The 70,700-nt window shown below is 52.4% G+C and overlaps 1 protein-coding gene across 5 annotated transcripts; it reads right to left on the reverse strand.

Moving 5' to 3' along the window:
* Positions 1-8,881: 8,881 nt before the first annotated feature.
* Positions 8,882-51,112, reverse strand: TLE3 (TLE family member 3, transcriptional corepressor). 5 transcript variants are annotated; one of them, XM_036242356.1, is made up of 20 exons: positions 50,042-51,112; positions 49,394-49,494; positions 48,849-48,912; positions 47,843-47,887; positions 32,791-32,853; positions 31,310-31,384; positions 22,848-23,052; positions 21,332-21,348; positions 18,190-18,309; positions 17,338-17,388; positions 16,623-16,775; positions 16,055-16,187; positions 15,353-15,552; positions 14,572-14,648; positions 13,575-13,824; positions 13,002-13,249; positions 12,418-12,565; positions 11,396-11,546; positions 10,549-10,625; positions 8,882-9,665 (listed from the first exon to the last, which is right to left on the reverse strand). In XM_036242356.1, exons 1-20 carry the CDS (start codon positions 50,063-50,065, stop codon positions 9,558-9,560), a joined length of 2,310 nt encoding a protein of 769 aa, XP_036098249.1. In that variant the 5' UTR covers positions 50,066-51,112; the 3' UTR covers positions 8,882-9,557. The 5 variants fall into 5 exon arrangements, with proteins under 5 accessions (XP_036098249.1, XP_036098239.1, XP_036098229.1 ...); XM_036242346.1 differs by having other exon boundaries at positions 15,368-15,552; positions 31,280-31,384; positions 50,042-51,088; XM_036242336.1 differs by having other exon boundaries at positions 31,280-31,384; positions 50,042-51,088.
* Positions 51,113-70,700: the final 19,588 nt, after the last annotated feature.

The following is a 70,700-nucleotide window of genomic DNA, read 5'->3' on the forward strand; positions in this document are numbered from 1 at the left end:
AGCTCTAAGGACAAATAATTTTGTTTATTCAAGAAATACATGTGTGTATATATGAGAGAATGAGATGATGAAGGACCCTAAAAGACATATCAATTATAGTCACTCTGTGTGCACCTTATTTGGATCCTAATCTAAATAAACAAAATTTTTTAAATATTATGAAACAATTGAGGAAATTGAAATACAGATTGGGTTTTTGATGACATTGGAGATAACTGTTAATTTTTTAGGTGGGTTAGTAGTATTATGGTTATATATTTTACTTTTTTAAATTTAATTTTTAATTACAGTTGACATACAATATTATTTTAGGTTCAGGTCTACAACATAGTGGTTAGACATGTATATACCATACAAAGTGATCACCCCAGAAGTCTCATACCCATCTGACACTGTACATAGTTATTACAATATTATTGACTATATTGCCTTGGCTGTATATCTTTAAAATAGATCCTACCTTTTGGAGACATTGAAATGTTTACTAATTAAATGATGAGATGTCTGGGATTTGCTGCATAATACTCCAGCGATGGTGGCTGGGTGGAAACAGGCCAACTAAACCAAGATTAGCCGAGTTGCTAACTATTGAAGCTGGGTGATGGGCACATGAAGATTCATTATAATGTTCTCTCTGCTTGCTATCTGTCTAGTATGTTTTATAATAAAAAGCTAAGCAAATTTAATCCATGTTGTCTCTGATTGATAGCTGCCCCTGCACATCTACAAAATCATTAGAATCACAAAATATCTAGGCTGAAGAGGACACAAAAATTGCTCATCCAGCCTTCAGGCATCACCATAGATAAGAAGGTAGAGGACTGGAGAGGTCCAGAGATGTAGCTAAGATGACATAGTGAGCTTGGGGCTTTGCCCCTGTGCCAACAAACACGTGTACCCCGCCCAGCCCTGCCCCCACCCAGCCCCCAACTCTAGTCACCAGAAACTATGGTGGGGTGATTTCTTATCAAGTCTTGATTTTTGTGGCTTTCTTTCTCTATTTAGTCTTGAATTATGAAATATATCAAATATGTAGAAAAGAACAGAAAATAATATGAAACGACTAAAGCCACCACACAGGTTTTTTTAAATGTGAACATTTTAATATTTTCTTTAAATTCGTTTCAAGGTAATACAATGTGATAGGTACAGCTGAACTCCTACCTGAGCCTCATTTCCATTCCAAAAGATAACTGTTATCCTGATGGAGTGCTGTTCTTTCCATTCATGTTTATATCTATATCTGTATCTGTATCTATATCTATCTATATCTGTGCTCAAATGTAAAGCTGTTTAATGTGGATGTGGATTTCCATTTGACATAAATAGTATCACAGCATGTATTTCCTTTGGCAACTTGCTCTTTTCATATAACATTGTGTTTCTGAGATGTATTAAGTTGAGACATAAAGATCTAGCTCATGCATGTCAATGACTATACACAACTTCATTATACAAAAATGCATAGATTTTCCTTTACCCATTCCCACATAGTGGACAGGTTATTTCCTGTTATTTTTGCTACTTCAAACAATGGGGCAACGAAAATCTCCATGTATATCTCTGTGTACTTGTGTAGGACTTTCTCTAGGGTATGAACCTGGAAGTAGAATTGTCAGGTCATAGGGTGGTTTGCTTCCTTGACTATTGCCAAATGTTCCACAAGGTGAGTGACTCAGTGATGACCCCACAAGCAGTGTTTGACACACTAGTCATGCCCCACCCTCATGGAAGGTTCGGATTACTAACTCAGAAATGTGCCAATGCAATGGGACTGAGTTGCACTATCTTGCTTTGTTTTAATTTGCATTTCCCTGGTTACTAGCGAGGTGTGGCATTTTCACATGTTTACTGGCCATTCTTTCCTTGTGAATCGCCTGCTTCTGTCTTCTACCCATTTTTCCCGAGTTGTTTGCTTTCATATACTGATTTGGAAGAATTCATTACACATTCCAGGTATCTCTTTGTCAGTGGCAGGTCCTGCACTTACAGGTTCCATGTTGTGTAGCTTTATGGCATTTCTAGCCGTACAGGCGTTTCAAATTTTAATGTAGTCAAGTTGATCTTTAATTTTTTAATTATATAGCTTTTGTTTTCTGTGTTGTGGTCAATACTTGTTTCCCTCCTCCGACTACTAAGGTTGTTCTCTCCAATATTTTAAAGTTCAAAGACTTTAATTCTGCTAGAATTTATTTTTGTGTAATCTGTGAGGTAGAAATTCATTGCCCTCCCCGGATAAAGATGGCCTATTGTCCAGAATTATTTGCTGAATAATGCTTTTCTTCACTGACAAATAATGCCATTTAGGTCATAGTCAGATTCTCACCTATATGGAAGTCTACTTACGGATTCCATTCTGCCCCACTGGTTTTTTGGTCTATATATGCACCAAGAGCATACTTTCCTGGTGACTACAGCTTTTCACAAAGTCTTGATATCTGGAGGGCAAGACCTCCTTTCTTATTCTTCTTCAAATTTACATTTGCTATTCTTGGTCCTTTATTCTTCAGATAAATTAAGGTATTAGCCTTTCAAATTACATAGAAAACATCCTGTTTGGATTCTGCTTAACACTGTAATATAAACTGGTGGGAAAGACGGTTTTTAAAATGAAATTGAATTTTCTCATCAATGAGTATGGTATAGCTTATGATCTATATAGGTTTTCTAAAATTTATTTCCTTCAATAAAATTTTATCTTTTTCACCATAAAGTTCTTTTATAGGTTTACTTAGATTTATTTATAGTTTTTGTTGCTATTGCAAATGCATTTTATTTCTTTATATTACATTTTCTAATTGATTATTGCTTTGAATAATAGTGATTTTGATTAATAAGTATTGATCTTAAATCCAGCAACTAAACTTTTGTTTGTACATTTCCTATGTATACAGTTATATCATCTGCAAATAATTGCAACTCTCTTTCATTTTCATCATTGTACCTTGTTTATTCTTTACTTTGTTCTACTGCATTGGCTAGAGCCTCTAGCACTATGTTGAATAAAAGCAGTAATACATGTTCTTATTTTGTTGCTGACTTTAAAACAATGCTTCTAATGAACAATGGACATGGACAACAAAGGTGGGGACAGGGTGGGGAGCGAGGGGGAGGGGAAATCAGTGGGTGGAAAAGGGGAAACATCTGTAACAAAAATAAATTAAAAATAAATAAAAAAATAAAACAATGCTTCTAAATTTTAACCTTGATATATTACTAGGCCCATAGTATACTTTAGCTACACATTGTCAGACTGTTTTCTTTTATTCTTATTTTGGTACTTTAAGAAAAGTCAGCCCTGGCCGGTTTGGCTCAGCGGTTAGAGCATCCACCTGCGGTCCGGAGAGACCCGGGTTCGGTTCCCGCTAAGGGCATGTACCTCGGTTGCAGTTTGTCCCCGGCCCTGGTTGGTCGTGCGGGTGGCAGCCACTCGATGTGTCCCTTTCACATCGATGTTTCCCTCTCTCTCTCTTCCTCTCTCTCCCTCCCACTCTATCTGTACAAAAAATGGAAAAATGTCCTCGGGTGAGGATAAAAAAAAAAAAAAAAGTCATAAATGAGTGTTAAATTTTATAAAGTGCCTTATCTGCTTCAATTGGTAAAAACGAAATCTTATGGGTTTGCTAGAAAATAATTTGTGCTCTTTAATAGTTGGTTGTGTCAGGAACTTAGAGCCCTGGGGGTCATCACACCCATTCTCTTGGCCCCTGGATTGCAGCCTACCCCCCCCATCTCCCCCCACCCTCCCCACCCCATCCTCCTGCCTCTCCTGGCTCTGACTGGAGGCCTGGCTTCCGCCCAGGTTCCTCCTCCTGAGTTTCACTGTCGTGCTCATACAGGACAGCCTGGCTCTGCACTGGAGGAGTCTGGCCAGGCAGAGGCACCAGGAACTGGGACTTGAGCAAGCTGGGTTAGAGCTAGAGCAGGGACAGAGCGAGAACCACATGGGGTGGGGGTAGGAGAGGGGTACCGAGTACGGCAATTTCCTCTTACCCAGGCCTTCGCATACGCTGTTCCTTCTGCCTAGAACACTTTCCCCCACCTCCCTTTGGCTCGGCAGCTCTCCATCATTCAGGTCGCAGTTGAGCTCACACCTTCCAGGAACTCTTACTCCCTCTCCCCGCCCAGGCTGTCTCAACTATGTGCTGGGACATCTGGTCTGGGCCGTCACATGTTGCACGGAGTGGTGATTGCCCACGGATGTGATGGTTCCTCCCAGCTGGCGGAGAGCTCTGTGGAGGCAAGCAGTCTCACGGATCTTAGCATCCCAGCACCTAGCCCCATGCCTGGCACATGCTCGATTTGCACTTCATAAACGTTGGCTGAATGGATAGGTGGCGAGAGATGAGCAGGTGATGGATGGATAAACGGAAGCATGAGCAATATAGGCGGATGAGTTCTAGGTTAGTCTCAAGGAGGAGGCTGGTTTCCATGACTACTTTTGGTTGTCTCCCTTCTGTGAGGAACTTCACCAGTCCTGTTGGAGAGGGGTAGGACTCCTCCCCTGGATCCTAATCCTCCAAGCACCATGTAGTCCTGACCACTGGGCAACACCCTCCTCCCCCCTCAACTCCTGAGTATGACTTGCAATCTCAGCTCAGGCTATGTGACTCATGGTTAGTCACCTACCATTTCTGGACCTCAGTTGTCCCATTTATAAAATCAGGGGCCCAGTAGAGACATCTCTTCAAATCTAAAAGGCCCAATTGTGGTGTAATATTTAAAAATGCTTCACCCTGGCCAGTTTTCTCAGTGGTTAGAGCGTCGGCCTGCGGTCCAGAGAGACCCGGGTTCGGTTCCCGCTAAGGGCATGTACCTCGGCTGCAGTTTGTCCCCGGCCCTGGTTGGGTTGTGCAGGTGGCAGCCACTTGATGTGTCCCTTTCACATCGACGTTTCTCTCTCTCTCTCTTCCTCTCCCTCCCTCCCACTCTATCTGAACAAAAAATGGAAAAATGTCCTCAGATGAAGATTAAAAAATAAAATAAAATAAAAATGCTTCATAGGAACCAGAAGAGTACATTTTATATTTCACACACACAAAATCAAATGATGCCTAACCATGCAAATGAAAAAGGTTAATCACGTTTGCTGTGCTTTACTTTAAAAATAGTGCATATTTTCAAATGTGCCCTTGAAGAAAATTTACACTCCATCATCGTGGGATATTGGATGGCCAGCCCATAACACTTAGCATTCTCGCTAAAGACCCTTCTACTCCAGCACCCACAGCTCTGCATGTCCATCCCTTCCCATAGACCCTCCAAATGAGGACAGTCACTGCCTGTGCTGGAGATGGGGTAAGGGAGGGCAACTTGGATGAATGGGCAGTGACAGGCCAGCAGAGACGGCCTGGTCAGCTGTTGCTAGAATGACCTGGACACTTACATATAACCCAAAGTGAACTAAAACCATGGAAGCTGCCTTCTGACGTATGCCCTCTCCATTGCTCACTCAGATCCTGCTTGGAGCCAAGGCAGCACGGGAGCACGAACTTCTGCCATTTCCCTTCACGGGCTTCAGTTACGAGCATCTGGGTGCCCTGCTCAGTGGAGATCTAGAAAGATAACCTCAAGCGAATGGGAGCTCATTGTTCACTAGGACCACCCAGAGCCCGTGGAGTCCTGGGCGCTGCCCTCCGGAGAAACTAGTCTGGCTGGACAGACAGACAAGCAAGCAGATGTGGTGCAAATGCTGATTGTATGAGCTTGGGTTTTTGCATGAAAGAGGTTAGAGGGCTAGACAGCCCTGGCCTGTTTGGCTCAGCGGTTAGAGCATCGGCCTGAGGTCCAGAGACCAGGGTTCGGTTCCCGCTAAGGGCACGTACCTCGGTTGCAGTTTGTCTCTCGCCCTGGTTGGATTGTGCAGGAGGCAGCCATTTGATGTGTCATTTTCACACTGATGTCTCTCTCTCTCCCTCACTCTATCTGAACAAAAAATAGAAAAATGTCCTCAGGTGGGGATAAAAAAAAGACTAAACAAATGGTATCGGGCCTTCTGCAGTCTGGGATTGGGGAACCTGGGAGGATTAAGGTTTGCACTGGATTGCCTACCATGAGTGGGCCCCTCCCCAGATCCTTCAGGTGTGGAAGAATCACGGATCGTTAAAACGTAGATTTGCTTCTGCAGGCCTGAGCGCTTCTGGATCTCTAACAAGCTGAATGGGAAGCACCAGAGCGGGCGGTGGGTGGACCAGGCAGCCAGCAAGAATCAAGGTGGAGGCCCGGTGAGCTCCCACGCAATGGCGGCGAGAACAGGGGGCGTCCAGGCACTAGCATCTGAAGCTGAAGGACACCCCAACACCACATGCACAAGTCAAATAAATGGCTATATTGTCCCTCCCCACTGGACTGTGCGCTTCTCTGGTGAAGACTGAATCTTGCGGCCATCTCCCCATCCTGGCCCGTGCCCAGGAAATCTTGGTCGAAGGGCACGTCCGAGAACACGATCTCTTCTCCGTCGGGAATAGCCCGGCCTTCATCTCGGCAGGGCACGCACTCGCTGGTAGTGGTTTTCCTTCCCCGCACTGGGGCCGCCAACCTCCGACGCCAACCCTATCTTGGCACCAGTGGGCAACCGCCAGGCAAGTTCTGGGCACACAATCTTCTGGCGAGAGCCTGCCCTCTGGACCTCTGCTGCCGTGTGTGGACCTGGACAAGTAAGAAGTGCGGCCCAAAGAGGTGCCGTTTTCCCAAAATGTCAGCCGACAGGGCTGAATGCTGAATTGCAGCCCAGCTTCTCCAAAAGCCCGAGGGACACCCCTTCTCCAGCTGGACGGCTGTGTGCAGTCCATCTGTCCTTTCTAGGCTCGGAACTAAGATTTAGAATTGTCACCCCAGCTGGTCTGGCTCAACGGTTAGAGCGTCAGCCCTCAGGCTGAAGGGTCTCGGGTTTGATTCCAGTCATGGGCATGTATCTGGGTTGCAGGTTCGAACCCTGGCCCCGGTTGGGGTCATGTGGGAAGCAACCAATCAATGTGTCTCACATGGATGTTTCGCTCTTCCTCTCCCCCCCCCCTCCACTCTCAAAAAAAAAAAAAATAGAAAAATATACTTGGGTAAGGATTAACAAAATAATTGTCACTTTTTGTGAATAATTGACATTTTTCATTCTTGTATGAAATGACAGCAGGCAACTGTTTGTGCTGGTTCACGATGGACAGAGTAAGCAGTCGGACGCCTTCAGTGCAGTCCTGGGAGACTTCTCTGATGGGGGCAGGAGGCTGGGAATCACCCACCTTCCCTGCGCCTCCCCGGGACACTGACCTGCCCTGTGTCCTGCACCTTCTGCAAATCGCCAAGCATTCAAAACACATCTTGGTGACCCGGGGTTGAAGCCCCATCCCCCCACCCCCACAACATCCAAATGTGTTAAGCTTTAAAAATAACGATCCAGGTTTTCAGGGTCCAGATGCTCACGGGCACTTTGCGAGTTCACAGCAGTTCATTTTCCAGTGTTGGATTGACAGCTGGGTTGGACCTGGTGTGACCTCTGCAGCCTTGCCCTCAGGGGACTGTCCTCCCACCCCGACTCCCAGGCGGCTCGGGGGTGTGGTGAAAACACTCCCCTTCACCATCCTGCACAATCAGACTGGGTGGGGGCAGCGAGAGAGCTTTCAAATAAGGGCCCACGTGGACGACCACAAAGGCCACCACCCAGGATCCACAACTCGAGGGTGACCGAGGCCTAGGCTCTCTTCTGATGCACTTTGTGTGTGAGGAAGGTGTGTGGGGGGAGGGGGGGAGCAATTAAAACGCAACAATCAAGCCAACCTTTAAATAGTAACTTTTAAAAATATAAAAACAGCTCATTACAATGACTTTTCATTTTCTTTTTTCTTTAGGAATCAACTTCTTCCCTCACCCTCCCTCGGGGCTAGAGCCTTAACAACAGCGGCAGATGAACATCTGAGACAGACAGAGAGAGGGACAGACAGAGCCTGCCTCTGGCCAGCCTCCCGCCTCAGCAAGGGACAGGGCGCCGGCCAGCGCGCGGCCTCCCCGCGGTGGGGGCCGCTGGTCCAGGAGATCACAGGACACGGCGGTTCACGGGAGCACGCCTTCCTTCTCACCAGACAGAGTCACACGTTATAAAATAAGTCGTAAAAATGCAGTATAAAAATTATCTTCCATATGCTACATCCACGGGGAGCCCACCACCGGGGCTCGAACAGCCTTTAGCTTTTTCTTAAAAGAAGAAGAAAAAAAGACCCAAAAGGAAAAAAAAAAACCCTAACTCCGCAAACCAATTTGCTACCAAGTAGTGGTACCTGCAGGAGACAATATTCTACCTGTAACCTGTTTGGGCTCGAGAGACTGAAAGCTGCAAGAAGTCCCCAGGGTGCCAGGACAGCGGTGCCCACCCAGCTCCTGGGGTCCTCAGGTCCTGCGGCCCTGCCAGGGCTGGGGGAGGGGGCGACATAACCCTCCCAGACTCAATCCTGCAGGTGAAATACACGTTCCCTTGGGGGCAGGGGAAAGAGAGATCACAGGCAGGAAAGGGGAGAAGGCATTTTATAAAAGAACATCACTTCTAATTCTTTATTCAAATTAAAAAAAAAAAAAAGCACCCACATCAGTTGCTATTTTTCTCTGGTAGCTCCCTGAGCTGAGTTGCTATGCTTTCCTCTAACTTTCTGTCCTTTGTAGGTTTAGCTCGCAGATTAAGAAGGGCCTGAGAGGGGGTTCCTCTGAACTCCATTTCTCAACACGACCGAGTGTGCGCCAAGGAGAGACGGGGCAAGGCGGGGAGGGTGGGCGAGGAGTCCTGGGAGCGACGGGGCGGGCGGCTAGAGAGGCCCGACCGCGCTGCCCTCCGCCAGGCTGGCCCCGGCCCACGCGCTGTCAGTCTGCGTGGGGTCATCCCGACCCGCGCGGCACCACGCCCACGTCCTTCCAAGGGCAGCTGCCAGTCGGTCTGGTTCCCAGCGGCAGCCCCCTGCCTCCAGGATCTCTCTCCCCATCCCGCCCCCTCGGACGCCCCTACCCAGGCGGGAACCTCTGTTTAAAAAAAAAACAAAAAACAGAAAAACAACAACAAAAATCAAAACAATACCACCATGAGTGGATTACGAATACAGCAGGCGAAATACACGGCTAGCGTTTCTGGTGAGAAGGAGCCTCCTCCCCCACTGACCAGTCCCATCGCAGTCTGTTATTTACATTTTTCACAAACCTTGTGCGCTGCACAAGCAGGAAAGTAAGATCCCCTCCCTGGCACAGATATGTGGTCCACTCCAGTGTCCCCGACCCAGGGCAGGGGACAGGTCAAAAGAAAGGGGAAGGAAAGACAGATTCTGTGGGGAGCCGGAGCCATGAGCCTCCAAATAAATCTTTTAGTAGCATCTGCCAGGACGGTGAGGGGAAGAGGAGGGAAATCCATCGGAGGCTGAGACATCAGTGCGGGCCGGGCTGGGATGTGCCGGCGCACTCCCGGCCGACCACACACAGCTCGGGACCCTGGCTGCCCCCGGCCTCACCGTCCGGGGCCCGCGCAGGATCTCCCTGTCACAGTTGAGTCTGTTTCTCCCAGAGTTTGACAGCCCTGTTAGAGTCCTTGTTTAGTAGATGACCTCATAAACCGTGGCCTTCTTGTCACCAGAGCCTGTTACAATATATTTGTCATCCGCCGAAATGTCACAACTCAAGACAGACGAGGATTCCTTAGACTGCAGGAAGAGAGGCAGGGCGGTGTGGGGAGAAGACAGGAGTCACTTTCACCCCATTGCTCTCCACGGCTCTGAAGCCCCTTGCCCTCCCCCCGCCCGGAGCTACGCCGCCCCCAGGAGGCCCTTCCAGTGAGGGACGCCCCTCCACGGGCCCTTCCCCCGGGAGCCCACCGCAGGGCCCGCAGTGGTCTTGGGTGTCGGGCCCCAGGCCTCGCAAAGTCAAAAAAAAGCCTCCTCCCACCTGGCCTGTGTGGCTCAGTGGTTGAGCACTGACCCGTGCACCAAGAGGTCACCGGTTTGATGCCCGGTCAGGGCACATGCCCAGGTTGTGGGCCTGATCCCCAGTGGGGGGCATGCAGGAGGCGGGCAATCAACGTTCTCTCTCATCGATGTTTCTATCTCTCGCTCCCTCTCTCTAAAATTAATAAAAGAAAAAATTTCTTTTTAATAAAATAAAAAGCCTCCTTTCTCCCTCACCTCTTTCCGGACCCCTTCCCCCTGCCCCACCTCTCCTGACACTGGAATGTTGAGATGAAACACGAACTACTCGACGTCAGGTACACTGCTCTGAAGAAAGCTGCCTGTCGGCCCCAGGGCCCGCACCTCCCGAGTGCTCGGCACACAGGCCGGGGCCAGGGGCAGGTCTCCTCTGCTCTGGGCTCTAGAAACCCTGCCTAGAAGCCCTCCCCCTGGGGGTCCGCTGCCATTAGCAGCAGAGTGTGTCCTGCTGATGTGCCCAAGTTCTTGCTTCTGGAGACCCACCTTGGACAGGGCGGATCCTGCTTTGCCCCCCAACGCCCCCCACCCCATCACCCCCCACCCCCATCACCACAGCCCTGATTTCGGGCAGAACCAAGAGGGGCCCTTGGACGGCAGGCGGTACCTGGAATATGCTGGCTCCATACGGGGTCCTCCAGGCGTTGAGGAGGTTGTCTTTCCCAGTGCTCACGAACCACTTGCCTGCAGGCGAGAGGCAGGAGCGTCAGGCCGGGGCCTACTGCCCTCTGCAGTAAGACCACCCCCATGCGGTGGCTGCCATGGAAACGCGGGGTGAACTGCTAACCCGTGCTGAGCCTCCCCTGCCAAGAGGCAGACACCTAGCAGACACGGACACCCAGAGAATGCCTTTCTCTGCAATCGAGGAGGACTGGGCAGGGCTGGCGGGGAAGGTAGAGTCTGCTCTTAATCACAGCAATTACACTTCCCTCAAACATTCTTTTAAAGCCACTAAGGTCGACTGATCCATCTCACTCCTACTGGAAGAGAGCAGGAAGTGTTGGAACGTGACAAGCCCTGAGTCTGCAGACCCAGCTGAGGATGGTCAGCGGGTGCCCTTGCTCTGCCAGGGCACTGCCAGCGTTCACACACTCTGCTCCCCAAAGCCACGCGGTGGGTGCGGTGCCATTCCCAGGCCACAGAGGAAGACCCACGGGAGGCAGAGAGGACGAGATGTGTCGCAGGCTGCACAGCTAGTCCGTGGAGAAACAGACGTTCCAACCCCGGGCTCGCGGCCGTCAGAGCCTGCCGTCTGGGGAACTGCCCCTGGGCTGGGGGCACTGCTCGCTTGCTCCGGGCCAGCAGCGACTCGTTCTGGCCTGGCGTCAAGAGAGCTCAGTACCCGGTCTCTGCACCCGAGGGACAAGGATGGGGAGACACCAGTCAGGGTCGGGAGGCCTGACTCCGTCAGGGCTCTGCTGCTCCTGTGAGCTTTGGGCCCGCTCCCCGCTCACCACAGTAGGCGAACTTGAGGGAGAGCACGCAGCTCTCGTGCAGGTGCAGCTGGTACTTGTCCGGCTTGGTGTGGTGCAGCACCTCCACGTTGCTGCTCTCCATGCCCACGGCCAGCCACTCCCCGGTGGGGCAGTAGCCCAGGGAGAAGATCTGCAGCGGAGGGCAGACAGCTCAGCCCCGCTGCCCTCCACACCCCGCTCCTTCCCAACCACCTCCCGCCTGCCCGGTGCAGAGCCAGGCCCTCCTCTCCCTCAGCCCCATCGCCCAGGGGCGCGGGGTGTCACTTTTCACCCCCATTTTATAGGTGAGGAGGCTCGGGCTCAGAGAGGCTGCTGACTCTAGAGAGTAAGTGGGGGAGCTAGGATCCAAACAGGTGGTACAGAGACCTTTTGCTTTAAGAAAGTTACTGTCTGTGACTTCTGTCTTTCCTTAAGAAACAAGGGAGTAAGTAAAACACTAAAGTATTAAATATGCATGACTAAAATATTAAAATGAATAGCGAGCCCGGCCAGTGTGGCTCAGTGGTTCGACTGCCAGTCAGGGCACAATCCCGGGCTATGGGCCCGATCCCCCGTGGGGTGCGTGCAGGAGGCGGCCAATCGGTGTTCTCTCTCATCGATGTTTCTCTCTCTCCCTCTCCCTTCCTCTTTCTCTCAAATCAATAAAGTAAAAAAAAAAAGAAAAAAATAGAGCAATGAAAATAACATAAAAAGTTGTAATACCTAGCCATTTACAGAATGTTTCCTATGAGCCAGGCTACTGGCTAAGGCTTTTAGAGGTGCGCACAGACCTTCTTCCCATCGCAGAACGGGCAAAACTGAGGCCAACTTCTCAACAGTGCAGGAGCTGAGAATTAAATCTAAGCAGCTGGGTCAAGTATGTCCAATTCCAAGGCCTTGTTGATTCTATTTCATTGCCACTTCCTCCAGGAAGCCTTCCCAGATGGCTCCGGTTGGTCTCAAATCCATTTGCAATGACCACCCCTGAGGGCCCCTGGATCGGAGAAGAGTCGGCTGCTCACCTGGGAGGTGAAGTCATGCTGCTGCAGCTGCCGGCCCTCCCGCAGGTCCCAGGAGCGCACGGTGTTGTCCAGGCCCCCCGTCCACAGCTTAGTGCCGTCGTGGGAGATGTCTATGCAGCTGGCCCCATCTGTGTGGCCCTGGAACTGCCTATGAAGACCAAGCAGGGAGATGGGATGAGACCAGGAAACCATGAATGCCAAGCTGGCAGCCTCTGAGCAGGAGAGTAAACTGAGGCCCAGAACCATGTGTCCATGGTCCCTGAGTGAGCTTACAGCACAGCCAGGCCTGGCCCCTCTGCCACTCCACTTAAGGGTCCTGTCCAAGGGCAGGTGCATAACACAGGGACTTCCCTCGGTGGACACTCTGGGCCTCCTCAGTGTGCATTCCTAATCCCTTTCTTTATCCCACGACTCGGGGCTGAGGTCATATGCAAGCCATATGGTAATGTGATGAACCAAGACAGCCAAGGTGTACCAAAAGCGGACTCGGGGCCAGCCCTGCTGCCGCTGCCCTATGTCTCACTCCGAGGCAGGCACCGAGACACAGGGCTCGGTGAGGCACAAGGCCCCTCCCACAGCCGCACCTGACGAGCGTCTGGTTGTGCAGGTCCCACACGGCAATGTTCCCATCACTGCAGCAGGAAAAGCAGACTTTGGCATCGGGACTGATGGCCAGAGCATAGCAGGCGGGGGCGGAGGATGTCAGCTCAGCCTTGATGCGGGGTGTGGGTGAGGCCAGGTCCCAGATGGTGAGCGTGCTGGCCTCACCACCCACGATGAGCGTGCGTCCATCAGGGAGCAGCTTGCAGGAGCGGATGTAGTTGTCCCTGTTCTGGAAGAGAAAGCGCCGTGTTGAGCGCTGTCCACCTCCCTTCCCAGGGGCCAGGAGAGGCACATCCCCGGCTCCCATCCTGCCCACGTTCCTGGCAACGGCCAGGCCTTCTCCACTGCTGGTTCACAACTCTTCAATCTCTCCTGCATTTTTTTTTTTTACAAACCCCAGGAGGTCAGTATAATCTCCATTTAGACAGTAAAACCAGGACTCGAGGAAGTTGGGCAGCTTTCCCAAGGTCACCCAGCCAGTGCAGGGCCGAGCCAGGACAGGTCGACGGGACTGCCAGGCCAGCTAGAGGTGCCCACCGCGCGGGAACCCTCACCAAGCAGTCGAGCTGGGAGATGGGGCTCTTGCTGCCTGGCTGGCTGATGTCCCAGATCTTCACACAGCCCTTGCCCCCTGTGTAGACGTGCCGTGTGGGGTTGCTGATGGTCACGGCACACACCACCTCCCCGTGGCTGAGTGTGTTGATCTGCCGGGCGTGCCTGGGGATGCCGGGGCCTGCCAGGGCGTCGTGGGGGAAGGGCACAGGCTGCATCTGCCCATCAGCGCTCACGTGGAAAGAGTAGGCTCTGAAAGGGCGGGAACGGTCACTTCTGCTGTCCCCAGTGCTCCCCCCGCTCCCCCGTGTCCTGGCCAGTTCCACCAGCACAACTGACCTAGCTGCCGCCCAAATCTTAGGGAACCCGGTAACCCCAACCTCCTTGGCCAGGCTCCACCAGGCTTCCTGCCTCGACTTCTGCTCCTGCTTACACATCCTTGCCCCCAATCAGGTCACTAGCCTCAGCTGTGCCTTGGGATGGTGACATTGCTAACATACAGACTGCCCCTGGAAAGGACCCAGAAGAATGGCACCTCCCCCCCTTTCAGGAGCCAGGGGAATTGGGGGAGGGGGTTTATTTACATTCCCCAATGAATTACAGAGTACAATCAGAGCCAGGGGGTAGGTTGGCATGGTCTGCCTGCTTCTTCGGGCTACTGTGGGTGCCAGGCGGGACTGTTCCACACAGGTAGAACCCAAAGGAGCCCCCAGGACAACTGTGTCATTTGGTTAGGAGACCTAACGTCTGCCGTATTCCTCCTCTCCCAGACCCAGTGACCACAACCCAAACCCCCCAGGCCCCCTGTTAGAGGGAACCCTGGGCTGGCCTGGAGCATGGACAGGCAGCCGTCTCCTAGGATCACAGCCTGGTCTATCGGAACCTCGGAAGGGCGGACGGACGCCTTCTTAAGGGATGCCCCCCAGGGCAGGGGAGGGGGACAAGGGCTGAGCTCCCTGCCCTCCCCAAGCAGCATGCAGGGAGCACAGCGGAGCTTACGGTTTTCCACCAGGGATGGAGGTGAGGCTTGAAGGCAGGCCTGTGGCCCGCATGGGCGGGTGAGGGTCAAAACCAACCTGTAAGGCAAGGCGAGGCCGGCCCTTAGTGAGGGTCACACCATGTCCCCCCTACCCTGGCCTCCTCCCCCTCTACTTCCTGGGTCTCGCCCGCACAGCACTGCTTCTTCAGAACCCGCAGCCACTCCAGCACAGCAGAGCCCACTGATTTAAGGGAACACAGGCCCAGGAGGGCAAGGGCCTCGCGCAGGACGAGGGCAGGGATGCGGTGGCAGCCCAGACCACCCAGCTCTCCCTGCTCCCCACTTCAGGTCCCCCACCGTGCCCAGGGGGCCTGCCACGCAGCGAGGAGGTACAGGGGGTGAAAACAGAAACGGTCTCCTGAGAAAAGACCCCTCTTGCCACCAGCCCAATCCAAGTGCGCACGGACACTAGCAGACAGTTCTCGGCACACTGTGCAGCCCCATTCGCCAGACCCTGCTCCCTTGAGATCACCTGACTCATCTCGGGACCCCATCCTCAGGGAGCCCCCTACTTTCCAGACAGAAGGGACAGCCAGGGAGGTAACGTGTGACAGTGTGACAGGCAAGCAGGTGTGGGCCTGGTCTGCGGGTCCCGGGTGTGCTGTTTTCTGGTTTTAACGAGCACTTGCCCACAAAGGCTGCCAGTCGGGAGACCCTCTGGTCTGCAGAAAGTGCCCCTGACCCTCACCAGCTCCCTACTCCTAGCCAGTCCCCCCAAAAGGAGCCAAAAAGTCTACGTACAGCTCCAAAGCTCACCATTGGCGATCGGCCATAGGCGGCGGCGGCGGCGGCGGCGGCCGCGCTCATCTGGGGCGGGATGTTGTGGAGGCCGGCGTAGGCACTGGGGCTGGTGAGGGAGCCGTTCATCTCGTGGTGGCTCATCATGGCAAAGGGCGCTGCGTAGGAGCTGGTGATGGAGATGGGCGTGCGCAGGGCTGAAGCTGCAAGGAGGCGGCATCAGTGGGGTGGCCGTCGGGGGCCTGGGCCCCACCCCGCTCCGGACAGAGACCAGGCCAGCAGCAGCGCTTCCGGCACTGAGAGCCGCCTGCTCCAGGCAGCGCTCAGAGAGCCTCCTAACTGGGGTCCCATCTCCGTAAGACTCAAGCCCAGAGATGTGCCCCCATTCTGTATAGAGCAGGTCACGGAAGTCCAAAGAAGGGGGTTGTTCAGAGTCTCACAGAACAGGGGCAGGAGCAAACCGTGGGTGTCCTGACCTATCTGAAGCGGCTCACACACGCCTGGCCCAGCAGTGAACCCACCAAGCCCTAACAGTGTTGACACACCAGTCCATCTCCTCCTGAGACCTGACCACGCATCCCCGCTGGCAGGCCCGGGGACAGCCTCGCTCCAGCACACTCCCTGGCTCATCTGCGCAGCTCCAGCCTGGCCCGGCAGACCCCTCCCCTCAACCAGTGTCCCAGCCCCTGTGCCTACCCATTATACCTATCGGGTCCATGCCTGGAGGTTTGCCTGGCATCGACCGGAGCCCTGGGGTGGTGCTGGTGCCTGGAGTCGGGGCATCATTCCTCGGGGTTGGTGTGTTGGACTTGAGCCCAGGGGTGGAGGATTTGTCGTTCTGAATGGGGAAGACGCAGAGACCAAGGGAAGCTATGAAGCTCTATATCCCAAGCGCTGGGCACTCAGAGCCACAATGCCTAGTGCTGGTCACATGAAGCATGGGGCCAGCACCAACCATTTTCAATCTTCCGCCCAACAGCTGCTGAATCCTTGCCCGACCTTGTTTAGCAGAGACCACGGTGACTGTTCCCGCTTCACAGATGCAGCAACCAATGCTCAGAAAGGTTGACCAGCTGGCATAGGCCGGGCCAGTGAGCAGTAAGCCAGCATTTGAACTTGGCCAAACCCCAACCCATGTTCACTTTACTCCGTCCCTCCACCCTCGGGTCAGCACCACTCCAGCTCCAGTCTCTTTTTCCAGAACGTTTTCCTCCCACCCCACCCTCCGCAGCCCTCCCCCAGCTTGCGCAGCACCGAGGCGGACCCCACATACATGACCAAGGTCTTTGGTCTTGGAGGAAGGTGTGCTGCTGGAGGAGGCCACCGAGGCGGGGCTGGTGGGGGCGTCCTTTTTCAGGCCACGGGCTTTGTCCAGCCCGTTTTCAGGAGGGGAGTGTGCCGGGCTGACCCGGGGTGTTGCTGGGTCCTAAAAACACAAGTGATGCAGAACTGTACTCAAAGCCAACGACCAGCCTGGACTCCTTCCTGCTCCGGGATGGGGAGGGGGTGGGCATGGGTGATAGGAAAATGAGCCTGGCTGAAGGAGACTGGGGACCCCAAAGTGGACGACTAGTTCTTAATGATGTAGTCTGATCCTTCAACCCTCAGATGGGGAGACGGAGGCCTGGGTGGGGGTGGGGTGACCTGCCCCAAATCACACACAGTCCAGGACTCAGATCTGGGCAGCTGGGCCCCGTGGGTAGGTCTGCTCCAGCGCCACCTTCCCCGCTGAGGCCGAGCCGGGGCTCACAACCCCCACCTCTCAGACCTGCTGGAACAGGTGCTGGCCCTACTCTGGATCTCTGGGATCTCTCTCTGGAGACTTGTCCCAGGATCCACCCAGTGCCCATGAATGCCCAGCCACCATGCAGCGGAGCCCTGCCCCGCACCTCCCCCCAGCCTGATACCCCAGCTGCACAGCCGCTGAGACCCAGGAGCTCTGCCCAGGAGAGGAACACCCTCAAACCCCCAAGCCGAGCCGCCCTCACCTCGTTGGAAACATCCACCACTAGATCGTCACTCTTGTCCCCATCGCTGTCCTGCAATCGAGAGAAGCCAGTCAGAGGCCACGCCCTCCCCACCCCGACTGAGCACGAACCATCCTCACCCTGCTCCCACCACCAGGGTCTACACCCAGGCCACCCCGAGGTCCACCAGGCGGCCCTCCGGTCCCTGCTTCCTGGCCCCGCCCCAGCTCTCGGGCACCCGGCTCCCACGCCCACAGGCAGGACACCTGGCCCGTTACATTTCTAAGCCCTTTCAACTTGTCTCCCTGGAGCCAGACATGCTTCCCAGCGGGTTTCTAGTTGCCATCGTTGACAAGGAAGTGACCTGGTCTCACTTCACCATTTCCACACTGTGCGGGAGGGGGGACGAGCCGCAAGGCCCAGGAATGCAGCTGCGGCTTCGGCGACGCAATGTGTCCCAAGCCACAGAGCAGCCGAGGGGCTGGGCGGGGCTTGGCAGAGGACCACCAGGGCCCCGCCGAGCAGCACCCCCTCTGCCCGGCTCTCACCCCGGCACCCTGCACACCTGCAGAGCAGACCCCTCGCCCACGCTGTGGGGCAGTGTGAGCACGGGACGGATCCCCGGAGCAGACGGCACTCTGGGAGGCCGAGATGGCCGCTGGGGCTGGTGGCCTGTCCCTGGGAGGTGCCCCCAGTTCTTCCCAGACCCCCCCACCCCCCAAGCAACCACCAATCCTTGGTGGGACTCCCTCTCCTGCCCTTGGCCCCACCTATGTCTTTCTGACTCACCCACGACTCAGGTGCTGTGGGTTCTCCCACACCCCAGACTGCCCAACACAAACCCCGTGGTGCCCGCCTCGCCCTCAGACATACGTATCGGCTCAGGCTGTCCTTTTCCTCAGCCTTCCGCTTCTTGGCTTCCATGCTGTAGTCTGCAGAGCCCCGGTGCTTCTCACTGGCCCGCAGGCTTTCTGACGGCGACACCGAGTTATTCTGGGAGCGGGAAGGAGATTCGGTGATCATTTCACACACGGTCACAGCTAAGGGCAGCGACTCAGAGGTCAGCGGAGGAGTCTTTCACGTTCTGCAGGTCACAGCTGCACTGGTGCCTCACCAGGAAAGCCGTCCTAACTCCACAGACGAGGTCCCCCCGGGAGAGGCTCTGGGAGTGTCACAATGCTCTTTAGTAGCAAAGCTGCTGCTACTAAGAAATTAACCTCGCCAGGAGCTCTGTCCCTCCCGGCCTATGAGACGGCACGCTCAGGGCAGGAGTCACACCTGCTTCACCCCCACTCATGCCTGTCACACGTGTTTGTTCCAAGAAGGATAAGCACAATTTGCAGAGTCTTGAAAGAAGGATGGAAGCCGACACACTGGGGCCCTGTGCAATACTTCATCTGTTGACCCTGACAGGAAAGGCGACTGCCAACAGGCTTTCCAAGTGGAGGCGCAACTTTAGAGAAATACCAGGCTTATAAGGAGACACCTGCCAGCAAACCTCTGTGCCCAGAAAATAGTCAGAACTGGGGGGGCAGGGTCTGGTGCAGTTGACTCCGGGCTATGAGCCAAATCCTGACCTTCCCTCATTCTCTCCCCACCCACCCCGCTCTGAGTACCCACCACAGGGCCGGGGTGGGGTGTGGGGGTGCCCGGGATGGAGGAAGGAGCAGGCACAGCCCTGCCTTAGCAGCATCCGGCCCAGCTAGAGGGACGGGGAAAAGCTGCCATCAGCATCCCCAAGCGGTGCAGAAGTGCGTGACAAGGACACAAGGAGGTGCAGAGGGACGTCTGCTCACAAGAGGGCATCAAAAGGCCAGTGGGGTGAGGCAACAACTCCGTCTCCCCACTTTCCTGAGGGTTCGTGCGGGTGTTTGGGGGAATGGTGAGGGACCCAGCTGCAGAACTTAATTTCCTTTGCTAAGCCGGTTTCTGGGCATCCCTTCCCTGCCAAGTTTCTGCCTGAAGCAAATTAAAATGGCAGAGTTATCAAGCCTTGGAGGGAAAGATGGAGGTTATAATGGAACTGCAGCTCAACCTTCCCACAGCCGTGAGCGCGGCGGCGATGTGCGCACGGCCGCAATTCAATTAGCTGCTGCAAAGCCTGGCAGAAAAATCACCGTCATTTCATTTCCCTTCCGCAGACGGTGGCCGCCCCGTGCTAAGCAGAAATGCTTCCAGGCCCTGTCCTCGCAGGCAGGGAGGAGGGGCGTGTGGCAGCTCGTGTTTCTCCTTGCGACCCAGAGCGCAGCTCGGAGAACAGGGAGCTCTTTCTTCTCATGCAGTCAGGCTGAAAACCCTTGCTGCTACCGGAGAGTCATGTCAGGCATTTAGCGGCATCGATCCAGCCCGCCTCTGGCTGGCAGGCAGCCAAAAAACTAAGTATTTTTTATTGCTTCAGCTAAGCAAGGAAATATGAATGAAGCTACCTCTAATTGGACTCCAGACTAACCCCTCTGGGACAGCTTCCAGCCCGTCCAGCCATCCCCCTCCCACCCCGGCACAGCCCTGTCCTTCCGGCCGTGGGCCACATCTGTTGACAACCTGGTTTCCAAAGGGCTGATTACTTCAGTCTACACCCACTCCGACACCATCCTCACATGCACACAGCCCCCCGCCTCTCCCGAGCTGCCTGTCCCACCCAGGGCGGCGTCCAGGCTCGTTCCCACTGGACTCTCCGGGGGCCCCAGCCTGCCCCTGCGCTGTGCATCTGATGTGTGTGGACACAGGCGAGCACACAGAGCGAAGAGCTGAGCTCCTGGGGTTCCCCATAGGTTTCTCTTAGCAGAAAGCTTTCATAAACTGGGGCACAAAGCCAAGAGCAAATAGCAGAGAGGATGAGGACGATGCGAAAACGGGGGGGGGGGGGGGGGGCTGGGCTTCAATGACCCATTTCGTGCTGCACCAGGTCCATTAACCAGGTCATCTCTGGTACCCTGGGTTCTGTTCTGAGGCGGGCCTTCCTAACTAAGCTGAGAGGCTGGCTAAGGAGGAAGATGGCTGTGTTAGAGATAAGGAAACTGAGGCTGAGAGAGACCACGAGAGCCATCCCATGTCCCACGAAGCCAGGACCAGACCTAAGCCTTGGGGTGTCCAGTCTAGGCCTTCTCCTGTTGAGGCAAGCAAGCCTCTCTCCAAAAATGCCCATTTTCTGAGGACCAACAAACACGAAAGCCATCAAAATGGATTTTCAGCTTCAGTTATTCCTTTCTTACGCACCTAGCCGTTCCTGAGCCCCCATGAGCATGTAGGCCAGCCCAAGGGGACAGGAGCGCAGGTGCTCAGGGAGGTCACAAAGCCAGCCTGGGCGGTGGGCTGGGACGGTTAGTTAACTGCCCAACCTTCCAAGTCCTGCTTAACACAAGGTAATAAGCAAAGCCACCCTAGCAGATTAGATGGCCCCAGATACAAGGACAGCGATGAGGGATGGAAGAGCTTTGCTAATCGCTGGGGGATTTTTTTAATCCAGACTTCACTGTGCTTATTCAGAGGCTTATTCACTTGAAACAGAACCTCTGAGCCTCAGTGTAATCAGAAAGATTTACCACAAATCTCGTAGCTGGCAGCCTCGCAGGCAGCCTGGCCGCAATGCTTGCTTCCCAGCACTTCCCTAAACCCGGGACGCGGAGCGACTGCAGGTGTCCAGAGGAAATGAGACGCAGGACCGCATGGAGGCGGCCGACCGGGGGTGGGGAAGCGCCACACCCAGGACATGGGACACGGTCCTAAGCCCTGGGCTCAGCCCACAGACCCCCCGAAGGCCCCAGGGCCCGCCAGCTGACCTCGGAGTAATCACCTCTCCTATAAAGGGAGTTAGAGCCCGTTTAGCCGGAGCTCTTCATCTGACAAATGCCGGACCCAAAGCCTGGAGAGACGAAGGCTTCCCCGAATGAAGTTCACGTTCAACAAGTGACAACTCCCAGTTCACAACACTCCCACCCCCACCAACACCACATGGTCCCCGCTCCCCAGCACCCCCCCAAACACACCCCAGTGGATCCAGAGGGCTGACACTTACCGCACTGGACTCTCTCTCTGTGGGGAACGAAGGCCAGGTCAGACGGAGGGTCAGGCCCCAAGACAAAAAGACAAAAGGAAAGAAAAAGGTCAGTCTCAACCAGCTGGCTTCTATCCTTTGCTGGCTCGTGGGTTTTCGAACCAGCAGCAGGCCCGGCCTCACTGTGGGTCAGTCAAGGCAGGGCATCGGGGACGTTTCCGAGCCCGGAAGTGAACGCCCCATGCCGACACTGGCCCGGCCACCAGTGCTGGGTGCGGCGTGGCCGGGCTCTCCGGACACGCCGCGGACACCCAGACTACCAGGGAGCAGTTTCTAAGCCACAAGCTTCCGAAGAATCACACTAAGCAAATATCCCCAACACCTGGGGTTGAGAACGTTATTGTTCAAGAAAAAAGAAACTGTGAGAGTGGTGTCTGCTGTGGTTTAATTAACACCCTTCTCTGTTCTTTGTCAAAAGACCCTGGAAGCTGAAGCCTCTAATTATTTGCCCAGTTGGGCACTAGTGCCCTAACGTTCCTGTCTGCTGTGGGGAGGCCCTCTTCTGCAGCGCACCACCCTACTGCGGGGCATGGCCTGGCACTGCCCTAGGGCGCTGGCCAGGGCAGGATGACACTCCAGAACCCAGTGCCCACGTGTGGTGCCCAGGGGGCTTGGATGGTGCTGGCCGTGGGCCCTAGTAGTATCTAACTGCAGATCAAATCATGATGCTGAATACCTTAAATTCACATGATGTTCTATGTCAATTATATCTCAAGAAAGCTAGAAAAAATACCTAAGGGCAGGGCACACACAGTAGCCGTTTTTGAAAAGGGTCTCCCAGGAAGCCGGGCCTTCCCTTCCCCACCAAACTGGGTCCTCCTGAGGGCCTGCCCTGTGCAGCCCCGGCTCCTCCGGTAAGGGCCCGGGGAAGGTCTTCCCGAGCACGCCCTGCAGTGGTGTGATGGCCACTCTACCTACAGACAGTCAGCTCAGCAGTCTTGACGTGAGTGCTGACTGTGCTTTTCCAAGGCACCGTGGTGGTGAGACACACACTGAGTTCAACACCCAGGAATGTGGCCCCTGTCCTCAGAGGACTAATAACCTTGGTGAGGACAAACGTTTCCCAGGGGTAGGATACAAGAGGACAGTAACGAAGGACTCAGTCCTGGGACTCCACCCCTGAAACTCTTATGGAAATTTGGAAAAGACCCCAGCCTGGCCAGGAGGGCATCCTGAAAATGTGGGGCTGAGGCTGGTCCTTAGGGCTAGGCATGGTGCAGCTAGGAAGATGGGAGGCTACTCCGGGAGGAGAAGACACAGTGTCTTCCAGGGCAGAGGACCCCGGGTGCGAATCAGTGACTAAGGGGGGGAGGGGGCTCTGTTTCCACGCACCAGGAATTCAAGAAATGGCTGCAAACTTTCTGCTAACTCCTGATCCTAGGGTGACAGCATTTGCTGCGTCCATTTATACAGCAGGGCCACAGGACCCCTGCCCCCAGCCCAGCCCTCTGCCCCTAGTCCCAGCCCCAGGCCGCACCTCTGTGGTCCAGCTCGTGGTGGTTCTTCTCGTCCTTCACCGTCATGTGGGCCTGGCTGCCCAGGGCTCCAAGTGCCAGCAGCCCCGAGCTGCTCCCTGTCACCGGGGGGATCCCTGGAGGCTGGAGGCCTGATGGGTGGGGTGGCAACTGGACCGGGGGGCCGTGTGTGGCATGGGAGAGGTGCTGCGCCTGGAGCTGCTGTTGCTGCAATGAAGTTGGTGGTGAGCACAGCTGAGCAGGAAGGGCGGGGGAAGCCACAGGCCACCCCTCTTGCTCCTTCATGGGGTGGCAGGGGGAAAAGCCCCCCAAAACCTCTGTCCCCAGCTCAGTCCACATGCAGTGTTGCTGAAGGAAGTCTTGTTAATGAACTGCAATTCAGATAAAAGATTTATGTCTTCAAACACCCCACCTGTCCCCCACCCCGTTCAGGACAGAATTTCTTCACGTATGTTTAACAGTCTAAAAGAAAGAACGCACACATTCAAACACCACAGCCATCGGGCACCCTCTCAGCCGGGGGGATCCTTCTCTAAGCTCCTGGCAGTTTGCTCACGCTTCCGTGCCTTCCACACTGGCGGCCAGCACCCCAGCCTGAGCCCCGATCCCAGGGAAGGCTCCCTAATGCCGAGGAACTCCAGGCCTGCCTTAGAGGGCCGGGCTGGCTACCACAGCCAAGTCCCAAGATCAAAAGAAGGCTGGGCCAGCGAAATGAGACCTCATGTCACTGGACACCAGAGTGGAGAACAGGGTGACAAGTGGAGTCTTCCCTGGCGGCGTAGTTCAGTGGTTTGAGTGTCCTCCCACTACGCCAAGGCTGCAGGTTCGATCCTCAGTCAGGGCACATACAAGAATCAACCAATGAATGTATAAATAAGTGGAACAACAAATTGATGTCTCTCTTTCTCAAATCAATAAATAAAAATATACAAAAAAAAAAGAAGTGTGGTCTCTAGAACCAGTGCAGGATTCCAACCCCAGCTCTGGCACTGACTGGCCGTGTGACCTCAGGCAGGTCACTCATTAAGTGACCTCCTAACAGTAGCTAACACTTACCAGAGGGCTCACCATGCCTCCTGTTCTCAAACCCAGACCTGATTAACTCAGTATTACCAACAATAGCAACAACAGTCCCTCATCAAGGATTGTGGCCCCTGCTCCGGACACCGTACCCCTTCCCAGTACCAGCCTCAGGGTCCTCTCGTTCCCTCTCCCCAAGGGACTGGCTTAGGCAGCCTCAGGTCTCTCCCCCAGCAGCAGAACAAAATGCCCTTTTATCTTAACATTCCTGATTTTGCCAAAACTTCATAGGGATGGATATTTCTTAGGAGTGGCTGAGGCCTTGGATATACTGACATCCGCCAGTGTGTACATCTTGCTTCTCAATTAGCACAAGAGAAGGAACCAACATTGATGATTGCCTGGGCATTTCCAAATATTATCTCTGACCCTTCCAACCACCTGGCAGAGGAGGGGTTGTGCCCATTTTACATTTGGCAAGCTGACGCTTGGGGGTGGAGAGGGGGTAACCAGTAACTAGCAAAGTCCCCATCTCTAGTAAGTGGGATCTGGGCTCAAATCTATCAACCAACCTCACCCACAGAATATTCCTAAGAAGGCCCCCAAAGAAAGGATTCCTTGGGGATGGGGCAGAAGTCGGACGAGCGTGCCTGTCCGCTGCGGCCGTGGGGCTTCTGCTAACCGCCAGCGGGGAACGAAGGCCCGCCGTTCCGGCTGGAGCTGGTGCTCCGAGGGGCAGCCCTGGAGGTCAGACACGCCGACCCCACGCTCACGGCTGCGCTGCAGACTGCCAACCTGGCCCACCCAAGTCAACGGCAGCCACAGCTACCACCAACTCCTGGCCCGGAGGGCTCGTGTCTCCGCTTTGGATGAAAGGCTGGATCTGCTGCTGGGGGCACGGGGGCCCGTGTGGCCTGACCCCAGACCTGCCCCAAGACGCCCCCCCCCCACACCAGGAACACGCCCAGGGACTCCGGAGCTGGAGCCCACCGCGGAGCTCCCCAACCTTTTCTTTCTCAAGAAAATGTAATTATATATATATTTTTTGTTAATCCTCACCTGAGGATATTTTTCAATTGATTTTTAGAGAGAGTGGAAAGAAGGGAGAGAGAGAAACATCAATGTGAGAGAGACATACTGATTGGACGCCTCCTGCTCACCCCAACCAGGGCCAGGATGAAACCTGCAACCCAGGCTCATGCCCTTGACAAGAATCGAACCCACAACCCTTTGGTCCATGGGCTGACACTCTAACCGGTGAGCCAAACCGGCCAGGGCATAACTTTTATATCTTATTACAAAAGTAATACATACTCACTGTCAGAAAATAGTACAAACATGTAGAGATTAAACTTTTTTTTTTTTCTAAAAATTTTACTCTTCAATCCCACTCCCAGAATCCACTGTTCATCCGTCTAGATTTTCCTTCATGGAAATCCACAAATTCTAAATGTATTTCTATACAAATGGGCTCTTGTTGACTTTGCTGCTATACACTTGGATTTTAATTCAGAGTATTGTAAACAAATCAACATTTCTTTTTTTATTAATCCTCACCCGAGGACATTTTTTCCATTTTTTGTTCAGACAGAGTGGGAGGGAGAGAGAGGAAGAGAGAGAGAGAAACATCGATGTGAAAGGGACACATCGAGTGGCTGCCACCCACACGACCCAACCAGGACCAGGGACAAACTGCAACCAATGTACGTGCCCTTAGCAGGAACCGAACCCGGGTCTCTCTGGACCACAGGCCGACGCTCTAACCGCTGAGCCAAACCGGCCAGGGCTCAAGATTTCTTTTTGAATGGCTGCGTAGCCTTCCCTGGTGAGGCTGGACCATTCAACTTCCTCTAGATGCCCTGTTATAAAATGAGTCTCTGCTGGGGACTCTGGTTTTAGACCAGTTGTGCTGGTAGGCCCTCCAATTCTACTAGGGTAAACTATTTAGTAAAATCCCAGACAGCAAAATGGAGGTATTTAATTCACACTCTGCTGTGTCCGACCACTGGAGGGAGGAGGGAGAGGCGGGGAGGGTGGCCTCGAAGAAGCAGCTCTGCTCCTGGGAACCAGGCCAGCCCTCCATTTACAGCCTGTTTCTCCAGAGAGAGCTCACTGAACATTCATACCCATGGAAGACTCAGCCGAACAATTCTAAACACCCTGCTTCTCTCCTTACCACGGAAGGTCTGCCCCCTGACCCAGCCTTCTAGGCTCATCATTCAAATGCCACCTCCTCTAGAAGCCTCCCATCCCCTTGATTTCTCCCCTCAGAGTTCTACCAGCTCAGACTCTGGAGTCAGACAGACTACGGTGGGCACCCAGCTCTCCTTTACCAGAAAAGACCTTACTTGAGTCAGCGGACCTCTCTGGGCCTCAGTTTTCTCATCTGCAAAATGGGAATCAGAATGCAGCCCATTTCTTCAGGCTGTGCAAAGACCACATGCTTTACTACATGTAAAGGCAAAGTAGGTGCTCAATTAACATTAACAAAAGCTATGACTGGAGGGCGAATGTAACTATTTCATCTTTACACAATGCCCCGCAACTTGTGGCTTCCAGAAAAACAGAAACCTTGTTTCATCCATCCCAGCACCTCGACCATGGCGCCTGGCGTGCTTGCTGGGAAAAGGTAAACATGTAGAGAGTGAACCAGCACCAGTGGCTTGCAACGCTGTTCCTGCCATTAGCATGTCAAGTATGCGTGTCTTCTTTACAACAAAGGAAACTTCCACGTGCCATGTACTTGTCATCTTCAAGTACAAGAGCACCCCTGCACAGCCAGGTCTCCTCGGAGCGCTTTGAAGGCACAGTCAGGAGTGGCCTCCGAGGCTTCCTTCTCGGGGTGGGGCGGGGCTAGGGCGGGCTGGAGGGGAGTCTTCCTTACAGCAGACACTGAAACAAAGTTTTCTCCCTAGGGGAGCAGGGGCGCCATGTCACAGTGCAGCCCTCTGCAGGCAGGCCGCCAGGGCACAGCCCTCCTCAGGCTGCATTCCTACCCGTGACATCCCTGACTTCAGAGGACAATGCGCGAAAACACAGTGACATCTGAGTGAGCAGGTGACCGTGTTTTCAACTGGAGGAAAATGGAATCCAGTCCACAGTCCGAGGAGGGGCCGGAGCTACCACTTTGCAGCAGCCTGCCTCGTTCCTGCTGTTCCTTCTCACACCCAAGCCCCCGAACACTTCAGGTCCAAGAAGCGGGGGCATGGGTGCGTCCCCATCCTCTACACATGGCCAAGTGCCTGTGCCCAGGGCTCAGGCAGGAGGCATGGCCGCTTACAGGCAAGACCACTGGGAAGACGCTGGCAGAGTGTGTGACTGGGTTGTGCACATCATGCTCTGTGCTTTGTGAGCTGAGTTAATGCTCCTCCTCTAGGTTCATGATCTGGGCTAAACTTAGTCAAGTTCTCTAAGCATCTCCAGAGCCAGGCCCCACGGAGGATGTCTACCCAAGGGAGCACAGTCCTCACTGCATAAAATGAACAGGCCCTGTCCTCCGAGGAGAGGGAGAACAGCCCCAGGCCTCTGCTGGAGCTTTTGCTTCTCAGGGCTGGTGGGCCCATAGCATCTAGAGCTCACAACCCCTCTGACCCCCAGTTCAGAGGCTAAGGGACTCTGCAAGAAGCACCCGGAGCCAGGACAATGCCGGCATTACTTCTCCCCAACATGGCCACCTGGTGAAAGAAACGCATGCATTCTGAGGCATCCTCCCTCACCACCCTCCTCCCTCACGTAAAACCCAGTCGGCTGAATCCAGCTCACCGACACCCTGGAGCGGGCAAGAACCTTAGCTATGGCTTCAACACACTAGTTTGTGACAAGACAGATACAACCCACCCCCTTCTTCCTCCTCACATCCTACTTAAAAAAAAAAAAAAATAAGCCAACACTGTATAATCTCTCTCCCACTAATAACTTCCAAGGGAATGCAAATCAAACTGTCAGTGGGCCAGTGAGGGGACAGCCTCTCCACCCTCCAGATTCAGTGACCTTGGGCCAGCACAGAGCGATGTAAACAAGGATTTGTAAATGGTCAATAATCACGTCCGCTCAGTCTTTCACATGCCTGGGGATGCCTTGTGCAAGTTGCTACCAAGGAACAAAATTTCCTCACTCATGCTCAGGAATCTTGACCCTCCCAGGACCCCGCAATAGTCTGGATCCAAGAACAAAGGGCATGTAACAAGAAGGGGCCTGCAGTAATGATCCTTCCAGGCCCCAACCAGCAGAGACATCTTCGGTCCTGTCTTCCCTAGACGGACAGGTTCATGATCTGGGCTAAACTTAGTGAAGTTGTCTAAGCATCTCCAGAGCCAGGACCCACTGGGGATGTCTACCCAAGGAAGCACAGTCCTCACTGCATAAAAGTCTCCTGGGGCCCCACCAGGAAGTGGGTGGGCAGGGCCAGCAAGCCTGCGCTCCCTCAATCTGCCCCCCTGTCTCCTCTCCTCTCACACCAAGCTGATGCTAAATCCTGGCCCTACTCACCAGGAAGGGGGGACTCTGGAAGTATCTCCGTCCACACAGTAAGTATGCCATTAGCTACAGGCATGGCCACACCAGACATACCTAACTTATCTCCCATACCTTCTGAGCTGAGCCAAGACGTGGCCCCAGAATCCTTTACCTCCGAGCCCAAGGCAGCCCTAAACTGATCGAAGCAGGCATATCACATGAAACTTGCCTAGCCCTTCTCAATCTTTTCCCAAAAGGGGAAACTGAGGCCTGGAGGGATGAAGCAACTTGCTCAAAGCCCTCTTTACTCCCAGCCCCTCAGGGGGGTCTGGCTACTCCCCTCTCCAGAGGGGCTGCTCCCACAGCGCCATGGGCGGACCCTACTCCCTAGTCATCCTCTGAGTCTCCTAGGCCCTTCTCTTCACTGCCCTGCATGGCTGCGGACAAGACACCTACCTTTCTGCCACCAGCCCCCGGCACCCTGACCCCCGCCATCCTCCTCCACCTCACTCCTGGAGTCAGCGCCGCGAGCAGACAGGCCGGCCCGGTGCAGAGGCCCCAGCTGTCCGTAATTCCTGCCTGTGCGGCTCCGCAGGCGCAGCAATTAGACGGCTGCCTGCTTAATGACAGGGCGACGCTGCACTCACTCCGAGCTGCAGAAGCAATTACCTTGAAAATGGGGGTCACAGGCCCCACTCGTTGGCTTTAATTGAATTCCAATATCTGCCTGGAGCTGCCTTGACCTAACTTGTAGCTTCCTAAATACTACTTCAAGGAAGTGGAGCTAATCCAAGCGGCTTCTTCCCCACTTTCACTCTCTTTTAGAACTTAAAAAAAAATATATTTTCATAAGAGGATTTTAATTCCCAAGAGGGAGGCAGAGGGGGGGAGGGGACCCCAGGTGGCCGCTGCAGGGAGGGAAGGGCACGGCAGGTGGGGGATGAGGAGCTGGAGGAGAAACTTCGGGACAGAACTCAAATATGCTTGCCACCCAGCATTCCACCACGGTCAGCAGAGCCACTGCGACAGGAACTGTCACCGAGACACAGGACAGAGGACCAGGGCCTCTGCCTGGCTCTGCTCCTGAACAGTATGTGACCACCCATGAATCACGTTTCCTCTCTGCCAAGCAAGGGCCCTGGCTAGCTAGCAGGGGTTCTCCGCCAGGAGCCCCTCTGCCCTCCCAGCCAGACACTCAGCCATGTCCAGAGACTGCTGGGTATCACAGTGGGTGTGGGGCTGCTCAGGCACCCAGTGGGTAGAGGCCAAGACTGCTGCTGAGCACCCCGCAATGCACAGGAGAGACACCACAAAGCATCTGGCCCCAACACTGGGCTCGATGATCCTCAGGAGACTTCAAACTCGATAGCGTGACATCTGCCCCCTGGGGGTGCTGCCTCCCAAAACTCAATGGCTAACAACGATGACCGCTTACTCACGGTTCTTTCCGGACTCCCCTCTGCCCCTCCCACATAACGGATGCGGGTCTGCTCCTCCCCCAGTGTTACCAGGATCAGTCTAACGCTTCAGGCCCGCACCCAGCAGCACCGCGGAGCTGCCGTGGAAATCACTCCAGGAGCACAGGATCACGTAACCAGCCCGGGGCCCAGTGGCATGATGGAGGGTGGGGACCCACCAGCATCTCTCTGTCACTCTGACCTCAGCCTCCAGGCATTCCTGGCCCCGAGAGATGAGCTTGCCCACACTCTCCTTTTACAGATGCAGAAACGGAGGCCAGAGGAAGAGATGGGATGCCCAAGATCACAAGAGAAGAGCCATAACTAGAACACACGTCTCCAGGTTTCTGCCCCGAAATGAAAAGCCAAGAGTCACCATGTACCCAACCAAGCAGAAAACTCTGGAGCCTGTAGTTCTACCTTGAAACGATGACCTCCCATATGAAAAAAAGAGGAATGAAGACCAACCAGAATCCCAGACTGTTAGGGCCACTGTCTCCCAAGCCTGGCTACCCTTCAGAATGATACGGAAAACGTCAGAAAGACAGACTCCCAGCCCAACCCCCAGACCGATGGAAAAAATCCTGTGGCCAATCCTCTGGAATCTACATTGTTCCAGAGCCCCTTGGGGACCCTGACCCAGCTGCCTGTGGATGGGAAGCAGTGATCTCACCCACCCCCTGCATTTTATCATTTTAGGGATAAAAGCTGAACAGGTATACCCTGGGGGTAAGAAGCTTGTCCAAAGTCACAATGAAAAGCTGGTTTTCTCAGATGTTTACCTCAAACACCCTTAGCCTCACACAAAGTAGCAAGCAAGAGAAAGATGCTATTTGTATCCATTCAGAAACACACTCAAGATGCCAAGCCAGGTAGGGGCTGGGCAAAGATGCCCTTCCTCCTCTCACTGAGGGTCAGACCAGAAGTGAGCCTCACAAAGAGCTCTGGGGTATTTTCACCTATTCCCTCGGCCCAGGAGGGCCTATCTAGGCACCCCGGCTGGAATTCGCAGGGGCACGTGAGGAATGCTCGGCCAGGCGGCCGAGTACATAAGACAGCAAGGCCCAACCCCAATCCCACAGCATGTTTCACATCCACAGTACAGCAGAGACAGTTCTGATCCCAGGTGGCCAAAGAAAGGCAGACCTTTGCCAGGGAGGGGGCACAGGGCAGACAGGCCCTTGGGGAGGCATGAGGAGGAGGCTAGGGACCCCCATCCATCAGCCTGGCCTTGAAGGGGATCTCAGAGCCCATCCCCCTCAAGGGTGGGAACACCAAAAGTTGAGAAGTGATGAATTTAGAGGTAGAATTGAAATATGCCTTTAATTTGGGGACCGCGAGGCAAAAATCAGGGACCCAATGGGGAGAGAGCCCCAAATGGATCCAAGCCCATGAAATGCTTCAGGAGCTGGAGTCCTTGGGCCGCTATTCTTTGAGGCCAACTAAGATCAAGATCGGTCTCTGGTTATGATAAATGAGAGGAATAAAAGGGCTATACACACGGTGAGAGGCAGATTGGGGAGTCCACGTACCCCGATGATGGCATTCAGCTCCGTCATGGTGACCTGCTTGGCACGTTCCACAGCCTGCGCCACCTGCTGCTGGTGCTGGAGGAACAGGGCAGGGGTTAGCGGACGCCGAGCCCCAGCAGAAGGCAGAGGAGGGCCACCACACCGGCACAGGGACAGGTGGGACGGCAGACGGGGCACTTTTACTCTCTTCTTTAAACCCCTTTCAATAAGCATATGTTACTTTTGTAATCAAACCTTCCTACACATTGTAGGAATATAAATGAGTCAAAAGATGGGTATTAGTCAACTGCCTCCATCCAGCACACATACAAAGAACATGAGTGGGACATCAGATGACAGTATGCCGTGGATGGGAGCTGTCAGGGTGTCTGCAGCCTGTATCCAAAGAGTTCAGAAGAAAAGTGTGTGTATCTAAATACAGTCAAATCTATATCTATCTAAATAGAAAACAAAAACACACATCTAAATAGAAAGAAAATGGGCAAAATGAATATGAATGAAAACAATGAATGGACTCGAGGTGACGATGTGTCCGTTACCTTCATCCACTGCAACAACGCACCACTCGAGTGGGGGCAGCTATGGGAAATCTCTGTACTTTGCACTCAGTTCTGCTATGAACCTAAACTACTCTAAAAAAGGGTCTTTTTAAAAAACCATTTTTCGGTGCATTCATTCCCTTCAGCCTTGAGGTAGCACCAGCTTCGTATGCAGCCGTCTCCCCCACTGGGCTGCAAATGCTGAGGACGTGGCCACATCTTATTTTTACATGAATTCAACGATTTAATGGTCACTACTCTTGACTCAGACCCGGGCCTCCAGGAGTGAGCTGAGGTCCCAGCCACGGAGGGGCACAGAGGCCGGGGCCTGCCCAGCTGGAGGGAGCTCTGATGGACGAAAAGGGCCTCTCAGGCTGTTCACCTGTCTGCCCTGTACCAAGGAGCCTCCTTGAAGATGTTTCCACCAGCTCAGCCCCTGGCCGGGTGGGAGCCCCTTGGAAAGCGGCTTAGGGGGTGATGTGACCGATAAGGCATGCCCTTGGCAAGTATACTGTCCTGAAGGGTGCAGTCCCCTTTGGGTCCTGGCTTCCCTCACAGTGTCTGGGTCTTGGCACTGACTGGCCAAGTTCCCTTGCTCCTAGGTGGTTCCAGGTGTGGAAACTGGGGCACAGGGAAGCAGAGATTGCATTGGATACGGCACTGGAGGGCACAGGGGCACCCACTGCCCATTGCCACTCCAGTGGCAGGCCAGAACCCTCCTCCCTCGTCTCAGGCAGTGGTAGAGAACCAGTTCTACCAGAAGAATGAGCACAGTGTCCCTCTGCTGGGGCTCCAAGCTCTGAACCGGCGGGAGAAGGCCCTGCAAACCCCAAGCTGTCAACGTCAGTCAGTGGGAATGAACAGGGGCTGGGGCTCCGGTGAGACCTAGTCAGCCAGTGGGCTGCTTTGGAAAGAAAAGGACACAGCAAAAGAAGGCCTTACCTCTTGTGATAGGAAAGGCATGATCTGTGCTAAAATTGTGTTCAGTCTCTTCGCAATCTCTGTCTGCAAAAGAAAAGAGACCTCATGAAGCTTAGGCAAATAAATCAAGTCAGACTTGAAGTGCAAACTCCCCCAACCACAAACCCTCCCACCACACCATCTTCTCCACCTCAGGAGCCTCTCTGCTAAATCGCAGCATGAAGAAATCTTCCAACTCCCCCTCACCAGGCTGCTTACATTCTGGGGAGCTCCAATTTCCTATCAGAGGAGGTCTATCTGTTCGGGTCAGAATCTAGTTTGTCTCCTCTGGATGGAAGGCCAATTAAAAAAATAAGCAACACAGAACAGGAATGACCCACACACGCAGCACACCCCGGGAAACCTATCACAAGAGGCAAGCGCAGTACAGTGAGGAGGGGATGCCATGCCCAGTAGCCCAAATGGCAACAGCCAGACAGGTTAGGCTCTCGGACAGATCGGGAGGTGACGGGAAGTCCTTGGGGGGCATGTGCCAAAGGGTCCTCTGGGGCCACCCCACACAAGGTGATATGTGGCTTCCATGGTCTTCCTGCACCCCCACTTTTCATTGCTGCCTCTCCCATCCATGTGCCGCCCAGCCTAAAATCCCACCACTAACACTGCATGTTTTAGGGTAAAGCCTCGCCTTTCCTAGAAGCTGCTCAGGAGGTAACTCTTCAGATCCCTAAGTCTTCACTGCAGTTGATCATGGAAAGGCTGATCAATTCTCGGTCCACCCCCTAACACTCCAGATAAGATCACATTTGCCACCCATATGCTACGTGAACCCCAGATCAAGAGTGTTAAAGCGGTGCTAAATGGGTAACGGAGCCCAGACAGGAAGGCCTACAGCCAATACCGAAGTCACACAGCTGCTTCTCTTATCTCATTCTGAATCCTGAGGCCCCAGGACCGAGGTTCCAGCCATCTTCCAAAGACAAAGCCCTGACGACAGCCTTTAAAAATCTGGATCATCCGTCTGTCAAATGATTCCGGATGAGAAATCCTTGGGCACTTAAAACAAAAACAATGCTGCCTGCAGGCTTATCAACGGACCCTGGACCTCTGGAGAATTCCTGGAGCCAACACTCCCAACCCAGCCACTAAGGAGGACACCTGTGGTTTGTAAAGGGGCAGGCTTTTTGCAGCCCTGTGTCCTGGGGCCGCCGGCCACAGTGGCAGGCTCCACACGGAGTCTGTTCACCATAAGGGGCCTCCTGCGAGGGGACCAGAGACTGCTGCTCTCTCCTGGAACACTCCGATTCTCAGGACCGGGGTCAGGCTTGTCACTGTGGGTGTTTGTGGTGGAACAATGCTTTGTTGTGAGAGGGCTGTCCCTTGTATGCCAGAGCAACTGTCAGTAATGGTCCCTACTTCCAAACTTCTAGGGTGGTGGGGAGGATCCCAGAACCCATGGCCACACCTGCCCATTTGAGGTGCACTCTAGAAAGGACATTTACGTCAGGGTTCCTCCACCTCGGTGCTGCTGACGTTCGAGGCTGATACCTCTTTGTTGTGGGGGTGTTCTGCGCATTGTAGGGTTTTTAGCAGCACCCCTGGCCTCCACCCACTAGATACCTGCCATTCATATTGTAAGGAACCTGGGAAGATTACTAATTATTGTATAAATTATTAATCTAGGTAAGTGGGAAGAGTTGACTCCAAAATAGGGTTCTTTCTCATTTCTGTTCATTTTTTCCTCCCCCAAACCGACTGATAAGGGGAAGGGGAATGAAGTATGAAAGTCGAGGTTGTACACAGCAGGAGTTCTAGAAACAATCAGCCAGTCTGCATCTCAGTCCAAAGCTGCATAGAGCAACATGGTCACTCAACTGTCTCCTTTATGTGCCAAATGAGAATAGAAAGATACATTAAAAACAAACAGAAATAAACTAGGTTCACTGTTTAGGAAGCTCATTGGTCCATGGCCTCTTACCTCAAATAAGTAGCTTAGCAGTGCCTAGCACATAGTAGGTGCTCAATAAGTGTTTAGCCAGAAGAATCGCGCCGGCCTTCCTACATTTATTTTTCACAGTGATATGTCCCCCTGGCTGCTGCCCTGGGCCTGACCCCGTGTGGACAGCATCTGTGGGCGGGGCTGTGGTAAATGAAGTGTTGACACACTCCTGGGAGGTGGGGTGGGCAGCAGCCAAGCCCTCTGCCAACAGGGTGAGGCCAGACCAACCACAAGCGGGGGCCCCCTCCCCACAGCCACCAAGGCAGGCAGCAGGCTCTGAACCTTCCCGGTCACTCTGGCCCTTACTCAGCAACTACCACTCTCACACCCTCTGGGGTAGGTGGTTACGAAAGGTTCCCAGCTACTGTCCACTTCCTCTAGCAGACAAAGTGTCCAGGTCTTGGTAGTGATGGGAAAAAGGCACTGAGCTTCCCCTTCCCCGTGCGGTTAGCAAACACACAGCCATGGGCGTCCCCTGCATGGGATTTTCCCAGAGCCCAGTGGAGCCCGGCTGTGAGGAGAGGGGATCTGCCAGGATTTCACGGAGCCATTCCCAGCTGAAGGCCTGGCATCCAGGACACCAGGTGAGCACGCAGCGTCATCACAGCAAGTTCCCTCCAACTCACCCTTCCCACCTCGGAAAGCGGTTCCTGCCTCCACCTGCCTCCCGACACCCATCGACCAAGTCCAGTGGGCAGCTCCAGGTGAGGAGTGCTCTGAGGCCGGCCTGGCACCCAGGCTCTCTCTCGGGCTTGAATGCCACGCAGAGGCCTCACTGTGTGGCAGCTGGAACTTCGGTACACAAGACAGGACTGCACAGGGCTGGGGGCCGGCAGAGGAGGGGGTGGTCTTACACTTGGAGAGCTTTTACAATGAGCCACAGCTAGAAGTCCTTGGGTCTGGGTTTTCTTTGTGCTGGGAGGAGTTGGGGTTGAAGGGTACGCCAACCGCACCCCTCCTGGCTGGAACTGTGCCATTGTCTGCTGTGGGCAGCTTTCCCCTCCCGGTCTCCCTCAAAAGTAGAAGCAGGGACAGCCTTGCCCACCTCTGCACAGGCCACCCAACCGAGCGCGGCTCAGGGGCCTCGGCTGAGTCACAGAACGAACAGGAAAACTGTTCACTAAATGATGTTTTTTTTCATGATGATTTGTTCTGAGGGTGGTGATACCAAGAGAAACTCCTAGAAACAGAAAGTTGGCTGGACAGAAGCACTCTTAACAACAATGATGATAATAATGGCTAACATCCGCAGCCCCAGCTATTTCAAGCATTGTACGTGTGTGAGCTCACACTTACCCTGCCGGGAAGTCGCTTGTTAGAAATCTCCATTTTCAGATGGGGAAACTGACACTCAGCAATTAGGCAACTTCACTAAATGACTTCCTACCAAGAAGCCAAATTTCCACATTTTGATAGAACGCAGAGAAGTCTTTTTGAAAGAAAAACGATCGTCAGAGTTAATAATCGACAGCATTTCTGATGAAAGCAGCTGTTGAAACAGCATTTTATCCAACTCAAACACCAGTTCCAAGAAGGGAAGAAAACAAAATCAAGATGTGTGACTTCAACAATCGGGACAGTCACCAACCACAAACTGGAAGGAGATCGTGGGCTGGAAAACGCCTCTGGCAGCTCAGGGCGCTGTTATCAGGGAGGCCGCCCGCCCTCCATCCTCCCCTCATCTCGGCCGCCAAACCACGACCTGTGAGCCCAGCGCCTGGGACCTGAGGCTGACAGGAGGGGTGCCTGCGGCAGGAAGACTGCTTCCTTTGGAAAAAGGTGTTTGGGGAGCCTCGTGCTGCCTTTGAAAGTTCCTTTTCAAGTGTGGTTCAAAGAAGGCGGCTCTGCTGGTAGAAAAACAATGTTGCTGGGGAGGAACTCATCTACTAGACACGGGCGCTTCAGAGACACACGCGTGGAGACCCTGCGACGCGGAATCCGCGCTCCCACACGGGCGCTCGCAGCAACATCTGCCCTGTGTCTCTGTCGAGATTGTTAGGCAAATAAATGAGGGAAACAAGATAGTGGGGGGCAAGTGTAATTTCCCAAAGAGCAATCTGCTCGCTGTGCCTTAGGAGCTCCCACTTGCCCCATCATCTCCATTAAAGCAGGACCTCCAAACATCTTGCTGTAAAGCGAGGGTGCTTGAGCCTTCTGCAAGTGGATCTCTCTCCCGGAGCGCCGGCATCCACTCTGCTGCCTCCGACCCCGGGCCTCTGACCCAGGACACCACCTCAAGGAAGGTGGAATCTGCTTGGGCACTCCGGCCCCAGCAACCTGTCACCCCTGACCTCAGCACCCAGCCAGGCTTTGGCCTTTTTTTAATTTGAGCCGACTGCTCCAAGCACAGCTGCCAGCCACTTCCACAGCTGGTCTCTCCACTATTAAGCGTTAAACTGCCAGGCAGTGTAGCAGTCGGCTCTGGAGAACGCACACCCCTTCTTACCCTCAGCCAGACAGACAAGGACAGGGAGAAATCGCCGTTTTAAAAAGCGTGTTCTGACCCAAAGCCACACAGAAATGATACGGCTTCTGCTCCCAGCTCTGCCTCCATCTAGCTGCATGGCTTTGGGCAAATCACTTCCCTCCACTGGGCTTCAAAGGAATTGGGTAACTCATAAAATCCAGGGGCCACCATTTAGAGTTGAGAATACTGAACATTCTTGAAGTGCTCCGTGACGTAGCACTCCCTCCATAAAGCTCAGTAAGATGGTGCATGGCATGAATTTAAAGGACGAGCGAAGAGGCAGCCACCTTGAGGCGTTGGTGGTTGCTGGGTGGTGGGCTAGGGTGGGGTTCAGTCCCAAGAACCAGTCTTCATAGCAAGAACCATTCAAAGGTGACCATCAAACATGTACACAAGTGTCACAGAGCACTGCTGTCCTAGAACTGTACAGGCCAAGCAACTACTGGCCGGGTTCTCTGATGGCTGTGAGCTGAAGACAGCCAGGCAAGGCCCCTCCCTTCCAGATGTATCCTTCAGTGGGAAGTGAATTTCCATGTCTGTGAGACAGCCAAGGGCTGCCACAGGGCTCCTGGTTCACTTCTACAACACGGATCCTTTCCTGGGACAATCAGGGCGGTGTGCTGTGAATCCAGAGACCCATCTGTGCATGTGTGTGAGAAAAACGAGATGAGGAGAAGACACCCGTCTGCGTGAAACATGAGGTACACTCCCAAGCCACGTGGAAATGGTGGTTTTCAACTCAGCTGTCTGGCACGCTGTGTGATCTCTGGAAAGACGTCCAGTGGCTGGGCCTCAGGTCACTCTCCTTGAAATATGTGTGTTTGGGGTAGGGACATGGTCCACTCTGGGATTCTTGAATTTGAATCAGGTTTAACCTGGCTCTTTGCCTCAAGTCCTGGGGTATTCCAAGCGAGCCTGCTTCATCTTCAATTAAAATCACAGGAGCATGCCCTGGCCGGTTTGGCTCAGCGGTTAGAGCGTTGGCCTGCGGTCCTGAGAGACCCAGGTTCGGTTCCCGCTAAGGGTGCGTACCTCGGTTGCAGTTTGTCCCCGGCCCTGGTTGGTCGTGCGGGTGGCAGCCACTCGATGTGTCCCTTTCACGTTGATGTTTCTCTCTCTCTCTCTCTTCCTCTCTCTCCCTCCCACTCTACCTGAACAAAAAAAGGAAAAATGTCCTCGGGTGAGGATAAAAAAAAAAAAAAAATCACAGGGGCACAGGGAGGGCTGGGGGTCTGTGCAAAAGAAGGAGGCTCCAGCGGCCAGGGGCCACGGTCACCAGCAATCACATGTTAGAGGATTCCAGAACACTGTGTCTGGGCAACTTTAACTTAAAATATCCATTGCATTTCTAAGGCAATTCTAAATTGATAGGCCCTCAATTATTGGAATAGAAGATGACATTCCTCACCAGGCAGTTTCTCCTTGGACCAAATAAAGCAAGTGGGCATTTTATTGCTGGTGGGAGGGAAGTCTAGGGACAGGGAGGGGTGAGACCTCCAGCAAAGCTGGCCTGGCATTCGGAGGCCCCGCTCCATCCCTGCCACCGGCTCTGGGGGAAAGCACCACGGTGTCATTAAGAGGAGGACAAATAAATGATCCACTTAGCAACCGAGGGAGATAATGACCCCTGTTTCTGGAGGGGCTAGGGAGGTTTACATCACAGATCACTCAATGATAGGTGAACCTCCTTAAAGGCCCTTTTAGCACTGACATATTGATCAAATTATATATAACTACAACACCATTAAATATTTATGCTTCCGAAGAAGCCTGCTGAATTCTTTATGCTGGGAGGGTTTGGTACAAGAGAAGGGCCAGCTCTGGGGTGACCCTAAGGATCTGTCTCCCATCGGAGGGAATGGGGCGGGCTGGGGTTCGCCTGTGATAGACACTCTATGCACGAGACCCCAGGTCCTTCACACAGGGCAAGGACGGCAGTGAGGACCCCACACACCCACCCCTGCCCAGCGAGGACATCAGAAAGGCAAGGGAGTCCGGGGTGCTGATTTGTGGCGTGACCCCTTTCCACACGCTTCCCTGAAAGGAATTCACCTTTTTCTTTCTCTCCCTACCAGAAATCCCAGACACCTTCTGCCAAGAGTCTAGGGAATATGGGGATTGAGAATAGTAAGGCTGAGCGAGGAAGTGGAGGTAGAGGAAGATTCTAGGCCACTGACCTTGGAAAGAGTTGACAATGCAAAATCCTGCATTCCAGTCCCAGGTCTGTCCTGCACTTGGGCCTCAGTTTCCTTTCCATGAAGGAGGCAGATTTGGGTCCAATACAATAATCTCAAAAATGAATTAAGTGCGGTGCACAAGTGAGTGCCCCATCCTCAGGGCTAGACACTAGTCCATGGGAGGGACCTGGGCCCCGATGTCCCTGGCGCTAAGACTCTAAGACTCTCATTTCTCAGTCTTTGTTTCCATCCACCAGGCTTCCTGTTAACAAGATCCAATAATCTTTAAATATTTGTTCACTTTAATTTCTTGGTTCCCAAACACACTAAACTCTGCTTGTCTCCCACCTCCACTCCAGGGGATGGCCCTCAAAGAACAGGGAAAGCCTTTTCAGGCGACACCTTCCCCCAACACTGCCCAATCACCCCAGGCGCTGCCACCCCCACCCTCCTCCTCCCCTCAGAAAACCCCCTGCCTCCTCCTCCATCTTCCCAGATTCCACTGGCCAACTCCCACAAGGAGAAAAAATTCTCAGTTCGTCTCTTGGGGTTGTCATGGCAAAGCCTCACCTAATCCTCATGGAACATATGCAAATCTCCCCTCGCCCCTCAAAAGGCTGTAAAAGTCACATTACCCTTGCAGAGGCAGCTCCTTAAATTTTGGAGGTCTCCCCATGAGGGCAGTACTGCAAATGAAACACGGCTGTGGCTTTTCAAGGACAGGGGCTCTACAGGAAATCTGGGGGGCAGGGAAGGGAACATCAGGTGTAGGGGGAGAGGACAGGCTGTGGGTAGAAACAGCCTCATTTATCCACCTACCACCAAGTTCACAACCAAAGAACAGGTATGTCCGTTCCTCCAAGGGTCAGAGGGTCCTCTCGTCCCAAACAAGGACGGCATTTCACAGGCCATCACAATCAAAATCAGTTATTTAGAAACTTGTTCATACGACTGGCCCCCTCTCAAGCCCACCTCCTCCCCAACCACCACCCCAGTGGGCTGGCAGCGTTTCATTAAGAATTTTAAAAAACAGCTAAAGAGCTGTGAACAATGGTTATCAAGGATTTCGAAGGGCAATGAGATAAGGCCATTTACACACTGACACCCAAGGCAGGACAAGCACAGTTGACTAATTTACCTCCAAGCTACTGACCCTGCTTCCTCCTGGCAATCCGAATTCGGCATGTTTACCGGCTTTGTGCATCCTTATTCCCCAAATCTGTTTTATCATCTCTCCTCCTATCTAACCCTTTTCTCACCCCCCTTTCCTTCCCCTCACGCGTAAACTATCCATAACGAGAGAGGATTTTTAAAAATGCGTAAGCTACATTAAACACACGTTGAAATAAAGGTTTATGACACATTTCCTTTCACAATCACAACTTTTACAGCTGACAGGCTTCTCTCAGAAACCCGAAAAAGCAAGCCTTCTTTCCTTCCCAGAAAGTTCATACTGCTGCTGTACAGGTTAGGGAGAACCCCAACACCCTCACAAAATGCACACTGTGCATCCAAGTAACAGGCCAAGCCGTGTGCAGGGCTCATGAGCTTCAGTGACCACCCAGGGTCCTGTTCCTCAGGGAACTCAGCCCTGTCAATCCACACTCTTCTCCACCTGCCCCACCAGCCCCCATTTCAGAAACAGCCCTCCAAGGCCCCGGCAGGTCACCTTCACATCCCAGGCCTGTCCCACCACGCTCTGATGCATTCATTCTGGGGTTTGCTTGTCCCAGACCCAAATACCCATTATGTTAGGTTCCTACGGTAACAAGGTCTAATCTACTTTATAAACAATCGAGTGCTACCTAGGGCTATATTATTAAAACCAATAATATTTGGAAGATCAAAATTTCTACACTCTTTATCCTCAACAAAGGCCTTCTTTTTGAGATTATTTGGTGGTGGCGGCAGCTGCGCCAGGACCCCAACCCCATTCGTCACTCACATGGTGGGTCAGTAAAGGGCTGCCTAGGACACACGAGCCAAGCCCATCCATGCTCCCGGCCTTCGGCAAGAGCAGCCGGCAATGGCCAGTCAGACTGGACTCCAGACCCCCTCCTGGCCTTTCCCAGTGCCGACAGTGTGGCTCTCTCTACACCTTTCAAAGGATGCGATTGGTTAAGGGCGCTCCAGTGACAGTGGGTAAAGGAGGCCTCTTCCAAAGAGGCTGCTGCATCTTCAAAGTAATGAAGTTGGCTGGGGTGAAGGGGAGGGAGGTATTTGTTCTCAGGCAAAATCTTCAGGGCTGAGTCAATGGGACCTCTGGGTAACCAACCCCCTAAGCCTAGATGAGCCTCCACTTGAGAATATAAATCTCTGCCCCACCCACCCTTCCCATTTCAAGAGGGACTCTGCACAAGAACAGCCGCCTGGAATCTGATTTGAAAGGGGCTTAGAGGTCCCTGATCTGACTCTGCAAAAGGAGGACCCATTCTCCACAACCCCCACAACCCCCACAAGGGTGGCGTCTACCTCCACAGCCTGCGACTGTGCTGTGCGGCCCGTGCAACCTCCTTAGCAAATGAAAGGACTCAAAATCAGTGCTGGTGAGAAGTGCCAGGTCCTAAGGACTCTCAGGTGGGAGGCGCCATCCCCCGGGGTTTGCTGTCAGCAAAGGGTGACTCAAAGCAATAAACCCAGGGAATTATCCTTACTTATGTGAAGGCAGGAAGAAGTTTCTCCTTAGCCCCAACTCAAGGGGAAACATTCACTTTGAAAGGCAAGAAAAGAAAAGAAATAGCCAACAGACAAAGGCAAAGAGAGAAGGGAAGAAAGCTCTTGGCTGTGAGTCTCAGCGAGCATTTGTTGAAAACAAGATATTGTCCCTTTAAGCATATAAAAACAAGGCCCTTGAGCACGCAGTTCTCACTCTGGTACACAATTATAGGTGCTTTCAGCTGTCTAGCACTACTTCAAGTGCGCTCTTAAACCAGACTGTCAATGGCATGTTGAAAGCTATTTTGCTGGCTGCTATCATTAATAGCAAAGTGGAGAGCTGGGCTGATGAGAATTAAATATGGGGGAGGGGGCAGGTCATAACCAGTCATTACAGAATTACCCGTAGGAGAAAGGAGACAATGCCACATTAGGAAATAAAGTTCAACCCAGCATGTTCCGGTGGGGATGCAGACGGGCGGCTGCGGACACAGAGCATTCTCCGCCCCACCCCGGGCAGATGGCCTGGGGCCAGCCCTGGAGAGCCATCTGGGGAAGCAGAAGCCGCAGAGTCCGAAGTGTGAGAGCAGGAGTTCTTGGAGACCACTGCCGCAAAATGTCACCACCTCGTCTCACGCCCCAAGTGGAACCCCACCCCCCTCGCCTCTCTGAAGACTTGTGGCTTCCGGAGCACACTCACTGCCTTTCCGCGCACTGCTGCCACTGGGGGGGTCTCCAGTGCTGGCTTCTGTCACATAAACCCCTGCCCGCCCGCTGAGATGTGGCTCAAGTTAACAGCCCGTGGGTGCAGTCTTCTCCCCGCCTCCCCTTTCCCAGGAAGAAGCTGTTCTGTTCTGTCCTGAGCGCTCCTCCGGTGTCACTCGGCCAGATTAGCACTTACCTCACTGCGCTGCAATGACTGATTTAGATGCCCAACTCCCCAGTGGAAGGAAGGGTGTCTCATTCACCAGCCCCAGCCCACAAGGGCACATCCCAGGCCCCTAATCACCGTTTTGGGAATGAAGCCAACGCCCTCATTTGACTGATGAAGAAACTGGATGCTAAGCTGTGGGAGGAAGCCTGCAGAGCGTGAGGCCAGCCCACAGTTAAAACCCCCACTTCCTACTCACAGGGCTCAGGGAATCAGAATCCTACCCTCTGAGTAAAGAAAAACCAGCGTGTTTACTGAACACCTACTAAGTACACGTAAGAGACTCCAGCAGAGGGCCTTCCTCCATTTCTACAAAAATAAGATAATGTAGTGTGAGGAAGGGAATCACCAAAGCCAGATCACAGAGCAAACCCCAAAGTGATTGGCCTTGATCACCTTTTTGTTCCTGGTGTGCCAGGCGTTTGTAGAGCAAATAGGACAGAAAACATTCTCTTTTGCAGGAAGAAAAGGGGAACTCATTCCTTGACTGATTCACTCCTACAACGTGGAAATGAAGGGCCTCTGACACAGACTAGATCCTTCCTATACAAGGCGCACAATGTCATCAGCAGCAAAGAATGGGGGCCAGAGAAGGCAGGCGGTCTTAAAGGGTGGGGGTGGGTCCCCTCCTTGGTGGACAGGACAGTGAAGGGAGCTTTGAGCTCAGAGACCAAAGCTGAATAAGGAAGGGACACAGGACAGTGAGAGGACCTGTGTGACCACAGAGACTGTTCCAGGGAAGACTGGCAAAGCAGGAAAAGTCAGGTGGAAACCGAGGTGCAGAGGGGTTTTTAGATGGCAGCCAAAATGATACTGGCCAAAAATGATACTGGAATTTCTTCTTGGCTCAACACAGATGACACACAGATAAGCACTGCCCCAGTATAAGGACCTATGTCCCCTTCAATTTTGAGAGTGGTGCTACCTTCTCCCTGGGAGGGTCTTTGTAATCTCGCCACCTGTTGGCTCCCTCTGGCCACCCGTACCTTCACAAGGGACACAGAACTTCAAGCTGTGGTACCTAGAGATTTTCCAGCCAAAGCCCCTTACCACTTATGTGAGAAGCCCCCAAAGAGGGGAGATGGCAAATGGAGATTTCCTGTCTCTCCCTCAGCCCCGTGTTCACGGCCACCACCATGGCTTTCTGTAGCCTTGAGTAAAAAGTTCACAGGTTTTACAACTTTACCTCACCCATGAACCTTACCTCTGGGATCGTTACTACTTTTGTATTCCATGTATTATTCGCACTCAGATCATTAATTGTGCAAATAGCTGGCAATTCAGAAGAGGGCTGTGGGCAGAGGGTTTAGCTGAAATGGTTATACAACCAAAGTGGGGTACTTTGGACTTTGGTGTAACCAGGTTTCCAGCCTTAGCCTCTTGAGATAACAACACAGGAAGAAGCAATTGTAATTAAAGACACAGAGTGCTATTAGTTATACATGAGCACTCTTCATTTCTTGAGTCTTGCTGAAGAGACCTGGGGTGGGAAAGAAAGGCTGCACCAGTTCCCCTGCTGGGCCTCAGTTTCCTCATCTGTAACTTGAAAGGCTTGGACAAGAAGCCACAGGGCTCTCCTAGTTCCAGCATGGCAAAGGAAACTTAGAGAAAGAGTTGCTCAGTTTCTAGAAAAAGGTGACTGTACAGTGTTGGCGTGAGGCTGCCCCCAAATCAAAATGCCTCGAGTCCTCTTTCAAACCCTCAGCGCTCACCAGTGGAGGGTGCAGGAGGAGCCTGACCCAGTGTCCCATAGCATAAGGGCCTCACACCCAAGGCACAACGGTTGCTCCGACACGCTTGTTTCTAAGTGGCTTTGTGATCTGTGGGTGACACTGCAAAGCCTGTGCAGGAACAGGATGGAAACGGATGAGCAGGTCGGCCATCCTCACCTCCCCGGCCTCGCTGAATCAACCTTGACATTATGTCTGGAAGCCAGGGCTGGGAGGAGGTGAGTGACCTCTTCAAGTCTCAGGCCAGGCCCGTGATTCTGTAATCTTCACTTTACCATAATTAGGGATGGAGGCAGAAGAGTGGGAGGAGAAACCATTTATTACTTCTCTGGGGTTTGACAGCTTGGAAAAAGAACAAGAGGGAGACAGAAACAGCCAGGAGCGAAGCCAGCCACTGTGAGTTTAACCTCTCAGTAAAATAGCAATGGGCTGGACTCACCTCATCGGCTGCCCTCTGTCAACACCGGGCCCACTTGGCAGAAACTGTGGTCCCCAACTAACAGGCATTTCCCATAGTGGCTCTGGTGAGAGGATGTGTGAGACAGAGCAGGCCGAGGACCGCCACACTTCCCCAGGTGCTAGCTCAGGGGATCATCTATTATATAAAAAAAATACAGACAGTCCCCACCCCCAGCCCTGAGCTTAAAGATGAAGAATCCAGCCTGTTTGTTCCAGGCAGATGTAATCACACGAACAGTCAAGTCTAGAGGGCAGGACACTGCATGAATAATTCAAGCACTCCAGTCACTTGATTGTGTGTGCAGATAAAACACCAGTCAACCGCTAAACAGGTCAGCTGATAAACTTGTTTGCTCAGGCCTAACCACCTTCCGCCAAATGTACCCAAGCCCCAAACTACAATTAGTGGCCGGGTTTTCTTCTGCAGCTCGCAAGCCCAGGGAGTGGCCACCCCATTAGGTCAGCGTTGCACATCTCTGCAGAGGTTTCTTCACCTCCTTGTCTCTTTGTTCCTACACAGCCATGGGGCGATTTCACCCAACTCAGAGATCGCCATAAACGCGGCAAAGGCACAGCATTCAGAGCACCCACGCTCAGGCTGGGAAGCAAGGGGGAACTGGGGCTGGAAGGCAGAGGTGGTACGAGGGTGAAGCACCCAAGAGGGGAATCCAGAGGCTCGGATTTGAGTGCCAGCTCTGCCTTCTTGGCACCCCTAAAGCATCCGTCTCCTCGCCTGTAAACAGGGGACAGAGAATCTAGCTATCTGCCTCTGGCAGCTGACAGGATTAAATGAGACGATGTAACCAAACCTCAGGCACTCTTCCCCTAAGAACCCTGCTTGAGGAGTGGCCAGAACCCCAGATGCACACAGCTGCTTTTTATACAAATCCCACCACCACACCCGTTAAGGTCGTTAACTCTTTCCGAGTTCAGTGTCCTCAGGACTCTGGGAACAGCTTGGCTCTGCCAGCCAAGGTAAATGTTCTATGCCAAGAACCATCCACTCACACACGCGAGGAACACCACCCATTCAGACCTCAACATGCAACAACATATTACACCTTAATTAAAATAACTGCTGCTATAAATTTTAAACCTGGGTGCAATTACCCTCTTTAAACACACCCAAGATACTAAGCGCTGAGGAAAAAGAGGAGGTGGAGAAAGGGAGGAGGTGGCACTTTGTGTAACACCCCAAGGTCCATGAACACCTGGGACCCCAGTTCCACTTCGTGTAATCTTATCGCACCGGTAAGAACAGGTCAGTTCCACCTCAAGTTGGGCAGAACCATTCTGCTGAGAAGAAATACTTTCACATACAAAGTGGTATCTGTTGATGATGCCTGTGGGTCCAGCAGTAAAAACCCGGTAGACTTCATGAGCCTTCCTAAAGGGCTAATCACTCAGGAAGCCACAAGCTGGCTTCCCACTTCGCTCAGTCAGCTCAGGCCCCGTTCTGGCTGCCCTTTAGCCAACACTGGGCTCCCTCCGAGGGGGAAAGGAAACCACAGATTCACAAGGCTCTACACAAGCCACTGGAGCGGGCAGGAATCTCGGGGCATTCCAGAGGTCACCTGCCCTTCTCACCTGCCCTGGGTCCTGCCTCCTAAAAGGGCAAAATGGAAACCTTGTAAATGACTGTTAATTTACAGCAGAAAATCCATTCAAGTCACGGTCACCAAAGGCTAGCATGAGTCAACAGCCTTCTGAGATTTCATGAACACCAATTGTTAAAAAGAACAACAGGCCTGTGCCATTTATACATGCCAACACTAATAGCTGGCCAAGCCAAATTATAGGCAGCCTCTCCTCGGAACAGAAATACACAAACAGGCCTCTCCCAGAGCCCAGCCTAGCACCAGGGACTACTTACTGATATGCACCCAGATAAAGGGTGTTTGTATTTGCTCAGTTTGAGGTATACTGTTATTAGAAGAGTGACAATATGAGGTAGTTTACATATCCATCAAGCAGCACCACACTAGCTAAACTGGTTTGACTTCAGGATTTCAAAGGTGAGCTCAACTCCCAGCCATCTCAAAAGTCCTGGCCAGGCTGCCTGTGGGCAAGTTACTTCACCTCTCCTGTTCACCTTCCTTCTCCGTAAAATGGGAACGAGGCTGCCTTCAAATTAAGAAAGATGAGAAAGCTCCCTCATAAATGAGAAGCATTGGGCTTTTATTTCATTCCGGTTATATTTGTAAGCAGTTAGTGACTTGTTCCCTTTGAGTTTTGACAGCTCAGCTTGGCTTTTAAGACTCTCGAAGTTAAATCTTATCAAGGCAGAACATCACATCTTTGCACACACACACAACCACTCCTGTATTTCCTCTTGAAAATTTTACATTAAAACGGATAAAAGCAGCCAGCCACCTCTGGGTTTCAGGAGTTCTAATGCAGAACCTGAAAGTACAACTTTCCCTTTGCTCCTTTATCTTCCACCAAGATCCAAGACCAGGACAAATCTCACAAGCTCGAAAGCTCAACGCCCAAGAAATCAGCAACACCTCAGACCCTGCATTTCAAGGACTGGATCCATTCATTTTTCAAAAAGTAGGAGAAAGAACTAGGCTCATTTTCAAACATGAGGGGCCATAAAAAAAACCGTGTATTATGTAAGTTTTTAAAAAACATGTTTTTAAAGAGAAAAGCACTTACCTGCTTGTGCATTTCAATGTTCAAGCCATAGGACATCTCATAGTACTAAAAGTGAAAAGAACTACCATTAACAGACAACACAGAAATTTCTCCATTTTCCTGAATCAGCTTTTGGGGAGGTTTTGGTCAAATCGTACTCTCCTGATACATTTGCTAAAGACCCAAACCCCAAAGCCATTAATAGAGTGGTAATAGAGTAATAAGGGCTGAACGCCAGTGAGTGCTGTTCTCAACACATTATACATCCAGTAGTCAGAGAAGCTGGGCCCTCCCTTCCATAAGCACTGCATGTGCCATATATCCTGTTTATACAAGGTTCGGGTTCAACAGGGAATCGTGTGTACACTGGGACCCTCTTGTCCTCTGAGAGTTATTTAGCAATGTGTCGAAGCCTCTTATGTGGAAAGCAGTGCAGGGAGGCGCTTAAGTGCCTTCCATGCCCTCTCACAGACGATGATGTAAACTGCTGGAACAGACACTGGGAAAAGGGGAGAATGGCCATCTACTGCCCCAGGGCTGATAAGATTCTCAGTTGGGAAATCCCTGAGAGGTCAGTGGAGGCTCTTCCTTCACTCTCAGAAATATCTGGGGACAGAAAGGGGTTGGAGGGAGGGCTTAGGGCCCACTGTGGCTAGATCCCTGGGCCCCAAAGTTTCCAAACACTCCCAGGAGGGCTCTAAGGGAGATTTTTATCCAATCCTTAATATGGGCTAATCCAGTCCTGTCCTACTCGCCAAGATAGGGCAACCAGCTCTCCGTAAAACCTTCAAAAAAATATGAACTAAAGGGGCATAAAGGTAGCACAGAAGTGCCTGGGCCTGGGGTTTGGGTTTCTCTTTCTGCCTCTCCTCTTACCACCCTCCTCCAAGTGGCCGGCTGAAAGAGGCTGGGAAGGAACACTCAGAAGGCTCCCAGGGCTGCCCCAAGGGGGCTCTGGGGGGATCAGCTCCAGTCTGCCTGCCGGCACGCTCGCCCACCCACCCGCCGGGCCCTCGCCGCCTCTCACCATCACGTAATGGCGTTGCATCTCCGTCTTCTCGTTCGCCAGCTTGTCGTACTCCACTTTGAGGCTGCAAGGGCAGAGCAGCCTGCTCAGGCCTGGGGCCTACACAGCCTCCCCGAGGCCTCAACTGAGAGCCTCTGAGAGCCACTTTCCCACTACCCTGACGCCTCTAGGGTACCCCATTACCCCGCAGCCTCCGGCCGGAGGGGAGTGCAACAACTAAAACTTCCCGCGGCCCAACGATAAGACTAATACCGGCCACTGGAAGGCAGGTCCCTGACGCTGGCTCGCGAACCCCAAAACCCAGAGCCCAAGACTCCGACCCCCACCCCGGGGACCCCACGGGCGGCGCGGGGAGTCGGGAGGCTGCAGGCAGCGAAGGGTTAAGGCGCCGCGCTTGGAAAGGGGAAACAAAAGGCAGAGGCCAGACTGGCCTGCCGCCCCGAGGTCGGGAGCCCCCACCTTCCCCGCGGGGGGGCGGGGGGGCAGAAGCTGAGGCGGGGACGCCCCCTCCCCACCAGCCTCCGGGCGGTCCCCAGCAGCCTTACCTGTGATATTGAGCTTGCAGAAACTGGAATTCGTCTTTGATCCTGTCACAAGACTCAGCCACCGTGAATTTAAATCCCGGCTGCCCGGGTTGATGGGGAGCCTGGAGCCCGCGAAGACAAGACATGAGGGGGGAGGGGGGCGTCAGATGGGGTTCCCAGCGGCCCGCGCCCCTCGATGGCGTTCCCTCCGTCCCCCACCCCAACAGAGTGGCCACCCTAGCAGACCAGTGTCTTCCCAGCAAGTTTCTCAGCTCCCAGATGGGGTAGGAAGGGGTGCACCCCAATCCCTTCCGATTGGCTGCAAGACTCCCATCCCTTTAACGAAGGGGTCCCCCATTCCCAAGTAAGATGGGGGCGGGAGAGACACGCGGTTGAGTTAGGAGACTTAAGCGAGGGAGCAGAGAACAGCATGAAAACAAACAGGCCTCTGGGAACACAGGCAGCCCCCCATGACACTCTGGCGGAATGAGCTTCCTCTCAACAGCGCCCCCCCATCCCCTTTGTGTGAGCGCGCGCGCGCGCACACACACACACACACACACACACACCCCAGAAAGGTAGCAACAAGCAAAATGGAGGTGCCAGATAAACTGCCTCGTTTACCTTGCTATGATAGATGCTTAAATAAACCGAGTTGCAATTACTCACCGGATGTCTGCCTTGCGGATACATGGCAGGGAGGGGTCGTGATTCCAAGAGCGTGGAAGCGCGGAGAGCCCGGGCTGGAGAGGTGCGGGGGAGGGGGGAGCCAAGCCCGAGCGAGGGGCGGCCGGCAAACCGAGAGCTCGCCCCCGGCCCCCCCAGCCCGCTCTCACAGCAAAATCCCAGAGTCGGGCGCCCACCCCAAACGGAGACAAAGAGCCGCGGAGCGAGCGGCAAAGTCGTCGGTGGGCGCCGAGGTCGGCGGCGGGCGCGGGCTTTGTGAGCCTAGGGCTCTGCGGGCTGTGGCCGGCCGCCTTCCCCAGGCAGCGTGGAGCGCGTCAGAACCTGGGGCTGCGCAGACATTGTCTCCTCCCCGGCGGGTCCGGCGCGGGGTCCCGAGGACAGGGCCCCCTCCTGGGGCGAGCGCGGGCCCCCTCCAATCACTGAGGTGGGAGGGGGGCGCGCCGGGGCAGCCCCAGCATCCGTGGAGTGCAGGTCCAAACCCAGAGGCGGCTGTCGGCGAGAAGAGGAAGAAGGCCGGCTCCGAGGTGGCGGCTAGGGCCGCAGGAGCGCCGGAGGGTGAGGGCGGGAGCCGACGCCCCCCCTCGGAGTGGAGAGCCTGCTGTTCCGTCTGCTACTGCTGCCGCCGCCGCCGCCAGCCCTTCCCAGGGCCGAGAAGGAAACTCCGGCTCAGTGGGTGCAAATCAGCCGACCTGGCATCTTAACTCCATCGGCACAGGAAGAAGCCTCCGCTAAGGGGTCCTCGCTGTTCCCAGCTCAAGCACCGCGTCTCCAACGAAGAGCGCTTGGCCCCGCCACAGCCGCCTCGGAGCGCGCAGGCAGGAGAACGCTGGAGGGGAGACGCAGCCCGAGACCCGGTAGCTCTGCGGCTGCCTTCCTCCTTCTCCTCGGCTCAGCTCTCCGCTCTGCACCACGACAAACCCCCAAACACACACACCCAACACACACACACACACCCCAAAAAGTGCCCCGGACCTGCGGATACCACACACAGACAAGCGAGGGGGGACGAGCACGAGGTCTGAACTGCCGCGAGAGCAGTTCCAAATAGGGACTGAAAAGTAACAAAATAATGTGGCAGCCTCGCCCCGCGCTGGCCAATGGGAGTGCAGGGCCCCACGTGGGGCCGCCGGACTCGGCCTGCGACTGGGCGCCGCCGGGCGCGACGTCACAATGCCCTCTTGTGTCTAAAACTATGCATGAAAAGTAGCAATCAGGCCCTACCCGCTGGTGACTTTAGCCTGGGAGTGAAAAACAGCGCTCCTCAGATCAGGAATTAACCGAAAGACATAATAAATAGATATATATTATAGTCCTGGACTGCTAGAGTTTTTCCCCCCTCTTTTTTCCTCCACGATGTACTAGCAAATAATTATTTGGCGGGAGGAGGAAAGAAGACAGAGGAATAACAACAAAAGGAAAAAAGACAAGCTGTACAGTCCTCAAAACCTGTGGCTGGTGTAATGTATCAGTTTATTCTGCAGTGGCGGCAAACGATTCCTCCCTTTAATCTCATTAGGTCTGCAGAGCAGCCCAATTAGATACTATAAAACAAACAATCACTTTGTCACTTTAATGTTTTCACTTCACAAGATTTAGGACGGAGAAAATGGTGGCTCCCAAAGTTGCCTCCCAACTTTGCTAGGAACTGAGGGTGTCCTTTTCTTTACTCCTTCTCTTGTGCACCACTCACCCCCCACCCCACAGCCCCCAGCTAGTCTTCTTTGTTCTTTCGCCCTTCTTTTCGGAAAGCCAAATAAACACTTCTTTGATGTGTGGCGGATGCCTGAGAAGAGAAGTCTGGGGAACTCTTGCTTGGCGGGCAGCACAGAAGGAAGGGCCGGGCTGCCCACGGACAACCAGCTCAGTTCGCGTGCCCCCACTGGGGACTCTTTCCCGGTGGGAACAGCGACGCCCTGGCCGCAGCTCCTCACTGCACGCGGAGGCCAGAGGTACCGAGTAGGGAATGGGGTGATGGCCCTGCCCCAGCCCGGGAATACCGAGTTCCGACCCGATTTACTCAGCCTGACCCGCCAGTGTCACAGCGTTGTGGAGGGCCTGTGGAGGGGCGCGCGTGCAGCCCTGCGGGTGTCTCGGCCGCCAGCCTCCACGCCCCGGGAGCTGCAGACGCTCACCCGCCCCCGCGCGCGACTCCGGGACTCCCCGCGCGGTCGCACAGACCACCCAAACCCCTGCGCTAGGGGTTACGTCAGGGCAGACAGGCCACGGGGAAGCGGATCCCAAGGAGCTCAGAGGCTGGACGTGCCGCACCTCAGACTCTGCGGGCGCCTTCGGGTGGGCGGGCCCAGGTGGCCCCCGAGTCCCTCCAGCATCTCCACCAACCCACACGCACTCCGGGTCAGTGGCGGGCGCGTGCAACCTGGCCGCGCGTCCCCGGATCTATATTTTCCCCTCATTAGGAGCGGAGTTCGCTTGTGCATCTTTAATGAGGAGCAGCTAGCGAGCGGGAGCTTAGAGGCCGGTGCGCAGGGAGTTACACGTGAGCGCCCGCCTCGGAGCTGAACTTCCCCGCGCACGGAGCTCGGGCCGCCCTCCCCGAACCGCGCTCCTCTCTTCATTTATTTATTTTCCTAAATAAAAACATAAACTGTGCGCGGCGCGCACCGAAGGGGGGGGTGGGGAGAAGCCCGGCTCGACAGATGCGAGAATCTGGCCGCAGCATTCATTAGACACAAAATGGCTCCTCTTTGGAGCTTTCCCCCTCCCCCCCTTCTCTGCCCTCCCCCTTACGTCACGGGTGGGCGCACCCGCTTCCTACCCGCCCCGCCCCTTTCTCGCTTCTGCACCCACGTGGGGGCCGCCAACTCCGCCCCGAGCAAGGCCAGAAAAACCAATCAGAGGCTGCTCAGTGGACTCCCTGTTACTGATTGGTGGAGCTGCCTTGAGCTGTCAGTTCGCGCCAGAGCTGTCAGTCAAAACCACGCGGGGTGGGGGAGCGCTGACAAATGCGGAGGCTTCTGAGCCTCCCGCTTGCAAATAGTGCTTGGAATGGCTGCTTAATTAGCTTTGAATGGCTTTTCCTTCCAGCTCAAACAATCTGTCACTACCATGTGGTATAAAGGAGCCATGCATAAAAAAGTAAGCAGAGGCTAAATATCAATTTGATTTTGTGTATCAAAGGAATATTTTATTTTTCTCCCTAGTAATGAAACGTATCAATTTAAATAATAAAAGGTAACACACACACACACACACACACACCAAAAAAAAAAAAAGATAAAAAAGAAAAACATCCATACTCCACGGTTCCCCAACTCCTGCACACGCCTGAAACAGGTAATTTCTAAGGCCCGAGTGCAAGGAGGAAGCTTGAAGATCGCTCCCCCGTCCCCTCTTAAACTTGCATTAAGTGTTTTGTTGTTGTCCAGAAGTCTGGAAGGAGTGATGGGGGAGGGGTGGCCTGTAAAAGGGGAGTGAGGACCAGGAGGGGGTGAACTTTAAAGCGATCTCTTTGAAGCCGCTAATCAAAGTGGAGGGGGTTTTAAGACCCCATAAACTGGGGATCCCACAGCAGGTCTCGATTTGGGAGCCGAGAGGAGAAGGGGGAGTGCGGGTGTGTGTCTCGTCCGGATTTATTAAGCACAATGCCTTCAAGATGCCGGGACTCGGCGCCTCGTCGGGCCTGCATCTCTCGGTCTCACTCTAGAGTAGCTCCGACTGCGCACGCCCGCCGTGGGCCTACGAGCTCAGGCCCACAGGTCGGTCAACGCGGACTGTGGACTTAAGAGCACAGCAGCTCCGTCTCGGGTTCGTGCGTTGCACCTACCCTGATGTCCGTACTCCTGGGGACCACGCGATCCAGGGCGCTCCTGCTGGGCAGACTCCCGTCGAGTTCACCTGTGAGCCTCAGCGCCCGCCAGCGCCGGCCGGGCATCTCAGAGGATCCTGCGGCCTCGTGTGATGGATGTGGCCGGGCAATTAGGAATGAGAACTGCGCTGGAGTGCTTATTATGTTCGAGGCAGGGCACTGCTATCCAGTGAGAACTCTATCCTCTCCTCTCTCCCGAGGGAAGCAGGCTGACTGGTAGCCCCATTTTATAGAGTAAAAAAAGGTCGAGAATGCGCAGCAATTTGCCCCAAACTGGGCAGAAGTGTCAGGATTCTAATCCAGGACAGCCTACTCGACAGCCAACCTCAGCTCCCCCTTTGCTTGCTGGAGCTGGATACACGCGAGCGTTTGCTGAAGGAAAGACACTCATTCACGCATTCATATTTATCCACTCATTCATTCACTATCAGTCCTTTCTGTGGGGTCACAGGCCCAGCTGCCCGCAGCTGGCTCCCAGTCGCTCTGCCATCCAGCGTCGATTCCAGCTCTCCTGAGCTGGCTGAGCCCCGAGCAGGAGGAGGAGCGGAGAGGTAACTAACTAGGCCAGCACCCCTATAAGCTCATCACCGCTCTACCCCCACTCCCATGCCACCCCACAAATCAGGAAAAACAAGGAGAAAAATAAATTTCTCTTATGCTTGAGAAAGAAAAAAGAAAACAAAAAACATGTATACAACACCCTGTCCAAAGCGCTTGACAATTATTTTTTAAAAAGGAGGGGAGTGGAGAGAAAGAGTTCAAACGTCTCTGTCTCAAGTTCTAATTGGAAACGTTTCAACTGTTTATGTTACAAGAAGTGTCAGGGTCATTTGCTACCGGAGAGCTGACTTTTCATTGGCTGCTTAATTGAGTACCTCGGAGTCTACCCCACGTGGGAGAGGAATTCCTGGCACCAAAAAAAAAAAAAAAAAAAAAAAGTCATCGGGGTAAGACAGAAAGCCCGGCCTGGATTTTCAGAACGAAGGCTTCCAGCCCCTTTTTTGGGGTGCAGAGTGGTTGGTGAGCAGCTGTTTACCAGCTACAAGAGCTGCTCCTCTGGTTCTCCAAAAGTCATTGTCAAACACTTTAGATAAATGCTAATAAATGTTTTCCTCCTTTCTCAAGAATTAAAGAGCCTAGCTCTGGCTCAGGTCAATCACCAGGCTGTGGCCTCCTATTTGAGGAACTAATCCCAGTGCCTTGGGTGGGGGTTGCATCCCTTCCCTTATAGCCTCTTCTGGCTTTGGTTTTTGGTGTGTGTTTTTTTTGAAGTCTCTGGGAGGGACTGCCCAAAGAAAGGGGAGATTTCCCTCGCCCATCCCCTTTGGTTAACTCTGTAAGGCTCCTGTAATTGTTGGCCTTTGACTCCATTGCTAGAGCAGTCTGTCCACCTTTACCCCCACTACCGACCAGTCACCCCAGGCCTTCCTCCACCAGCAGGCACCTCACCAGAGAGGAAAGGGTATTTTTATTTATTTAACCAACTCTTACATAGTGCTTACTCTGTGCCAGACACTGTTCTAAGCACTCAACAGATGTTAAAGCACTTAATCCTCTCACAGTGAATGAAGTGGGTACTATCAGTATCATCCCTATTTCATAGAGGGGGCAATTGACATGCAGTGGTACAATGGTTTGCCCAAGGTCACTTCAGTGGCTGATGGAATTGAACCCAAGCAATTTGGCTCCAGAATCTTCACCACCACACCCCACTCTACAAGCTTGGCTTTCCTGAAAATGCAGATCAGGGTTTCAGGACACATCACAGGACACTGGAGGGCCCCAGGAAATCCCAAAGGGAGCCCCCAAAGACCTCCTCTTTGAGCTACTTCATTTCAAGGAAGGCTCTGAAAGGTCACAGGACCTCTCGGGGTCCCTCAATCTCTCTTCCAAGTATCTGACTGGTCTAAGCTGTGTGACCTTGGGGGACTTCTTTATTCTTGCTAAGCTTCTATTTCCTCATCTGTAAAATGGAGATAACAATCCAGTCCACCTCTGAGGATTGATGAAGATAATGCATGTGATGTATTTAGTACAGATCCTGGCACATAGCTTTGGTGGCTATGATGATGATGTGGAAGCACCGCGTGATTCAACTCCTCACACATTTTCTGGGTGCTTGCAGAGAGAGGAAGGTCTAATGCCCCAGCCCTTGGGGCAATAAACCAGGAAATAGCCCCAACCTTATTCTACATATTCATAGCTAAACCCAGCTGGGAACACCCCAGCTCTCCTCCCCTGAGCTCCTGCCCAGCTAGGCCCTCCTGAGTTCATTAGGCCTTCCCCTCCCTTCTGGAATTTCCATTCTTTATCATGGTCTTCAGATGACCTTGGCTATCTCTGCCCAAGGACCCCTGAGATGTGTGGGGGATGGTAAGTAAGGAAAGAATGAGGGGACAACTCAAGAAATAGCCCTGTGGGCATGGAGGTGGAGGACGGAGGCAGAGGCGGAGAACTCAGCCTGGGACAGCAGGGGAGCCCCTGGCATTCTGAGAAGATAAGCCGCAGCAATGAAGTGTATGAGCATAAAGTAGTCTGGCTCTGAGGGAGAACAGGAGTTGTGAAGGAGGGTTCTCGGAAGATTTCCTGAAAAGGCAGAGCTTGAGCTCAGCCCAGAAGGATGGACAGAAGTTCCAGTGGGCAGCGGGGCCAGGATTAGCAAAGACTTTGAACAGAGACCCTTTCCTCCCCCTCAGCCTACTTCCTTGGATTCTGTGTTTTGCCCTCTGACAAGGCGTCTTTGCTCCCTGAAGAAGGGAGCTAAGAGCTTGCTTAACTCATCCTCATTTGCATTTCAGGCTCAGATGAAATTTCTCTGAAGGGCTCCTAAGGTCAGAAGAGAGAAATCCACTCATCAGTATTGTGTGGCAGCCCCAGATTGGGCATCAGAAGTTGTGAGGATCTGCAAGAAAGTCTCAGTTCTTGGTTTCCATATTTCGCTTACCTGGTGAGAATTTACAGAAAGCCTACTCTGTGTAAGACCACTTTGGAAGTACCGAAGTCACGGGAAGTCCTTGCCTTTGGGACATTCACAAGGCCAGACAGCTCCTGATTGCAGCCTGTGTGGAGGCCCTCAGGAGCTAAACAGAGTCTATGCAGGGAAGCAGTACTGGGTAGAAGGGTGAGGGTTGACAATCAGGGAAGCTGCCTGTAGAGGGTGACCCTTGATGTGGCCAAGTAGAGAGAAAGGGAGAGAGTTCCAGATAGGGTCCAACCAGGACACTCCAGAGAATGCTGGGGATCCTTTGGTTTGTTTGGTGGTCCAACTGACAGAGGAAGCCACCACCTCTCTCCAGAAAGCTAAGGAAGCCACGCAGTGATTTATACTGAGGTCCTGGTGTCCACCTGGGACTTTGTGGGGGGCAGGTATGCAGAGGAGGCAAGGAATGTGTTTGTTTACCTGTCTTTAGCAGAAGCGTATGACTGGAAACATTCTCCCAACACGCCACCCAAGCCACCCTGAACTACGCCCCAGGTCCCGAGGTGTACTTTACTGACCTCTATTGACTGATGGCTCAGGGTTTCCATGCCTCATGTCCAACCTGGTAAATATTTATTGAAGTGATTGGGTGTCCTAATTAAGAGATTTGTGCCCTTTCTTTCTTTCCTTTTTAAGGATTCCAAGCAGAGGCTTAGGAGATTAAGAAATATTTTGCTGGTATTAATGCAGCCAACTTCACAAGGGTGAGGCCCATGCTGCAAGGGTGACCAAGGTCCAGCGGAAGAGAGCGCCCCGGGTCAGCCTGGGGGGGAGGCAGGGCTCTCATCAAGCACACCTGGTCTTCTGTGGCGTGTGGGGCGTGGGGAGGAAAGAGGAGAGGGCATTTGCCTGACAGCTTTGATTTTCACTTCCAAATCAGCTCTCAATTTTCTGTCCTTTCAGTAAATGAATTGATAGCACTGTGTTTGTCACAAATATGCAATCCAGTGAAGTTCACATACACGGGCAGTTCTGAACTGGAGGTGATTTTGCTCCCAAGGGGGCACTGGACAATATCTGGAGACGTATTTGGTTGTCACAACTCAGGGTAGGGGTACTACTAGCATCTAGTGAATGCGGGCCAGAGATGCCTCAAAACACCCCACAGTGCTCAGAACAACCCCACAACAAATTACCTGGTCCCAGATACCCATAGTGCTGAGGCCAAAGAACCCTGGCAGACACTATTTTATCCAATCTTAACAAGTAGGGTAGTTCTGTATGTCCCTACTTTGCAGATGAACAAACTGAGATACAAGAAGGAAAATACGTGTGCAGGCAAGGAAGGAGTAGTTGAACTCAGACCCTCTATCTTCACATTCTTTAGCAGGGTCTTCAGACGCTTTTCTTTTCTTTTTTTTCTCTATTCTCCATGCTCTCTCTCCTAGAAAGTAATTAAAACCAACCAGCTCTGAAATCTTATTTACCTTGTGTAGAATTTAAGCCAATTTAAAGGTTGCCCTATAAAGGAGCAATTATGTAGTCATTCAAATGAAGAGCTGGCTCCAGACAAGGTTCTGAGATCCCCTAGTAGCTCCTACACACCTGGCCCTCTGGGCATCTGTGTTACACTGGAAACTAGTCAGGGAAGTAGCCGTTAAGGTTCTGTAGGAGGGAGTCTGAAGCAACCAGAGAAGGGGGGGGCAGGACATACGTTAGGGAGCAGAGAGAAGAGACAATGGGGACTTTAAAAGTCTCGTCTGCAAATAGACGCTGGAATTCTGGGAGCATGGAGAGACAGGGGCAGGAAAAGAGGGAGGGGGCTTCAACTATAAGAAAGGAGGAAACAAAGCAGATAGACCAAGTCAGCTTTTGATGTTGGAATAAAGTCACAAGACTCATTGAGAAAGTCTGAAGGTTGAACTTATCATTTGACCACTAACCCCCTGCAGAACAAAGCAAGGTACAAACAAACGACACCACCTTATTCTGTGTTTTCAGCTTAAAGCACCGTTGAATCTATGGACTCAGGCAAGACATAACATGTAGAGCAGAGGAAATTATCCCCATTTAAGAGCTCAAAAACCTGAAGTTCAGAGAGAGTTAAGTGTCCATCACCACACAAGTTGATAACGGCAAGTTCTATCAGAATTGGGCCTTCTGGCGTTGAAATGAACCCTTTCCATAAACCAGTCTGATTTTCCAATTGTGCTCTAAGGAGCTCTTAGAATCTGCAGAAGCTGATGGGGTAGGAAGAAGACGGCGAAGTGGAAGGATGTCACCTCAGCTCCATTAGGGTGTCCGCTTTGAGAACAATACAGAAAACAGCATGTCGGTGATGATGTAGGAAAATTCAAATCTTTGTGCACTGTCGGTAGGACTGTGAACTGATACAGCCACTATGGAAAATGGTGTGGAAGTTTCTAAAAAAATAAAAAATAGAACTACCATATAACCCAGCATTGTGCTTCTGGATATACACCCCAAAACATTGGAACAGAATCTTGAAGAGATATTTACAGGCCTATTTACATTAAAGCATTATTCACAATAGCCCCAAAGAGAAAGAACTTAAATGTTCATCTACAGATAAATGGATGAAGAAAAGGTGGCATATACTTACAATGGAATATTACTCAGTCTTTAAAAAGAAAGAACTCTTGTCACATGCTACAACATGGATAAATCTTGAAGACATTATGCTCAGAGAAATAATCCAGTCACAAAAAGACAAATAGTGTATGATCCCACTTACTCCAGAGTGGTCAAATGTATAGGAACAGAAAGCAGATGGTGGTTGCTGGAGGCTGGGAGAGGGGGACACAGGGAGTTGCTGTTCAATGGGGACAGAACTTCAGTTTTACAAGTTGAAAAAGTTCTAGAGGTCTGTTGCACAACAATGTGAACATAGTTTATACCACTGAACTATATATACACTTAAAACGGGATAAGATGGTAAGTTTTACATGTTTTTCTTTTTTTTAACTACAATTTAAAAAAAAAAAAAAAGAGGCAGCCCCTCTGGCAGGTGAGTTCTGCGGAGTTCTAGTAATGGCTTCTGGAGGCCCAGGCCCCCAGCCCTCTCCTCCAGCCCTCCCAGTGATGTCTCAGATGCCACTTCCTGCCATGGAACGCTGTCTGTGTCACATAGCTGGGGTGGCTCCTGCTCCCTGCATCTGAGTCCTGACTGGTACACTCCTGCTTCTTCCAAACCTCCTGACTGCCAATGTCAGCTTGACTTGGGCTGTTAGGGTGTTTTCTCTTTCCTTCCTGTTTACCTGTTTTACAAGAGTAGTGATGGAAAATAACAATGACTCAAGGCCATCAAGCCTGAGCATAAACAGATGAACCGTGCAGCCCAGTGGAGGGCACACCTCGCCCTCCAGAGCTCCAGTGCTCCTCCTGGTAGCCAGGTGGATGGAAGGCTATGGGACTTTGGGCAAGTCATTTGTTTTGTTAAGCCTCAGTTTCCTTATCTGTAAAGTGGGGATATTAATAGTGCCTTCCTGACAGGCCGTTTATGAGAATTACGCAGGATAATCCCAGCTGTCATTAAGCTTTTAATGACTATTAGTGACTCTGAGTGAATGAAGGTACATCAGACACCTTAGCTTCTTTATCTGTATCCAAACTTACACTTTTCTACTAGAGCCAGATTCTCTGCTCCCAGAACTTAAATATGTCTCACATTTGTGGGAGCGGTGGAATAAAGGGAAGCTGTGGGCCTAGAGGCCCATATGCTGGAAGTCAGTATTAATCAGTGGGCCCCTGAGGCCTTGAAAAGGGAGGATGAAAGGGGAGTAGGTGGGTGGGTGGGTTTTCGGTGGGTCACAGACATGGGAGGCCGGGGGTGGGCGGGTGCAGGGCAGGAAGGAGTTGTGGACTTGCTCATCCAGAACTAGCACAGTCCTGACACAGAGGTACCCCTGCCCACCTGCCTACAGCCTTCGATCCTACGAAGGCTAAACCCAGAAAGCCATGAGAAGCAGAGCCGGCTTGCCCCCACAACTGGCAATGCAGGGATCCCCTTTTAGCCAGTGATAAGCATGTCTTCTCAACTCAATGAACTGCAGCCTTGAAACTCCTAAGACAAGAATGAAACCCGATCCAGACAGAAGAACGCCGAAGCCCCCATGACTGTGACTGGGGTCCGGGCTTGAGACAGAATCTTTAGAAGAAGAGCTGCATTAGGCTTTTGGTTGGGATATGCAACATTGAAGGCTGGAGCACGGCTGATTATCAATGCATAGGGGGGACCGTGATCCTGCCCCTGTCCCAGATGTTAAGTCAACAGGCCTGATTTGGGCAAGGGCTCCCCTAAAGGAGCAGAGGAAGATTGAAAGAGCAGATAACTTGGACCTGGGTGGTTGATGGACTTGAAGGCCAGGCTAAGTGACCTGGCCTTTATTGGAGGATGCTGAAATCACTGACTACTGACTACTAAACTAAGGTGTTTGCACAATTGTATCAGCCAATTGTATAACACGGAGTCAAGGTTGCTGTGGTGGGCTGCTGTTCAGACTGCCCTCAGGACTGAAGTCTCTGCACCCCAGATGAAGGGACTACTGGGGGCTGAGAGTGCTGAGCTGGGTCCCTTTCCTGGAACTGCCCTCAGCAGAGCCACCTTGTTCAGGAACACACTCCCTCCAGGAAAGCCAGAATCCGTGATCGGTACGTGGGAGCATGGAGGCCCAGAGCGCTAGCCTCAGCTTGGGGAGGCTCTGAAAGGCCAGCCCAGCTCCAGAGTTCCCTCCACCCTAAGGGTCAGCTTGGCTGAGACCTTTGTGTGACAGCATCACAGCCCTACTTCTGCGTGTGCTCTAAGCTGCGGCCCCGGCTCCTGGCAGACGCGGACACCAGACTCCAGGGGCACTGCTCAACCCCATGTGGACGGTCTCCGTCCTACAGCTGTTCCGTTGAGCAAATACAAATACAAATACAAATACAAGGCACCCATTTAAATCTGAATTCCTGTTAAACAATGAATTTTTTTGAATATAAGTATGTTCCAAATATTACATGGGATAAACTTATACTAAAAAAAAAGATTCCTTCGATTTTGATTTGTATTTTATCCAGCAACCCTGCTTCATCTCAGAGTTCATTCTTTGGGGCATCTGACCTATAATAAACCCAATGAAGTGGTAATATCGTTGTCTTGTTTTAGAAACAAAACTGGGCCCTGGCCCGTTGGAGCGTCAGCCTGTGGTCCAGAGGGATCCAGGTTCTGTTCCCACTAAGGGCGTGTACCTCGGTTGCAGTTTGTCCCCGGCCCTGGTTGGCCGTGCAAGTGGCAACCACTTGATGTTTCTCTCTCTCTCTCCTTCCCACTCTATCTGAACAAAAATGGAAAAATGTCCTCAAGTGAGGATAAAAAAAAAACTGAGCCACCAAGAAGTTCCATTAATCTAAGAGACCATGGTTATGAGGGAGGCATGACACATCAAAGGCAGTACATTAGGGAGCTGGATCAGCTGGACCGGGTGGGGGTGAGAAAACCCCCAAGGATTTGCAAAGCCCCATCTCTTTCTGGGCCTGCAGCCCTGGAGCAGAGAGCTCCTCCCCAGGTTTTCCAGCTCGCCTTCCCGGGGCAGGGATGAACAACCCAGGGGAAGAACATTTTAATCAGCCACCTCTCTCTCCCTCTGCCTCCCCTGGCCTTTGCTTTCATTGTCATAGTCTGTGTCAATAGCTGGAAATCCAGGCAGAGCACAAGTAGACATTTCTTTCCTACCCAGGCAGAAATCTCACAAAGGGCAGGGCTCCCCTCTTTACAAGGAAAACAAACAGGTCTCTGGGCTCCCAGGGGCTGGGGGTGGGCTGAAAGGGAAGAAGGGGTGGTGGAGGGGTGTGGGCAGCCGGCTGGCTCAGCCGGGCCCAGGCCCCCACTCTCACTAGCTCCCCACTTCCATCTGCCTGTCCCCGCGAACACCCCGGCAGGCTTCCCCTCTCCTCTGGAGAGTGGAGCTGGCTCAGGCCTCCGGGTTGCTCAACTGGGCCATAGCAAATCCACTCCATCTCTCCCTGGGAGCCAGTGTGATCTCTAAGGCAAATCTGGTTCTGCCACTGCCCTGCTCCAAAGCCTTCCATAGCTCCCAGCAGCCACTGCGGTGTACCTTCACACCTCTGCCTTGGCCTGTGTGCCCTCTACTTAGAATGCCCTTTCTTCTCTGTTTAAACTAATGGAATCCCACCCACTTTTCAGGGCTCTCTCTTCTATGAAGTCTTCACTGTTCCCCCTTGGTCAGGATAAGTCACACCCACCTGGGCTCCTGCGGCATCCTTACTGGTGTTTGATGCCCCCGCCCCCCAAGTGGTTAGCTGGGTATGTGAGGGTCTCTCCCCCTAGGCTGTGAGTGATCAGTGTTTCTCAGTTAGTAAAGTCTCTTTTACATGCGTGCTCCCTTGGATACATACCACTGTCCCCATTTTTAAATGATGCAATAGAGGCTGGACGGTTTTCTGTTTATCTTCACGGTCGTGTAGCTACTAACTGCAGAACAGGACTTGGCTACCCAGACCTTCTTAGTCAAACACTGGTCCTGTTTCTACCAAAGGCTGGACTTAGCCTCTTACATGCAAACAACACCTAAGTGGGTGGGTAGGCACACAGTGGGAGCTTATTAAATGCTGAGTTAATCGCAGTGAAGCAGAGATTTTGCAAATATTTGGAGATGTCTAATGGTTTTCAATAATGCTGAGAGGAAAGCCTTCCTCTCCCCCCCCCCCCACACCCACACACACCTGCCCCGGCTCCCAGGAGGGTCGGGGGTGCTAGGGTAGGAATTTCACTTCCGGTTCTGCTTCCTCTTTAACAGGAATGCCTGGCCAGGTGACTGAGAGGTCAGCTTTTGGGGAGTGCAATAGGAAGCTACCTTCATTGTGCCATCAGTGGTAACACCAAGAGGAACTGGGATTGACACCCATGCTGTTGGGAAAGGGGAGGTATAGGAGGTGCTTTCCACTTCTGGGGTGGCCCCTGAATCACCAGCCTACCCAGGAAAGAAGCAGACTTGGAATCTCCCACCACAGGGTTGTCCCTTAGGACGGGGCCTGGGCAAGGGCTTCCACCTCAAATCTCTCACGTGAACAACCGTTTCCTCAGGGAATCCCGATGGCTCCCGCCTTCCAAGAAGATCCCAAATCCCACCTCTTGTCCCTTCCTCCACTGCCAGCAGCAGGTCCCGGCTGCCGCATGTCTCTGATGGGTAATGGTGGCAACTTTGTGTTTCGACCCTGTCACCCTGCCCTGCAGTCTGCTCTTAACGGAGAAGTCAGGACGATCAGGCCACTCTGTTGCTCCAAACCCGGCTGGCTCTCCGTTTTCCTCCAAGGGAAGTGCCGGTCCTTACAGTGCCTCACCGGGCCCCCACGAGCGGTCCCCATTGCCCTTTGCTCACTTCGCTGACCTGGTCCTCAGACACATTCCTGCCTCTGGGCCTTCGCTCTGGTTTTCCTTCTACCTGGAAGGTTCCTTCTCCAGAAATCTAACTTTCGGCTCACTTTCTCTCACCTGGTTGCTAAGAACACCGTCTTCTCATCAAGGCCCACCCTGGCTACCCTGTTTAATACTACAGTCAGCACATGCTGCCCCCCACTCCCACCCTCACGCTCCCGACTCCCTTCCCGACTCTACTTTTTCTTTCTCAGGTAGGACTGTCACCACCTCCAAACAAAACATAAAGCTCCCTTGTGTTGATGGTCTGTTTCCTGCCCTGGAATTTCAACTCCACAAGGCCGGGGCCTCTGCCTTGCTCTCCACTGTGGCCCTAAAACAGTGCCTGGCGTGTGGTATGTACTCAGTACCTATTTGAGGATTGGATGGGATCTGTAAATATGGATGAGAATAGTCCCTACATTATTGGGCTGTGCCAGAATTAAATCAGTCTATTAAGAAGACTTAGCCTCGTCCGGCCGGTGTAGCTCAGTATTTGAGCATTGACCCATGCACCAAGAGGTTGCCAGTTCGATTCCCGGTCAGGACACATGCCCAGGTTGTGGGCCCCATCCCCAGTGCGGGGCATGCAGGAGGCGGCCAATCGATGTTCTCTCTCATCAATATTTCTCTCTCTCCCTCTCTCTCTAAAATCAATAAAGGGGAAAAAAAATTTTTTTAAAGAAGACGTAGCCTACCTAGTGCTGGGCATATGGTAAGTGCTCAGTGGATGTTTTTATTCCGAATGTGGTAGAATGAGTGGTTTAGGAAGATAAAAGGTGAAAGGGGGCATCACTGGTGAAAGGGGGCAGGGTGCTCCATCCCTCCCTCCTGCTGCTGGGGCCTGGGGACCCTTTCTGTGAGTGGAACCTCAGGTGACAGAGACCTGGCCCTCCCAGCCCATCTTCCCTGGGACCGTGCGGGTAGGGGGCTCATCTGATGGGGTCCCAGGATAGCCTCGCTTGAAGGGACTCAAGTCAGCTAGTCCCAGCCACGTGTGCGTGTCACAGGGGAACACCAAGGCTGGTGTGGCAAAGGGCTAGGCCCGTGTTAGAGGGACCGCGTCTGGTGCGGGGTCTGGGTTCCTCTCATTATGCTTCTTCCCGCAGCCGCGTGCTCGGAAACCCACAGCGGGGATCAATATCTGACAAAGGACTTTGAAAAAGAAAGACATTTTGAAATGTTTTAACATGAAAAGCCTTACACAGGCATTTTCAATCTTCATTTGGTTGCAAAGAATAAAATGATAAGGAATTTAAAGTGTCCTGAAAAATCTGAGCTACATGATTGTCTCTGTGTGTGTGTGTGTTTTATTTCACTAGACATTTATTGAGGACCTATTATGTGTAAATCTTGGAGACGGAGAAGTACAAGATACATTCTTTGCCTTCTAAGAGTTCTCCAGTCCGGACAGGGAGAGCAGGGACATTGTGTCAGGGACACCATGATGATCTAGTAATTATTCTCCCTGATATTGACTGTAATGTGTTGAAAACCTACCTTCACACAAAAACCTGCACACAAACATTTATACAGTAGTTTCCCTTTATTACGGGGCATACGTTCCAAGACCCCCAGTGGAAGCCTGAAACTGTGGATAGTACAGAACGCTGTATATACTATGTTTTCCCCCAAATGTACATACCTATTGTAATGTTTAATTTATCAATTAGTCACAGTAAAAGATTAACAATAACTAATAATAAACTAGAACAATTATAATATACTGTCATAAAGTAATATGAATATGGTCTCTCTCAAAATATCTTATTGTACTGTACTCACCCTTCTTGTGATGTGAGATGATACAATGTCTGCGTGATGAGATGAAGCAAGTAATGATGTAGGCATGGTGCTGGTGGTGATGAGGCAGGCATGGTGCCGGTGGTGATGAGGCAGGCATGGTGCCGGTGGTGATGAGGCAGGCATGGTGCCGGTGGTGTTGAGGTAGGCATGGTGCCAGTGGTGTTCAGTTAGGCATGGTGCCGGTGGTGTTAGGTTATCACAAGGCTCACGCGGACACCAGCACTGTGATACTACAGCATTCAGTCCAATTACTAAGATGGCTCCTCAGTGACTAACTGGAGGGTAGCATATAAAACGTGGATATGCTGGAGCAGTACAGTGTGAGAGTTCATCATGCTACTCAGAAAGTGTACAATTTAAAATGTATGAATTGTTTATTCTGGAATTTACCAGTTAATATTGTCAGACTGAAATTGACTATAGGTAACTGAAACCATGGAAAGTAAAACTGTGGATAAAGAGGGACTACAATAGCAGCTTTATTTATACTTGTCCAAACTTAAAAATAATTCAGATGTCCTTCAGTGGTGAATGGATAAACGAATTATGGTATATCCATACAATGGAATATTATTCAGTGATAAAAAGGAATGAACTATCAAGCCATGAAAAGACATGGAGCAAAGTTAAATGCGTATTGTTGAGTGAAAATAGCCAATCGGAAAAGGTTCACACTATATGATTCCAACCTATATTATCTTCTGGAAAAGGCAAAACTATGGAGACAATGAAAAGATCAGTGGTTGCCTGAAGTTAGGGGTGAGGCAGGGATGAATAGATGGAGCACAGAAGATTTTTTAGAGCAGTGAAACTCTTCTGTATGACACTATAAGGGTAAATACATACACTTATACACTTGTCCAAACACACTGAATTTACACCAAGAGTGAACTTAATGTAAACTATGGACTTTAGTTAATAATGTATAAACATTGGCTCATTAATCATAAAAAAAAATGTACTACACTAATACAAGATTTTAACAATAGGGGAATGGGGGGGTGGGATGAGGGGTTGTATGGAAACTCTATGTACTCTCTACTCAATTTTTCTGTAAACCTAAAACTGCTTTTAAAAAGTCTATAGGAAACTAAAGAGTGCTGTGACATATGATCATGGAGAAATGTTACAGAAGCAATTTCGGGTAGGGATGGGAAGGATTTGGGAGGGTGGAAATCAGTAATGCGGTCCCTTTATGTGAAGGGACTTGCATGTGAAGTTAGATAGTGTTTCAAATCCTGCCTTTGCCACTTACCCACTGTGTGGCTGTAGCCAAGTTATTTAACATCTCTTAAGCTTCCGTCTACTCTTCTGCAAAGTGGAGCTAGTGATGGCATTGCCCTAGACGAGAGTCAGTGCTCCTCGGGCCACTGGGGAGCAGCCACCTCTACTCTTCCGGGCTCAGGTGGAGGTGATGGGTAAAGGAGGAGGGAAAAGGTGTGCCAGGCAGGCAGGCAATGTGGACAGTGACCTGCAGGCTCAAGAAAAGCAGGTGCAGGAGGTCTGGCTCAGCAAAGAAGGGTATCCGTGCAGGGTGGGGGGAGAGGCTGCAGAGGCAGAAGAGACAGGATGCTGGTGCCCTGGGGTGCTATGCCAGGGAGTGCGGGGATCCTCCTGGGGACAGATGGAGAGCACAAGATGACCATCACTGGGGAGAGCCATGATTGGATGGCATGATCCCTTCAGTAGCCACAGAAGGGTGGGTGGGAGAAGGGGAAAGGCAGCAAGACAGGAGATAATAGTAGCAATCCAGCCCAGGGGAGATGTTTCTGGGGCCACATGAAGTAGTGAGAAGAGTTGGACCAGGGGGGTCTGGCAGCACAGGGTGTGAATCCTTGGAAATTGGCTTGTCTGAGATCACACACTGGCTGGTTGTGTGACTTTGGGCAAGTCACTTAGCCTTTCAGAGTCTCGATTTGTTCTTCTGTAAAAAAAAAAAAAAAAAAAAGCCTATCTCCTAGGGCAATCCTCAAGTTGAAAAAAAAAAATGCTACAAATTAAGAGGGTCCTAGGGTGGGAGAGACATGAACTGTACTTAAACCTCCTACTGGGGCAGGTTGAAGACAAAAATGGCCCCCCTTTTACAACAACTGTGGGACTGACGGTGCTGGGTTTGAACAATGGCTCCACTCCTGACCCTTGTGCGGTCTGGATCTAGCCACTTCAGTTCTCCGAGCCTCCTCTTTTTTGCGTCTGTAAAGTGGGGATAATAATATCTACTCCCACAGGTTCTGTGGCAGGGGGACTTGAGACAATTGCTGAGGACCCAGAATACCGCAAGCCATAAAGATGGGAACGGTTGTCGCTCTAGTCATCATTATTATCATTCTTAGAGAAATAGAATCAAGGATTTTTTTCTTTTATTTTGATCTTTGTTATCAACATGCTGTATACATTGTAATTATTGTAACAATGAAAAATTTAACTCATCAAGAGAATGAGAAGATAAGTTACAGACTGGGAAAAAATATTTGCAAAAGACATATCTGATAAAGGAATGTTATCCAAAATATACCAAGATTTCTTAAAACTCAACAATAAGAAAATGAACAACTCAATTGAAAAAAAATGGACCTAAGATCAGAACAAACAGCTCACCAGAGAGGACATACAGATGGAAAGTGAGCACATAAAAAGATGCTCCACAACATGTCATCGGGGTCATGCAAACGTAAACAACAAGGAGCTACCACTACACACCTATCAGAATGGCCCAAATCCAAAACTCTGACACCCCAGATGCCGGTGAGGATGTGGAGCCACAGGAACTCTCGTTCACTGGTGGGAATGCCAACTGGTTCGGCCACTTTGCAAAACTAAACATATTCTTAGCATACAATTCAGCAATTGCACTCCATGGTATTTACCCAAAGAAGTTGAAAACTTATGTCTATACAAAAACCTGCACATGGATGTTTATAGCATCTTTATTCATAATTGCCCAAACTTGCAAACAACCAAAATGTCCTTCAGTAGGAGAATGGATACAAAGCTGATACATTCAGACAATGGAATATTTTTCAGCCCTAAAAGGAAATGAGTTATCAAGTCAGGAAAAGACATGGAAGACTTTTAAGTGCACATTGCTAAGTGAAAGAAGCCAACCTGAAAAGGCTGCACACTGTATGATTCCAACAACATGACATTCTGGAAAAAGGCAAAACCATGGACACCGTAAAAGGATTAGTGGTTTCTAGGAGTGGGAGAGAGCAATGAATAGGTGGAGCACAGGGGATTCTTAGGGCTGGTTCAGACTGGGAAGATTAGAGGGCCCAGGTGCAGGGCGCCAGGTGCAGGATGAAGGGCAGGGTGGGAAGTGAAAGTGCCCTGTCCTCCAGGTCCCACCTAGTGGGACGTTGCCCTTTCCGAGCTTCTCCTCCTCCCTGTGAGTGGCTGATCCTCCTGCGCACCTGGAGCTGGGCAGCTGTCTGCCTATCTGTCATCACCTGGTCCTCCTCTGCCTAGCTCTAGCCTTCTCGAAAATGGGAATGGAGGGCTCAGTCCAAGAGCTCTCGGGGCCAGGCCTTCGGAGGGGCACAACTGGGGTCTGTATCTCTCCTTTCCACCCCGCCCCTCAGCCTGGCTGCCCAGCTGGACCTCCTCAGGCAGAAGGCCTGATGAACCAACAGCTTGACTGTAATTTGGGTCCAGCCACTGAGGGGTAGACAGAGGCACTTCCGGGGCATCCCATCCGTGGTTACAGAGTGCCTGCCCCCCTTCCACCAGATGAAAAGCCCGCAACTGCTCCTGCGAGGATCTAATTAATTAGTTCTCTCTTCGTTACTTAACACCAGGAACTCTGGCAGAGCACTAAGGGGCATGGGGAGATGAAACAGAGACCTGTGGTCACAATCCACACATGCCATTTGCAGGCTAAAGCCCACACCCCCTCCAAGGCCAGCCAGGTCCTCTGGGCTCCTGTCCCTTCAACCATTGGAGGCCTGCCTCAGGCCTCACACACCAGTGATGGGCTGGAGCCACCACCCACTGGCTCATGATTGCCCACGTCAGTGACGTCCTGCCACAGCAAGAGTATTTGCACCATAGAAGTTGGCAGACGCATGCCAATTCGCTGCCCCTCTGCCCCCATTTACCAGCACGCCATGGCACATACTGTTCTTTTTGCCAGGAACACGCTCCCCTCCTCTCTCACCCCTCAGGTCTCAGTGCAAACGGACTTCTTCAGAGACCCGACCACACCTGCTGTTACAGGCTTATTTCTCACCCCTCCTCAGAGCTGAGTAGAGTGTGGGACACATAGCGGGGACTCTTTAGGGTATGAGGGGGCCTGGGACCAGCTGATCATGACAGCTGTGAGAATGAAAGGGGGGAACCTCGTCCCTCTCGGGGACCAGCAGGACCTCTGCCTGTTCCGGTGAGAAATGAGGCCGTGATCCTGTGTCCCTCCTCACAGGAATAGATGATTTCATTTTTCTGCCTTCAGAGCCTCAGATTGCTGCCTATGTCTGGGACAGAGAGGACTCGTCTCGCCAATGCGAGTTTCTCCTTAAGCCTCCAAGCCCGGCTCTATGTTTATAGCAAAGCCCTGTAAAGTTGCAGCTTGCGTCCTTACCTCTGCAAGTCTCTGTCGCCTTTCCAAGCCCTCTCCTTCTCTAGCACCATCCTTATCTTCCTCCCTCGGGGACTCCACCCT

The sequence above is a fragment of the Molossus molossus genome, unplaced genomic scaffold (assembly GCF_014108415.1).
Source record: "Molossus molossus isolate mMolMol1 unplaced genomic scaffold, mMolMol1.p scaffold_m16_p_1, whole genome shotgun sequence".
Taxonomy (NCBI): Eukaryota; Metazoa; Chordata; class Mammalia; order Chiroptera; family Molossidae; genus Molossus; species Molossus molossus.

Excerpts from the sequence above, each read along its gene's own strand:
- TLE3 (XM_036242336.1), bottom strand. The coding sequence starts at position 50,065 with ATGTATCCGCAAGGCAGACATCCG. Across the intron at positions 47,888-48,848 it reads TGCAACGCCATTACGTGATG|TACTATGAGATGTCCTATGG; the intron begins GTGAGAGGCGGC and ends TTTCACTTTTAG. Across the intron at positions 16,776-17,337 it reads TGGTGGATGTTTCCAACGAG|GACCCAGCAACACCCCGGGT; the intron begins GTGAGGGCGGCT and ends TTGTGTTTTTAG.